Raw genomic sequence first — 60,948 nt, 5'->3', positions numbered from 1 at the left:
GCTTTAGAGTCCTCTCTTTACTGTGAAAGTCTTTTTCTTTACTATATATTCTGTGCTGTAAAGTTCAGTTACAACCACAAGAGAACAATGTGCTTCCTGAAAAGGACTTGTGCAGAAATAAATTCTTTTTGTTCTAAAGAACAAAATGGTGAGTGGAGCAAGCCTTCTTCCAGAGATGATCAGAAATGGTTCTGAGTTTCTGGCAAGTTCAGGCACTCTTAAACTTTGCATTTGGTCTGAGTCAAAACAGAACTATACACACAATGATACTTCTTTTCCCCTTCATTTCTCACAAGCCAAAGATTCTAAGAAATTACATTTCCTCTCAGGAAACACACCTTGGGTGGTGCCCTTCCTCTAGGAGCTTGATGCTTCTAAAAGCCTCAAACCCTCACAGATTTTACTGAGTATGCCCCTTGCCTGCTGCACAAGCACCTTGCAGCCTCTGCCCCCAGTAGGGGGCCATGGCCACGGCCACACTGGCCCCCGCTGGACCCTAAAGCTTTTTCACACTGCTGGCCTCATGCTCCAGGACTCAGAGAACCCTGTTTGGAACACAGAGACTTTGCTGATAATGCAATATGCTTCCAAGAAAACTGTCCAGGTAATACAACAGCATTTCTCAGTGGATGCAAGAAAGATTCAGTCCAGCTTTGCTGCTGAGTCCCCATTCTCCCAGGCTGGCGGTGCTGCCCCTGGTGCTGCAGCGTGGCTGGGTTCACACTGATGGGAAAGAGTCAGGGCACAAAGGGCCAGAAGTATAACTGAAGTAACTTTACAGCTCCCATTTTCTTGGGAACTCCATGCACGCCCAGATCTCAGCCATGGCCCTTTCCTGAGCTATCCCACAGTCTGTGCCCAGCCTGTACCTGCTGGCCACCACCTACTGCCCCCACTGGGCTTCCCACCTGCCCCATCACTGGGGCCTTGCCAGGTGGTTGCAGGGCTCTGGGCTGGCCACGAGCACCATCCCTGTCTTAACCCTGTTCCCTTGCTAATGGATTGACCTGCCACAGGAGGGTATGGCCCTGCCAACCTCATGGCCACTCCTGGCTCCTGTCTTGCTCCTGTGGAGCAGTCCACCTTACAGTGGCTGTGGCATCCTGATGGAACAGTAGAAGCAGAAAGCATGCTCTTTTGCTCATGTTTTAGCTACTGTCATTTGTAAACATACCTGGTTTTACAGGTTCCAGTAATTTCCTAAACAAAAATCAGGGCACAAAACTGAGGGGAAAAAATCCTCATAATACAGCTACTCTATGTGTGCAAGAAGACACAAGCACATGGTCAAAAGAGCACAGCTGAACAGAAAATGAAGCATTTTGGACATTTCTCTTTAGGATTTATGCTTTCACCAGAGAGGTATAGGTATAGGCTATGATGTGAACTCACTAGCTCTGGCATCATATCAAACAGAAATGGAGGGCAAAATCTATAAGACTCCAGGTTCTGCTTTAGTCCTTTAATGGGAGTTTTTACAAAAGGTATAAATTTCCTTATGTAATATGTTATCCTTCTAAAAAAGGTCATATAAAAGCCAGTGAAAACCATTGGACTTTTTCACTGGCTCTCTGGGGTTTATCCTAAATTGTCAAGTAACTGTTCTGTGAGGAAAACAGTGTAGTGAAGACTGAAACCAGACTTTTTCAGATTAACTCTTTCACAAGAAAAACAGCCACCACAAACCCACTTCTGTACTAGCCTTTGTCTTTGGAAAGAACCTTTTGCCTAGTTGTAATAAATTTCTTTATCTAAAATGCTTGAGAGCTCTGTCAACCTGAGTATTTATAAGTTCTACATGCAGTGAATATTAATTCAATAATGTCTTCATAATGTCACATATGTATTTCCAGGACAGTGAAAGCTTTCCACAGAAAAGTCAATTTTCTCCCCACCTTAACCAGATGACCATGGTGTGTCAACACCAGTACAGGTCATCTCCCTGTACTCCACTGTCCCTGCAGCATCCACATCTCACCCATCTTCCCTTGTTCTCGTCACCCCAATTTGACTTTCCCTCTCAGAAGCTTGTTGAATTCATATGCAGGCAGGAGGACAAGAACAGCCTCTTTGCCTGCAGCAAACTCATGAAGAACCAGCAGAATAAACTGAGTGGTTCCCTGAGTTTTGGGTTTTGTTGTCACACAGTACTCATGCTGCTCACTTATGCTGTTGTGGGAACCATATCCATGTTTAACACTAGCAGGTCTTTGGAAAGAGATACTGAGGAAAATATTTTTTTATGAAGCCAAAGTGACTTCAGAAGGCAAAATCTGACTCAGGCTCTTAAATAACAAAAGCAGTTCTGAAAACCTCTGCCTTTTCCTGAGATGGGTTTATATGTGTAAAGTACTTGGCATCATGAAACACAAGTGTAATTACACAACTGAGCAAGAGCAAAATACATAGTTAGTTAAATAAATTAACTAGATCAGTAACAATGAAACCCTGTTTTCAGAAAAGAACTATTGGCTTAGACAGGGATTCCTTCACAGCTTTATTTACCCATGATCAAGCTTAATTCCATACAGACATTTTTAAGAAAAAGTGGCTTGTTACAGTACAGCTTTACAAAATCACGCAATCAATATAGAAAAATAAAACCACATCACCTACAATTCATGGGACTTTGGGTAAAATATTTTTTGGGGCTGCAGGGGTTTATCCTTCTGGAATTTGTTTCACTGACAGATAGAGAAAAAGTAGACCAAAATCCAGATTTAGCCCTGTATAACTCAAAACAATATTAAGAAATAGCAGCCACAGTTTTACAAAACAAAGAGGGCTGGACGAGGTCTTATTTCTTCATATCCTTTCCCTAGGGCAGAATCAGTTCAATTTCTGACATTAAATATTTGTCTAACATTTTCTTAGACAGAATGATGTGGAGTATAATTTTTCAGGCAATTTCAGATGCCACCTTTAATCAAGAAAAAAGAAAAAAAAAATCTTCCAGATGTGGGTCTTTATTCAGTCTGAAGCTTGGAACTCCTGTTTAACTCACCCTAAACAGAGATAATGAGCTCCTTCCTACCTAAGTCTCCAAACATTCTTCTTCTCCAGTCTAGACAAACTCAATCTTTTAAGACTACAAATATTGAATAAATGCTACCACAAATCAAATTCTCCTGTCCATCAAACAAACTATGGAAAGAGTTAATTTTGCTCCTAATGTCTTTATAAATTATAAATAAATAAATTATTGTCTTACCTGATTTTTAAAGTACATTGAATTTCTTCAGTCTCTTCTTACTGAATGCAATTCTGCTGTAGGATGCCAATACAAACATCTGTTATACTATTACACCTACTTCTTATAGTCTTTTCTTTTTATCACTGACAAAGCTATTTTAGAATATTTGCTAAAATATTCCAGTTCAAAAGCCTTTTTTGTTACTCACGGAGCACTGTATGGCTGTTTCACTCACCTTGCATCACAAATGCTGGAGTCACCATCAAAGGCATTTTTCCAGAACCAACATATGGTTTGCAACACTGAAATTCCAATTTATATGTAACTTCCCTTTAAAGAAAGGAAAACTGCAAAGAATCTCTTAAAATATAAAGTACTATCCAAGAAGAAGATGGAGATGTGTATGAGGGAAGCGATATGTTGTCTCTATATTAGCAGCCTGCTCTGTCCATGTTACTCACCCCTAAGATTAATTTTCCATAGTGGAAAAAACAGGTAACCTGTTTCAACAGTGCTCCTTGAGGCTAGGCACATGAGGAGTCCTAATCTGTACCAAGGCTCATACTTTGCAGCTGATCAGACAAATGTCCAGTGCAGGATGGTTCCAATAGGACACTTCCAAAGTTCTTCAGGTTACATGACCAAGAAATTCCAAACTTCTTTGATCATGCAACCCAAGTAAAAACAAAAAAAAAATTAAGCATAACCTCTCAATATATGTTTATTTATAATTAAGTTATATAGATGTACTATTGTAATAACACATTATGTACATTATAAAACCTACAAGAAATAGGAATTAAAAAGGATGAGATAACGATGAAAGAAACACTACTTTAAAACGTCATATTTTTATTTCATTTGTTAATGGTACAAAAACATATTCTTCCTGCATTCCCCTGTATTGTCTTTCACACTCCTTGGGGTACAGACACCCTGTTTTGGAGACAACTAAGAAAGACATCACATTAGGTAATGCCAGCAATGCTTACAGGCTCCTGAGACCTCTGTTGTTCCTGTAAAATCCATTTTTATGCTAAACCTTCTTCCTAATGTGAATGTGTTTGCATTTGTTTTCCTAGTTTATTAAACCAGAGAACTTCCCTGCACTGGTAGTAGTGCCCCATGCTAAACAGATCACGTAAGACTCCTTGACTGGTGCAAATGTTTGAGATGGGAAAAAGGCTGTCCTCTTTGAGGTCTAGCTGGGATATTGAAAGAAATTATTACCTCAGCTTTTGTTCCTTTGCAGATCGATCTTTAAGGTCTCTTCCAACCTAGTCATTCTGAGTCATCATTTAACATAAGCTCCTTTAAGGAAACATCATATATTAAGCAGTAGAAGATAGAAGTAAAATAGATCGGAGTAGTAATATACACAGCAGCTTTCATAAAATGAGTAAAAATAAAAAAAAATTCTGTATGTCCAGCATGGCTTTATTCACACAAACAAGAAATACAAGAACTTGAAAGCATCAGAGGTGAAAAGATTCAGAAGTGAGAAGTAAGCTGGGGCTTTCCAATAAGCAGAAGTCAGAAAGCTTTGATGATTAAAACCACTACATATTCAGAGTTCTTAATATAGAGTCAAAAGCTCAATGTTAGTTTTATCTGTATCACTCTTGACAAAAATTAGAAGCACCTGGTAAAAATAGTGGTGCTAATAATAATTTCCCATAATTAATGCAGTTCTGAATTAGAATACTTAGTAATGCTTTACTTGCAGATATGTCCCTCTCTCTTTCGTTGGGCTAGAGTCTGTTTCAGCAACCATGCCTAGCACTCCTCATCCCTCTTGAGGCTTAGTCACTCAATTTAAGTTACATTCCATTTTTCCTGTATTAGGCTGTTCTCCCGTTAGTGACCTTCAAGGTGAAACTTCAGTTCTGAATATTAATATTTTTCTTCTTTCTTGGTCATTATCTACATAAGCTAAATGTTATAGTGCAGTTATCAATGCAAACTTTGTGTTTTACCTGTGTTTTATTACTCTTTAGTGGGGCACTGGAACATGCTCAGACATTGCTGCTGAAACATGGAATTGATGCCAGTCATTTATACTTATGCCAGATCTACCAAAATATCTCCAGTTCTTTTTGGATTAGGTGAGGCTTTTAGTGGGCAGGGCTGAACCTACAGAGGGGATCTTGTCAGCTTAAAAGGTCTTGTCTTCTTCAGAACTGTAATTCTTCATTTTTAATAATACAGTTTTACCTCTTTAAAAAACTCAAACTCTTTATGGTGTCAACACTTGCATTCAAAATTACTCTTGTGGAAGTTGTCAAAAGAAATATCCTGCTAATGAAGGTCAGTGTTATTAACCAGATGTTCTTTTTTCTTCAGAAAGGTCAACAGCTCTTGCCTTTCACTCCATAAGTTACTAAGAAAATTTTTTTATTTAAAAAGTGTACATAAAAGCATGAAATGCTTTCATGATTGGTATCAATCTGTAACATGCAATACTATGGAGGAAATTCTTCATTTTCATGCATTAATTTGAATCCAATTAAAATATTTTCTCCGAAACAAACATTGGAAAATAGTAGGAGAAAATTTTAAGCCTTTTACATTTTTATTTATTTTAAGTGATAGTTCTTGAAATCTGTCATTATGGGAAAACATTTAATGGATGCATGTATAAAAACTGAAATAACCAGTAATGCATTTGACAGCACAGCATTAAGTTTTTGAAAAAACACATTGTGCTAACAAGTATAGCACAATGTGTCTTGGCAATTAAATCTGATTTTTATCTTTTAAAGGCTTCAGCACACTATAGTTTGACCAGACAGTTACAATAAATATACACCAATACCACAACAGATACCAATTCTGTGTCAGTGAAAGCAAAAAGCAGAAATGTTGCCATTTCTGTTTAGTGTGAGATAGTTGGCAGTGGGCACAGGCATAGAGACCAATTAGTAGAAAATTATCTGCTTTGCATCCTACACAGTGCTTCAAGGCTGATTCTCTGCCATAAGGCTGTGTTAGAGAGGGTGAATCTGGATATTTATATTGTCACATTCTATTGATTTAAGCACAATGCAATTGTTAGACTCAAAGAGAACCAGGCCCAAGAAGTGATCATTAATTCTAGTTAATTGAAGTTGCCCTACATCAGCATATGTATTACTTCTAATGTTATGTGTTGTTTCCAAGGCAGATGATCTGTCACACCAACAAATTTTGACACACAGAACAATTCAAACTAGAAAGAGCAGAGCTAATGAAAGGAAATGGAATTATTCGTGGAGCTGTTTCTTACCATGGGAAATAAACCTATATATTTCAGGCTAATTCCTCCATTCCTGCCCACTTCAGGGATCAATTTTGCTTTGTGGGGAGAGGCTATTTAGAGCCTAAAACCAACATTGTAATGTCTGTTCAACAGCTATGCAATCTTTTCATCTGAGGGATTCTTCTGTCTTCCTGCCTCCACTTCCAATTTCCATTCATAAACTGTTCAACTGCACAGTGAATCATTCCGTTTTCCCTCTGTGGGAGAGAATAAATAGATATCCCCTGATCAGTGACAACAGAAAACCAAAATCATATCCAAAGGAACCACAGGGTGCAACATACTCTGATTCTGAAAAGATATGTACCAGGAGCATTTCTGGAGCAGTAGCAAAGATTTAGATGAACACATTTGGATTAATCATTCTCCAAGAGATACAGCTAAGTTTTAAACTAAAAAGAGGTTTTCTTCTTCTTTGGTGTGTTTCAGAGAGGAAGGAAGATGGAAGAAAAGGATGTTGTTTTATTTTATGTGAACACCCACATAACATCTTGCATGCATTTCAGCAAATGACCACCAAGGTCAAGAAAACGGTGCATTTCAGGAAGAGCAGAAGTACCCAGACAGGACCGTGTGTAGTAGGGAGGATTATATCCTCTTCCAAGAAAGGAAGAATGATCTGTATTCTGGCATGAATACAAAACCTAGTATCTGCTGTTTACAGCCTATTTTAATTGTGTTTATGAATAGATCTCTTATATGTAAGTAACAAGCACTCCCTCTAGTGAATTTCTGTGGGATTTGGTGTTTTAACTATGGAAGGTACAGAACAGATGAATAAGCAGAAGTGACATCTTCCATAAGACTCTCTGTTGAAGTCAGAAAAAAGGTAAAAGCTTTCAGACATTACAGACAGTTTGTAAGGTCAACAGCACAATGTATTTGACAGAGTTGGGAAAATCAATGTCTTACAGTAAAAAACAGATTCGCATGCTCAGATAGTGTCCCTTACAGATGTTTATGTTGCTGGTTCATCCTTCTGCCTTGTTGGTGTCATATCCTTTACTGACCTTCACTTCAGACTCTGTAAGCCAAAGGGTGAAATTTCATTTACTGATTTAAGTATCTCACTGAAAAAATAAAAATTAGATTAACACATCCGCCCAGTGTAAAGGACTGCATTTCAGCAGAGATCGTTTACCCTTTCTATACTGCAGTACAGATATTTGATTACATATTTTAAAAGGTGTGTACATTATCAATACTTCCTCTTGCCCATCTAAATATAATCTTTGTAACAGTTCTATTGAGTATATCAGAAAAATAGTCCGTGATAGCTTTTAAAATTGTGGCTGATATCCTGTCATGAGTAACCTCAATGCTGGTATTTTGTAACTTTTCAGAGCATTGTTCCAGTGTTTGAGTTTAAAATACAGAATATTGATTTGTGGCACTGTCTTGAGCAGTGGGGCTGTCATTATGCACAGGATTCAAAATCATTGCCATATGCAGGGCCTCTCTGTGCTGCTGCTGGAACTCCCTGGAACATATCTGGCTTAGCTTTGTGTGCTCCCAAGGGCAGGTCTGTAGAAGAAGGTGTGACACACAATGCAGGGGCTCTCACACTACAAAGCACACACTGTTTCAAAAGTTGTCGGTAGCAGTAGTTCCTTGTTCTGTGTTTATACTGCTACTTAACCATAAGAGAAGCAGAGTGGGACCAGCAGTTACCAGCATCTGTGCTGTGAAGTAGCACCTCTGTGCAACAGCTGCAGTCTTGCTGCAGCTGCTGCATTGATGGTGACCTCTGCACTGAGGTCAGTGCTGATCAAAGCCACTATTTACACACAGCCTGCTGCTGAAGGTTTCTGCAGTCCCAGTTTCTCAAATGGTGGAATTCTATCCAAGGCTAGACCTGGAAGCTGTTTTAAAATAGTGGAACAGGGGCAGGTTACCACAGTCAGCCCTGCTCTGCCTTCCAAGGTCAGGGTGGCCTCGGCTGTGCCCTCATGTCCTGGGCTGACAAGAGGGCACACAGGTCCTATGGAGTGCACGTCCCATGGAGTGTGTGTCCTGTGAGGAGCAGCTGAGGGAGCTGGGGTTGTTAAGCTTTGTAAAAAGGAGGCTCGGGGCACTTTATGACCCTCTGGAACCACCGGAAAGGAGGCTGTAGCCAGGCGAGGGTCAGCCTCTTCTCCCGGGCAACCAGCAACAGCACAAGAGGAAACAGGCTCAAGCTGTGCCAGGGAAGGTTCAGCTTGGGTATTAGGAGGAATTTCTTCACATAAAGGATTAGATATTGGGATGGGCTGCCCAGGGAGGTGGTGCAGTCACCGTCCCTGGAGGTGTTTAAGGAAAGGCTGGAGGCGGCGCTCAGCACCATCTTCCATGGACACGGTGGTGCTGAAGCAGAGGTTGCACTCAGAGGTGCTTTTCCCACCGAACCGATTCTGTGCAAGGGGGAGCGCTGGCACGCAGCGAGCCCCAGCAGTCCCGAGAGCCGGTGTGCGCTCAGCAGGGCACACGGAGGGGGCCCTGCCCGCGGAGCCCGGGATCGCGGCCAAGCTTCCCGGGGGAGCGGAGCCCGCGCGCCCCTGCGCGAGGGGCGCGGGGCCGGCTCCGCCTGCCGGGGGACGCGCCGCAACCGGCGGCGGGGCGTGCGAGTGAACCGCGGCATCGGCGAGCGGCGCTTTTCCCGCTGGCGTCTTCCCGGGGTGTCCCCCCGCCGCCCGGGCTCCGCCCGCCGGGGCAGCTGCCGTCGGCGGCCGCTGGCTCCGGTGTTTCGCGGTGCTTCCCAGCCTTGTCCTGCGGAGCCTGCTCGGCGCTGCCGGCAGGGAGGGGCGGTGGGGCTTCGGGCTTTTAAATAAAAGGGGCGCTTTTCTCTCGTTGCAGACGCTTTCCAGGTCTTCCTTCCGGAGAACGTGAGATCCGCCTGGGCGCCAGCCTGCTGGGGTTCACTGGTTGTTAAGTAGATTGGGGAGCGGTGTGACATCGCGCCGCCAGTCCCTTCCCTCCTGAGAAAGGGTAGCTGCTTTCTGAGCAATCACATACCAACCTCATGTATTCCTAAGACTGTCATCAGCTTCTAGTTTTCTATTCAGAGGCCTTACAGAGATTTAATTACTTATAGGCTCTAGTGGTTGTAAAGTAGTTTAAGATGTTTGTACTACTCGGTTGTAATTATCTAATTCACTCTTGTGTTAAGAGACATCGTTTTAACGTGGGAATGCTTAAATCGCCAAAGAATTAAATTATTTATGGATAAGGGCTATTTTATTTGACTACTGTTGGCCTGCAACTTAAACTTGCATCTTTTATTTTTTTATCCTATGCTTGTTCTTGGTTATGGCTGCTGCAACAATAGTTCATGATACATCAGAAGCTGTAGAGCTCTGTGCTCCCTGTGGGTTATACCTTAAACCCATTACAAAAATGACCATCAGTGTGGCACTTCCTCAGCTGAAGCAACCGGGAAAATCCATTTCGAACTGGGAAGTGATGGAAAGATTGAAGGGGATGGTGCAAACTCATCAGTTTTCCACTCTGCGGATTTCTAAAAGCACAATGGATTTCATTAGGTTTGAAGGAGAGGTCGAGAACAAAAGTTTGGTTAAATCTTTTCTGGCGTGCCTTGATGGCAAAACAATAAAGCTGAGCGGCTTCTCTGACATTTTGAAAGTGCGTGCCGCGGAATACAAGATTGACTTTCCTACCAGACATGACTGGGACTCGTTTTTCCGTGATGCAAAGGATATGAACGAAACCTTGCCTGGGGAAAGGCCGGACACTATTCATTTGGAGGGTTTGCCTTGTAAGTGGTTTGCAGCAAAGGAGACTGGCTCGGAAAAGCCAAGTGAAGAAGTCCTTATAAAAGTTTTCCAGAAATTTGGAGAAATCCGTAATGTGGACATACCCATGCTGGACCCTTACAGAGAAGAGATGACTGGCAGGAATTTTCACACTTTCAGCTTTGGGGGCCATTTAAACTTTGAAGCCTATGTTCAGTACCGGGAGTACGCGGGGTTCATCGAGGCCATGAACGCCCTGCGGGGCATGAAGCTGATGTACAAGGGCGAGGATGGCAAAGCAGTGGCTTGCAACATAAAGGTGAGAGACTGCAGCCTTTTGTGTGGGAACCCACATGAAGGTTTGAGTACAACTAAATGGTATTTCCATAGTGCTTGAAGCCTTTATCTGTGTACCACAGTGATGGCAACAGGTGACATTGACAGCATTAATGTAGCCTTATGGGACAGACATAATACAATTTTTAAAGGAAAATGTTGGTAGAAAAATGTGTTGTTAGACTACATAACTAAAATGAGTGGGGTTTTGCTTTTTTCCTTAATAAGAAAATTCTAGAAATGAGAACTGCAGGTGGAAGGATCAAGTTTATGAACACGATTTTCTAAATTACTTTAGAAAATAATATGTATCTATAAATCGCAATTTCACTTAAAATTCCAGTTCTGAACAAGTCCAGACAAATTTCACCCGAAGATTGGCTGTAAAGTGCATTATTCTTTCATGTGTTCACTATAGAGAGACATAGTGGGGGAGAATTTCACCCCTGCATTGATAGCTGTGTCAGAACTAAAAGGCTTAGTAGCATGTGGTCTGTCTGGTCTGGGAAATACACAGCTAATTGTCAGTGTACCTTACATACAGAAAGGCCCCACAAAGATTTAAATGCTAATTTTCATTTGTAGCACAGTTTCCTGTAATTTTATTATGCTTATTTCATAATATTTACATACAGAGTTTTCCAGAAGTAATTTTCTGTAACCTTATTGTCTTAGAAATTACAGCTGTGACAGGAGGGAACAAGGCAGTCTCTCCAGATGGAGTGTTTCTGAAAGCACAGCCTCAAGGAAACTTACTGTCTTTGGGAGTGGTCTGTGCATTTTCTATATGGGTTGAGTGAAATGTTTGTGGATGTATTTTGGGATGCTCAGTAGTCATTCATCAAACCAGGGAGTGTATTTCAGAAAAAAACCTTGAGTATTCCTTTGTGCAATATGGGAACATGCAGATATTTATTCAAATTGTAGTTTAGTCAGTGTAAGTAAAATACTGCAATCTTTTATCTTGTTATCAAAGCTTGTCAGTTGTGGGATAGAAACTGTGCCTTGACCTGGTGAAACTCAACCTGTCATTCACGTGCAGGGGATCAGGGTTCCCAAATTTAGTATGGCTCTGCAAGAAGAGTTATGCCTTCCTGGCAGCTGCCCTGTCAGGACAGCAGCTCTCTGTCATGCAAGGTCACCACACCTTGTCTGTTTGTACCTGTTTGTCCTCTCAGTCTGTTAATGAAACATCATTTGTCTGAAGCCTGAGTAGATTAAACTGCAGAGGCTGTGCTCCTTGTTCTCTGCCCCATGGTTCAATGACCACGGGTCTGTGGAAATGTCTTAGAGATCCCTGCCTGCCTGCACTCAGAATTGGAGATTAGGACACCAGGGCTGTCATGTCTGGTGGTGTCCTGTTCCAGCACGCAGCTGGATGTGACCAGGGTGTGTTCATATATCCTGGAAGCTGAGTGCCTCAGAAGTCTCATTTTTCATTTTTCATTTCTCTTTCTTTTCTTTCTGTTCCCATGACTTGGGATCTTCTGCCCAGTGTACCTCAGTTTGGGAATCTTGGTTTTAGAACTGGTGGGGACGCTTGAACCAGGTGTTGAATGCTGTAGAACTATGTCTTCTGCTGAATTTAAGGATCACACTTTTAGACAGAAAGGAAGGCCTTTATTTAAACCTATTTCTACATAGTGCTGTACAGTCCCTAACAGCTTGCATTAATTAAGAGTTCTGTACAAGCCCAATCTGACACATTGAATACATGGGACAGACAGAGCCTCAGCCACACTGGGGTTTGGTTTTGGTTGTGAGACACAGAAGTGGTATCTGATTTTGCTACATGTGTGCACACATTTAGTACCCAGTTACCTGATTAGAGTAGGTGGTGCTTTCTCTGGGCACACAGAGAAAGCACCTTCCCTTTGTTTTGAATAAGGTTTCACACGTCTGATTGTACTTACATCAAGGTCTAAGTTAAAAGTGTCAGGTTGTAATTTTTTTTTTGCTGTTTCCTTAAACCTGTTTTCAATTGTGTCATGTACAGGTTTCTTTTGACTCAACAAAACACCTCAGTGATGCATCAATTAAGAAGCGTCAACTTGAAAGGCAAAAGCTTCAAGAGCTTGAAAAGCAGAGAGAAGAACAAAAACGTAAAGAGAAAGAAGCTGAGGAAAAACAAAAAGAAGAAGAAAGGTATTTACAGCTCATTGTTCAGTTATAATTTTAACAACCAGGCATAACAAAACTGCTCCTTCATATCAGTGAAAATAAATAAACACAAGTTGCCTGTAGCTAAAATGAAGCTCTTAAAGCTGAGTATGGTTTAGTTTACCACTTATGCTTATGTTCAGTTCAAAGTATTAAACCTGCAAAATACTCAATTTCCTAAAAGTCTTGCCATTAATCACCTAGTTTCGGAGACCCATGGCCTTTAACAAAAGCTACTATTTTGTCCTAATCACAGAAATAAAACCCACCACCACTGCACACATTTGTTGGCTTGATATTCTTCTGGCTGTGATAATTCTCTGCCCAGCTGCCTCATGCATTGTTATTGCCTCTGGGCAAAGTTCAAAAAACAATTACTTGCTGTAGCAATTTTTTTTCTTTGAATTCCAACTTGTTAAAAATAGATTAATATGACTGTTTGCTGTCACAAGTAAGGGTTTAAATGTTCAGTTTTCTACTTTTGTTCTTCGTCAACATGACTTATATAGAAGCAAATTTACTTGAAGTGTAAAATGTATTGTGCATATAGTAGGGGTTTGAAATTGTGCTTTGCCTAGATAAGGCAAAAATATTTACTCTTTTTAGGAAGCAGAGAGAGCTTGAAGAATATGAGAGAGAGAGAAAAAGAGAAGAGAAGTTGCGCAAGAGAGAGCAGAAACAGAAAGATCGTGAAGTTCGACGGAACAAAAAACAACTTGAAAAGCTGCAAGCTGAAGAACAGAGAAAACTTCAAGAGAAGATAAAGCTAGAAGAAAGGAAGCTCCTATTAGCTCAGAGAAATCTTCAGTCCATTAGATTAATTGCAGAACTGCTAAGCAGAGCAAAGGTAATTTCAATATTTATTTCAGAAGCTAATGAAGAACCCAACAGAAGAAAGCCCTTGGCTGGCTTGAGAGGAGGTGGGGAGGTCTGTTCATTAAACACAAGGTTTACTACCTCTGCAGCTGCTATTCCTTAGACAAAAATTTCAGAAAAGCACAATTAAACAGTATTTCTCTATTGGTCAGATATGCACTTGGAGGTAAATGAAAAGAACCTATAGTCCTGAATAGCATTTTTTGTCTGTAAATTGTCAGGTCCAGTAGAAGGACATGTGAGCATGATGAAGTGAGCTAACCACATAGGATAAGATGCAGGACTCCTTTTCTAATTCTGGTTTAGATGCTGTTTCCCATCTGCCTCACAGCAATTCTGTTCACTGTTCTTTGGAGTTTCAGAGATTGAACTTGATTAGTTAATGTTTGAAATGCACAGAATGTTTCTTCTGTAGGAAAAGTACTGTCAGCAGAGGTTTCAAATCTTAGATTCCGTCTCTAACAGTATTGTTATTTTTTTCACTGAAACACTGAAGCTTAAGACGTAGATAAAATAGTATTAGGGTGTACTGAATGTGAAATATTTTCTGTAGAAATGAAAAGCTCTGTGGTAAAGCACAAGTTTTTTTTCTTGATGCCAGTACACTTCAGGAGTGTTTTTGAACTCACAGGGCTATGTACAGATCAGTTACATACTAGAAGAAGGGAGAAATGCCTTTTGCAGACTTTTTAGCTTTGTAGCTGTGCAGTAGATTGTCTGATGAAACAGAGAGTGTGTTTCTTTCATTTAGAGAATTCTGAGGTCTATACTAAGCCACTTGACTAGGTCAGAATAGAAAAAGGTTTCAACCTTTTCTAGTATCGTGTTTTTAAAGTGGTTGACAAAACAACAATTTGTTTCTACATAACAATTGTCCATTTAATTACTTGCTGGTTTTGTGGACTTTTTGTAAAATCATCTACGAGCCACAGATAGCAATCATCTAAAAGAAGTTCTTTTCAATAAAATTAAAAACATTTTCAGTTTGACTGAATTTTGAAATTTTAAATTTGACTGAAACCTTCAAGTTTTGACCCTGATAATATATTTCAATACTGCAGATTTCATATGTTACTTTTGTTATATTGAGGAGACATGAAGACAAAATTTTCTCTCAAAAATTGTGAGCAAATAGTGTTTCAACTTAGAGCAGTTTTGGATTAGTGGGATTTGTTGATTGATATGTTTTGATTTTTTTCCCTTTGAAAAGGAAACACCATTTTATTTTGGGATGGTTAAGTTCTGTTGGTTAGATTTTATTTTCTTGCCACTTTACTGCCTTTGTGTTATGCTGTAACTTGGAAGCAGGAGCAGGTATTTTTTGTTTATTCTTCCCTTTGACTGTCTTTCAGACAGTAAAGCTTTTGGAGCAAGAACAGAATGAAGAAAAGATTTGTCTGCAGCAGCTGGAGGAGAGACGGAGGCTCCAGGAGGCTGAGCTTAAACGTGTGGAAGAGGAAAAAGAGAGAGCACTGGGGTTGCAGAGAAAAGAAAAGGAACTGAGGGAGAAACTACTGAACAATCTTCTAAGCAAGAAAATGGATGCAATTAATCAAAACAAAGAAGAAACAGAAGCATCTCAGACTGACGTGCTGAAAAGCCCTAGTGCTGTTCCTCACACTGTGTCATCCAGCTGCATCACTTCTACCTCAGGACAGGCTGTTTCAGGCAAACTGGCTCCTGGCTCTCAAGCAGAAGTAGCATCCCCTGAAAGTGTAAACACTCAATGCAAGTACTTAAATGGCAACATTCACGACAAGGTTCATGACAAAGAAGGACAGAATCTTCATACTACAAACTCTGAGAGGTGTTCTGACAAAAGGGGTTCGGGGGTACTTTCATGTGTTCCCGCCGATAACCAGGACCAGAAGAGCCTCTCTAGCTATGACCAGAGCACTTGCAAGAAGGACTTGCCCTGTGAGCAGGACAAACGTGGAACAGAGCCAAGGAGAAGAAAGAGCCATTCATGTAGCAGCATAAACAGTGATGAGAGTAAGGGTAGACGGGAGAGCAGCAGGCACAGAAGAGATGTGAGTCACCGGGATGAAAAGCATAGGAGGGACAGGAGGTATTACAGACACTCCAGCAGAAGTTACAGCCCTCGCCGAAGCCGCAGTCCCCGGCGAAGGAGCGCAAGCCCCAGGCGTTCCCGCTACAGGAGAACGCGCAGTCGCGAACGGAGGCGGGACAGGAGAGAAAGGAGTCGGAGTCGCAGAAGCGCGAGCAGGAGACGAAGGCACCGGAGGTGATCACTGAATAGGCAAAGGAGTGCTCAGAGTGGGTGGTGGAGGCCTTGGCTCCTTTGAAAAGCTCTGGTAGGACAAAAGGGCCGCAGAATTGGACACCAGACCTCATTGGTGTGACTGTTATAGAAAACACAATTGTTTCGACCAATTCTTAGCTTGCATCTAGTCCTTGAAATCAAGAAAAGAGATGCCTGATTTTTTTGACCTTCCTTCCTTTGTTGTCTCTTTCTAGGTTTCTACCACAATGTAGGTATAATTGTGCTTGTGCTGAAGTTCCTAAAGTGCTAAAAGCCAACCTGTTTTCTTCAGTTTCAGTTTTCTAAACCTTAATTTTAGTGTATTTAGTTTTTATCACCTAATTTGGCTTAAGAAATACATGGGTGCCAGTTATAGGAACTTCAGAGGTGACAAGCTATTACATACAGATTTGATTTAAAGTGTTTCCTGGTACATTCAATGAAACCATGTTTAACAAAGTAGAGTTTTTATTGATTGAGATGGATAGCAAGACTTTAATATTTTTTCTTAAAACTGACTATAAAGTTACACAGGATACCTTTTAAATTGCTTTGATTCCTTCATATGTCTGTATGATGCCAAGCTTTGTGGCCCAAATTATTCTGGCGTGTAATGCCTTTGTATAATACTTTCCATGTAAGAGAGGCACACCTGGTGTAGGAAGTAACAAGCAGTGGTAAAATGGTTGAAAGTTGTTCTGATATTTTGTTGACATATTTGGCTTTGTAATTATTTCAGGTGGCATAGGGCTACTTGAAACATTTTTTCAGGTACATAAAGAGCTAAACATTGTCTTGAAAAAGGGGCCTTCTTGCTAAATTATTTTTACTTGTGTTGTTGAAAAGTAAGGCTGCAGTGTCTCTTGTTAAATCTGTTTAAGAATACTTTTGCTTTTAAAATGCAGCTCAGGAATATTAAAAGCTATAATGTTACAGTGAAAGAGTTTATTTTGCATTTTTATGGTAAAATTAAAAAGAAAACTGTTTCCAGTGAACTGAAGTTGCTGTTTTCATGTGTCAATATATTAAAATCTGCAGAAGTGTTGTCTTAAGAACCTGTTTGTTGAAAGTATCACTCAGCAAATTTGAATAATGAAGTTCAGCTTCTCTTGATGGTCCTGTTATGTTACACATATGTCAACTCTTAATTCAGCAGGATGTGTGCTCTTTAACTACAGCCTTCAGATGCCATTTTCCTCACACTGATGCATGAAATCAAAGTGTATCCATTTCCTGGAGTGTCTGAGAAGCACATTAGTGCTGCGGCTCAGCTGGATCCTTGGCTGACTTTGTTTGCTTTACTTTCACAGTCCTTGTGGGTTTGTTTCTTACTAGACCATGATGCTGAAATCTTTGTAGTTACTACCTGTGGACAGAAAAGGTAAGACATTGATAACACCAAATTGTGAGGAGCTGCTGTGTCCCTCAAAGGCAGAGAGGCATAGACAAATCAGAGAGCTGGGCAATCACCAGCCATACACAGGGCAAGTGCTGGATTCTGCGCCTGGGATGGGGCAGCTCTGGATGTACACACAGACTGGGGAACAAGACATGGAGATCAGCCCTACAGAAAGGGACCTGGGGGTTGTGATGGATGACAGGTTGAACATGGGTTTCAGTGTAGCCTGTCAGCTAGGAGGGCCAGCTGTGTCCTGGAGCACATCACTTACCGAGTTGCCGTCTGGTCAAGGCAGGGGGGATTGTTTCTTTTGTGTCATTCCAAAATCTGTAGTTCTTCCCTTGCAAAGTCAAGAACTCACTCAGCTTCTGGCCTTGTCTGAGTCAGGCAACCATACCAATTTAAGCTTAGTTTAAAATCAGGCTTTGTTGCTGGGGAAAGCTCAGGTTCACTCTTAACTGGTAGGTTATTTCCTTCACAAATAGTGGAAAAATTTCCCCGGTGAGCATGATTGGTGTGGTATAAATACAGGGTGTAAATCCTGTTAAACCATGGATTGGGCAACTTCATGCTACAGCCCTGTGTTCATGCCTGCTGGAAAGTCTAGGCAGCAGGGAAAGAGACCTCTGAGCCCTATTTCATGTACTGAGTCCCAAGAAATGCCCAGTGATTATTCCAGTGTTCTTCTGTCATTCTTGATCATTCTTAACTCACATGGTGAGACAGGAGGAGAGTGTTCTCAGTCGTGAGAATGCGCCTCAGTTGTTGCACTCAGCTCCAGGAGAGATTTCACATCTGACACCACAATGTCTCCTTTATGTCCTTGCCAGAAGGACAGGATCAAGGATCTTTGCTCTTGAGGATGTGTAGGGTTTTGAAGTGTACTGATCGTCTAGTGATACAAGGGAGCATGTGACCTCTTCCTGTTGGAGGTGTGAACCCTGCTAATCACAGACTGCTTTCAGCAAGGTCTGAGCTGAAGAGGGTAGGAAGTTGGTGGGCCGATGCTCTTGAGCTCCCTTTTCTGGGCAGGACCTGGTGCATGTGCTCTCTGCATGTGCTGCTGCCTCGTCATAGTTGTTGGCAGTGGCAACTAGGAGTGGTTTTTCTGCAGCCTTGTGAAGCAAAGAACAGGAGAGTCTCAAAGGGGTAAGAAATCTAAGTTCGTGTTGCTATGGGCAGTGTTACTGCACAGTCCTGTTTTATCCTTAAGAAATGTCTCCTCTTGTATCTGTCTGAAGGCTGATGAGCCTCTGCATGTACCAGCCTTTCGACCTGCAGTTTTCTTTTTATCTCCTGGCCTCAGTCTGCCCTAGGTGGCTTGGGAAGCAGCTTAGTCAAACGACAGCTTTGCTACAACAGCAAGGCCAAAGCCCTTCAATATGAATGTGATATTTTCCATCTGATTACTGCCCACTATGGTAAAGGAGTTTTCATAATATGCGAGTCAAATTGCCAGCAGTAATTTATATTACTAAAAATTATTACCTAAGCTGTAACCATATCTAAATCCTGTTTCTAATTGTCTCTACCTTTGTAATCTATTCAGTGTCCTAAAATAAAGACCTAGGCATAATTAGATATGTGTATAAAAATATGTTATGTTACCTGGAAGCATAGTCTTTAAAGCTGACAGAGAAAAGGGGAATTTTTGCAGTCACTCCCAAAATCGTGAATGCAAGATTCTATCAGTGCCACAAGGCTATAAAGACAAACTAGTGAGAGTTGATTGGTGATCAAAACTACCTGGACTTTGCACCAATGTCAGCTTTAGGGCAGTTCTTGCACAGGATCATATAACAGACTATTGTGGCTGCTCATGTTTGATAGCAGAGCTAGAGATGTTGTTACATTCTATATAAGACAGCAATTAAATGAACTAGTTTGGCAAATAATTTATAAATGTGTGGACAAAATTGGCCACTGATGTCCTGTATTACAATACAGATCAAGTTTGTGTTTATTATGCATTGTCTGTGTCTTGATCTGGTATCCTGCTTCTGAGGTTTGGTTCTTCTGAATACAACACCCATTTCAGTAAGCTTATATTGCATTCTGTTGATTGGCCTTTCCCAAGTCTAATGAACATATTATTTGCAGGAGGTATAGTTTGCTGCTTCGCAGTAAATTTGCAGTTGTCTCTAGGGTTTGTATAAAGCAGCAATCTGGTTGCCATTGATTCTTCAAAAGTGGGTTGATGCTTCAGAACTGAGCGCACAGAATGAATCAAGTGTCCTATATTAATCTAATACTGGGCTCCTGAGGCTTGTTTGAGGTGATGTGCACCACCACCCTTTCTTTAATGGCAGCACGGAAAATCAGTATGGTCTGGTACCCCCTCACATGCTGCACCTCAATCTCCTGCTGCCTGACAAAAAAAGAGAATTCATGGGTTAGCTCAGGTGAATGTTTTGCCATAGCAAATGTTATGAAATTTTTGAAGGGCTAAAGCTGATTAGAATTGCTCTCTAAGTGATAACTAATCCAGCTGCATGTGTACTGTGGCACCTGCCAGGTGAGCTCTACCTGCTCTGCATGGGATGTTCAGGTGTGCTGTCCGTGATATTGGACTAGCTGTAGGATGATATGAAGGGATGTCACTCCCAGGCACTGCCAGCCAAGTGTCTGAACAAGGATTGATCACCTTCAGATTAGATTTTCCCTGCAGTTCTGCATATGATCCTGGACATCTGTTCATCAACACTCTGAGGAGTTACCTAGTGCTGTTTTTTACTTTCTACCTTCAGATTAGATTTTCCCTGCAGTTCTGCATATGATCCTGGACATGTGTTCATCAACACAAGAGTGTTGTCTTTTACTTTCTACCGTCCCTATAAAAAGGAAGGGCTGGAAAAATCTTTTCTGTTCATTGCACATGTCTTGCTGCTGTGATTTATAGCAGCTGGCAACTAGACTCCATGCAGGTGTTCACACACCCCTGGTGGGATGGGGTAGAGAATTGTGAGGGTAAAAGTGAGAAAACTCATGAATCGAGATAAACACAATGTAAAGGTAAAGCCAAAGCTGCATGCACAAGGAAGGCAAAATGAGGAATTTATGCACCACCTCTCCTGGGCAGGAAGGCGTTCCTTCCATCTCCAACAAAGCCAAGCCTCTAAAATGGCCTGTTTAAGGCAGTTGTGTATCCATGGTTTTCCTGTGTGATGCTTGACAGAACACAAGCAAATTCTGAAATCAGAGCCTGCCTCAACTGCTATCCATCTTGGTTTTCTGTTTGCATTTGTCTCTCTCTCTTCCTAAAGTTTCTGCATCTATCATTTGTAGCTGATATAGCTGGATATCCTCAGGAAGACTATGACTCTTATCTGCTGGGACTTTCCTCTCATAGAAATCTCAATGATTATTTAGTTGAATTATTTGTTGAGAAATTATTTGCAGTCCACAAGTTAAACTAAGAACAACTCTGGATTGCCTGACATACACTTCAAAAGATGTTCTCAGAGTTTTTACTCTTCTCAGAGTGAATCTAAAGAGAAGGGAGGGTTTGCTTAGAAAATAGGCTGGATATACAGTTTTTTGTGCCAACTCCAAATGTTTGCTATTAGTATATGTGATGAAAACAGGAAAAAACTAAAATTGGTCTGTGTCAAAAGTGATGGAAATAATGGTCATGTTACTAGGAAAATGCATCTATTGTAAAATACAAGAATAGTTAGAAGCTATAAAGAAGAAAAGGAGCATTTAAAACTTGATATTCTATTTCAAAGAAAAAGTATATTACTGAGTATCTTGGTTTTTTAGGATTGTTAGAAAACAGGCCACAGACTATTACCTTAGGGCCCTTCCAGGGCACGTGTTATAAGCTGGGTATGCTTAGAGACTTACTCATGATGGCAAGGCACAGTTGTTTCCCTACTGGCACTATTGAAACTCATCATAGTCCCATCCCTGGGATTTGTAGTTTTTGCTTACAAGGGAGGTTTTGTGTGAGAAGATAGTGTCATCTGCCACGTCTCACTGGCAGACACATTCATTTTACTAAATCTCCTTTGTTCATAGATAATTTCTTACTTTCAAATGTTATGCAAAAATGACATAATTGTTTTTGTGTAGCATTTGACTGTAGTGAGTGATTTAGGCAAAGAAAAATACATCACTGAAATAGAACTGTGGTGGTAAAATAAGGGCTTTAGCCTGCATGTGGTCTAAGCCCTATGAGAGAAATCTTGATAGGGTTTTCAGAGAAAGCAAGCCCTTGCAATTTCATCTTCATGAATGTATTTCTAGCTTAAAAGGAGCTTAAACTCTAAGCCTTACTAACAATTAACTTGGAAACAGCTTCTGCATCTGGCTTTTTTCAATCTGGTGTGGGTTATCTGCAAGCCTCCTCCCCTACATCTCACTACTAGTAGTAATCCCATTAGATGATTATAACTGCTATCCTCAACAGACAGATTTAGTCATAATTGAAAAAGAACTTCAAGTGTATTTAATCAACTGTGTGGTCATTTTATTAGTGGAGACCCATGTATCATATAACTTTGCTTTAAGTGAAGTGCATTTATGGCCTGGGGCTGAATAGCTGTTATGTTCCCAGGGGTGGGAAATCCTTAAGCTTTCATGAAATTGCACCAGTTTCTCAGAAGCAGGTAGAATTGGCCTTTAGAAGAGAATTTTTTTTTTTGTTTTCATACAACTTCCTAATTTTTTTGGCTAATAATAGTTATCTTTGGCTGGTGATGTGTGATTATGTAAAATTTAGTTAGAAAGTACAGATTCACAGAAAGATTATACAGTAGAATGTGAAGCATGAAGAAAGCTGCCGCTGAAAAAATGCTGGTTTGTAACATTTTGTCTTCAGTGTATTACCAAATAAGGTTTAATTTAACATTGTTTCCTGAGGGGAGTCACTAAATATGTGACATCAAATCTGAGTATTTTCCTTGATGGAAATGTTCTTTCCTCACCTGAATGTTGACACATCTACCCTGGGGTGCGATGGGCAAGACGTCAGACAGAGACAGAGAAATGAACAGTGGGGCAGCAAGATTTCAGGTAAGTAATCCAGGGGTTTAATTTTCAGATGAAAACCTGTGGGGGATGTCCTGTGTGAAGTTAAAATCCATGCCCCATATTGTACTTTGCAGTCATTTCATTGTTCCTTCCCAAGGACCTTCTGCTGCCCGTGATTTGTTTTGCAGAGAAGGGGAGAAAAACTGTAGTAATCAGCTGGAAAATGTAAAAATGTGTTGTCATTCCTCAGCACCCTGCTCTGTCAAAACATAGAAAGTACAAGTAGGACACCCCTGCTGTGGTGCTGCATGTTTTCCTTTCTAAGCTGGTATCAGGGTGAGTGGGAAGACCTGCAAAATACAGAAAAGTAAAAAATGTAGCTTTAATTCCTCATAGGTTTCATCTAAGTTATCGTCATCAGAGCAAACTAATCACAGTAAGAAAACAGCAACAGATTCTTACAGCTTCTCTTTGGACTTGCTGTTTCTGCACTTAGGGATGAGGTGTATACCCTACTGCCAGCTCAGGGTCCCCTGGACTGTGCCCACAGCAAGTTTCAAGTCCCAGGCAAGATTTTGCTTTGGTCTATGAATCCTGGTGCATTGCTCTGAGTTCAGGTTCTTGGTATAATTCTGTACTGATTCCTGTTTTGCTTGTTACAAGCCTTCAGGTGTTTCTGAGGTACCAGCATGTTGCTGACTGATAAACTTTACAAGCTTTAATCCACACTGCTTCTTCAGCCTAATACTTGATGATGGAAGATCCAAAGAAACAGTTGAACAAGAAAGACCCATCAAAGCCAAATAATTCAGCTAACACGTTTTGTAACCAGTGTGTTTCTCAGAAGCAATAAGATTACGTGGATCAGCTGATATGCTTTGTGTTTGGTGAAAAGAAGCTTATTTAAATTAAGAGAGCCAGAAAATCTGTGTCTCAGTCCAGAAGGAAGATGGGTTCCCCAGAAGACCCTGACTATCCTCAAATCATTGTGCAATACAGCAATGGATTTTTAATCTCAAAGGTAAGAAATATAACTCTTAGAGTATGCAGAAAGAAATATTCAGGGATTTCTCTTCAGGTCCTGAATGTAAGTCTTTGGAAGAGGTGAAAGCACTGCTATAATGACTGGTTTTCCAGACATATTTTTAAGGCACAAAGGCAAAACTAGTACTTCCACTCTTCTTATGGTTTGTTGATGTTATTTGCTTAAGCACATGGGCATAAAATTATAATATGCAGTGCAGTGGATGATTTTCTCCTCATTTACTACTTAACTTTCCTATTGCCCCTTGCTATACCTCTGGCCAACATGGTAACAGAAGGAATGCTCTTTGGGTTGTGCAAATACCACTGCACCTTAAGCTCCTGAAAGACAGAGCTGACAATAAAGAGAGGAAAAATACATAACGAAAAATCGCTTTGTGAGAAAGAGAAGTGCCCAATGCTTTATAATTTAACACTGTTAGTACTATGTTTTTGAGAAGCAACTGCAACTTTGGTTAAGCCCTGTTCTTACTCAGGGTAAAAGGAGCTTCATTGTACAGGACTCATTGTAGCTCAAATCATTTTATATATAGGCAGTCAATTAAACTGATGTTTTGTTACTGTTTCAGGAGTGTTTATGTGACCAGAGTAACAGGCTCATACTTCTAAGGTTGACTGTGTATAGCTAAAGTTCTTTTTTTTATGTATGGTTAGCTATGTCTGTCTGGAGGTTGACGAATGTTGCTGGAGAAGTTGCACAACTCTATGGAAAGACTGAGCAGTTTTGTTCAGTTAAACAAAGCAGTTCTTCTGGATGATAGGAACCTCCCTGCTTCTGGGAGATCACTGTAGTCCTTCACTTCAGTCCCTGAAAACAAGGTCAATAAATAAACAATACAATGGGATATTCCCCCTATTGCAAGCCATGAGAGAGTCTCCAAGGTTCACTGAAGCATGTGTTAGATCCTTAGTTAAAGAACAGAAACATACACAGACAACAAGCAACCCCCCCCCAGTCTTGCCTTTGTTCTTTCTAGGAGACTGTGAGAATGTTTCTAAACTAAGGAAGAGGCAGGGACATTTACACACAAAATCTGGTCTCTAAATGTGGACTTTTGGAAGCCAAAAAGCATTGGTTGGCTTCACTGGAAAATGAAAAAAAAATTAGACTAATGAGTGCATTACATTCATAGTATGTTATATTGGTGCTCAGATAAACTACAATTTAATAATTGGACTTGATAATATGAAATACAAGTTTATCTGAAATAAATATTATTAAATTTATATTTTCCCTAGTTAAGCAGCTTGTGAAATGCAGTAGGCTTTGTGCTTTCACCTAATCCCTCACTCCCATCTTTTCCCTACTCCCAGGTTATGTTCACTGCCTGTGAGTTGGGGGTGTTTGATCTTCTTCTGGAGTCAGGAAAGCCTCTGTCTTCAGATACTATTGCTGCAGGTCTGGGTGCCAGCACCATGGGGATGAAAAGACTGCTGGATGCCTGTGTGGGATTGAAGCTCTTGGCAGTAGAGATGACACAAGAAGGAGGTAATAAAGGCAGAGAAATGGGAAAAAATTGAAAGATTTAAACCTCTGATGGTTTTGAAAGTGAGGTAAGATGTGTGGGCAAAGCTGATACCAAATGCTAGTCAGTTAATGTAGCTAGAAGGAGAGAATCAGTCTTAGGATTCACTCTTCAGCTGAAAGAGGAGGCAAATGTCAGCATGATCACAAATATAGAACAAAACACAGGTGCAGGGCTCAATATCCCTAAATGTATTTGTACAAGAGCCTCATGTGACTTTGAAGAAGATATTTAGGATACCTCCACAAGCTCTGTGGAGCTTGTCTCAAGAAATCTCTGGGGTATGGGCAGGATTTTAAAACAAAATGCCAGGGTGGATGGTAATAGCATGAATTAAAACAGGTTTTGTTTTTCTTAGGGTTTTTACCATTATGTGAACTATTTTCTTAGGTCATTGATCAGAACTAAGTGTTGATAAAAGTTTTTTCTTATGTCAGAAATATGGAATCCACTTGGACAGAAAGGATCTCTAGCCATCACAAAGCTGGTCAGGACCAGCTAGAGTCTCACAAGTTGTGTCCCCTGCTCTGCCTTGTGTTGGCATGCTCATACTATAGTTATTGCTCAAGGAGTTTGGGGAGAGCAGGATCTATCTTTTATATTCCTTTGGTATGCAAGTCCTGTGGGTGAGTGATGCCACTGCAGATGCAGTGGAGGGAGTAGGAGATTTCTGTGAGTCCTCCCACTTAAATAGACTACACCGAAAGCTTCCTCTGAGGGCAGAAGCCTATATGCAAATGAAAACATTTTTTTAAAGGCATTTTTTTTACTCTCCTTGAAAGGAATGTTTGGGGCTGGAAGTAATCGTAGGGAGATGGTGTTTACCTAGATAGAACAGGGTAACACAGATTTCAGCAGCCTTCACCTATTGCTCATTACAGTGGGAGGCTTTGGTTGTAGAAGTAAGGTGGCTATGTCTTTGGGTGTATAGACATCTTCTGGTGATAAACACTGAGCTGTACAACAGACTTGGCAAGGTGATATGTCATATATGTTAGTAAATACATTTATTTTACCCTTTAGCCCTCTACAGAAACACAGAAATTTCCAATATCTACCTTACAAAATCAAGTCCAAAGTCTCAGTATCATATTATGATGTATTATTCAAACACAGTCTACTTGTGCTGGCAGTACCTGGCTGATGCTGTAAGGTAAGGAGGAGTGCTGTGTGCTGTCTGCAGCTTTGCAGCATCTGTGTCGCTGCTCTCAGTGGTGTGTTTCTGGGGAAGAGCTCAGCAAAGATGCTGGCTGGTTCTCAGAAATTAAAAGCAACAGATAATTCAGCTGTTAACATGGCCAATATGTATGCTTCCCCCCCCCCCCGTTTTCTATTTGTGTATGTTCTTATTTTCCTTTTCCCTGTCATTGTAGAGATGATCTAGAAATCATATTTCTTTATGTGTCATCTTCAGTAAAGCACTTTATCATTGCAGTGGATATTACTGGATGTGGCATCAACAAAGTAAATAATGAGTAGTGGCTAAGGATCCTTCTGTTGCAAAGGTTTAGAGGGGCATTTTGGGGTCTGGAGTCTCACTTGTTCCAGTTCATGCAACTGATGACCAAACATGGTGTAGATGATGGTGATTATTGTATCAGTCTTGTACCTTTATCTCAGGTGTGCTCCCATAAATCACAGAACCCTGGAATGGTTTGGGTTGGAAGAGGCTCTGAAGATCATCTAGTTTCAACCTTCCTAACATGGATGCCACTCAGTAGATCAGATTGCTCAAAGTGCCATCCCACCCTGACCTTGAAAAGAACCAGTCATTCTTGTGAGATGTTGAAAAATATATCAGCACTCTCATAGGCTTTTTCAATTGCTATTTTAGAGAAGGAAGAAACCAATATGAAAGAGCTTTTGGTGTTTCATCTAAAGACCCTTTTGGAGCAATGTACAGGTAATCATTAGAATATTTATAAAAATTTTATTCTTCTTGTTGTGGATAAAACGAATGTGTTTAATTATGGCTCAGGACAATTAAATATGATGATGTGAGAATTGCTGTCATCAGCATCATGCAATGTTTTTATTTCTCAACAATATAAATTACTGGGACACTGTCTGATATTTTGAATAGGAGTGTATAATTTCCTAATCTGAAAAATGTCACAGATCTCTGACAGAGGCAATGGTAGTTGAAGGAAAAAAAAGTCCTTTGGAAATTCTGAGAATGAACAGCATAATACGCTACTGGATTTCACTAGTCTTAATTCCCTATTTAAATGCATGATTTCATAGCTTTACACTCCTGATACAGTAATATTCAAGGTATGTTTATATGCAAAGAGGACATATTCTGTGTCAATAAAACCAGAGATTTTTTTTAAGCTAAAATCTGTAGCAGCAGTTATATTATAGGAATCTCCGAGGATGTGGTAAGGAACCCTCTTTCTGTGCTGTCTCTGTTTGCATTGTTAGATCAGATGAAGAAATGCTAAAATTCATGGCTGGCCAGAACTCAATATGGAGTATATGTGGCAGAGATGTTCTTGCTGCATTTGACCTTTCCCCTTTCACGCAGATCTATGACCTGGGAGGTGAGTGTCAGAAGATCTTCTTTAAGAAGCCTCTGAACTGTCTTTTATAAGCTCTGCAGGGGAAAACAACTCCTATGTTAAATGGTGGGCAAACAATGGAAAGAAGGACATAACACTATAAGGAGAATTTTACTGATTTGGTTGGGTTAAAAACAGAAATGTGAGAGTGATGAGAGCATTAAGAAGCTGAATGTTTTTCTCTACCATCTGATTTATGTAAGCAGTCACTCATCCCCTTGTGGTTGTGGCAGCTTTAGCATTTTTCATGCCTTGCTTGATGCATTCTTCCAGTGCTAGACTCTTTCCTTCTTCTCTTCTGTCACTGTTGTTGAGGTAGTGCCTCTTATCCTGCAGCACCCGGCTGTCCCAGCACTGCTGAGTGCTGCCAGGATTCACAGGACAAGGCAGGCTCCCTCCTGGCCTCCCTCACTTCTTCCCCAAAGCCTGGTTTAGTGACTGTTTTTCATTTTTCACCTTCCAGCACCCGCAGCTGGTCTGGCTAGGAGGGAGTATAAGCGTGGTAATGGCAGGGGCTGAGCCCACATGCCTGGGTGCTGCAGGCCCCAGACCTCCCTGCAGAATACATGGTGACTTCTCCTGTCCCTCCTCTTCCCTCCCAGCAACACATGGGAAGGGGTGTTTCAAGGGGTGCAAATGTACATTGCCAGCTTCCGAGAGGCTGAATGCACCCTTGCCTGTATACTTTCATGGGGGTGTCACTGAACAAGTTGCGTTTGTGTCACTACTGACCTTCTTTTACTGTCCCCAAAGGAGGTGGAGGAGCTTTGGCCCAAGAGTGTGTTTCTTTATATCCAAGTTCTACCGTCACAATTTATGACCTGCCCAAAGTTGTGCAGGTGGCCAAAGAACAGTTTGTTTCCCCCGAGGAGCGTCAGATCACTTTCCATGAAGGTAGGTGTGGACAGTGGTGTGGTGTTGTCCCAGCTGTTGCTCCAGAGCCCTGGCTCAGCTCAGAGGTGTCATAGAGGAGGCTCAGGTCCCCAGCTGCCCCCTATGGGGACAGTGTCTCAGGCTACAGCCTCCCCAGCCCAGCTCTGCAGCTGTCCCAGCTGTCCACCGGCAGCTGTCAGAGACACAACTCAGTTATTCAGCAACATTAATTCCTGAAGAGAACTATTTCATTCCTTAAGAGCAAGGGTACATTAGCAAAAAAACCCAGCATCATGCAATTTTGAAATCTGCTATGCTTTGTTATAAATTTTCCTAACATTCCTCTGTGCAAAACTCCTGACAGATGTGGGGGGATGCCAGGTCTGCTCTGAACAAGGGTTTTTCATTCTCTAGTCAAAACTGATTAATCTTCAAGTCCTAAGATATTTTACATCATGAAAGTAGGTGAGCTAACTCCTATTCCTCTTGCCCAGACCACTGATCCTGCATAGACTTTGTACTATGTATGAGAAAAATTATTATAGGGAGATCTCATTTTTAATGTTTACAAAAGTCTTCAAAGTGCTGGAAGTGCTTGAAAATGCTCAAAGCTGAGAGAGAGAAAAGGAGTCTTGAGGAGGAAAGGGAGTGTACAAAAACAAAGATGCAACAAAATGGGAGAAGAAATGACAAAATAAAATGCTGAGAAAAAAATCTGAATGCAGTACAGCAGGTGCTAAACAAAAGGAATAACAAAGCTAGTGCTATGAGGTAAGAGATGTGTATTTTTATCTACAGATTTATGAAGTAATTCTGTGATTACCAAAGATCTTTGAAAACTTTGTTAGAGAAGGCAATATTCTTTCCTTCTTTCTCACAACAGGAACTGTGTGAACCTATGTCCTTAGTGCAGTATGAATTTGAATTTCTGCTATTGGAGAAAATCAAAACTCAAATGCTTTCCTGTGCATCAGTCTCTTTCAGGATGAGTTATTGCCTTTAAATGTTTCAGATCTTGAGACTGATCAAGAGCAAAATTTGCTATGCAGTGCAACAGAGGACTTTCACCTGGTACCTCCATTGCTGTCTGATATGTCTGAAGGACATTGCAAGCCTGGAATTAAACAGAACTGAAAATATTTGCATAACTCAGCTCTCAGTGTTTTGGGGATTTGTATAATGCATGTATTCTTGCTTTACAGGAGACTTCTTTAATGATTCAATACCTGAAGCTGAACTGTATATTTTATCCAAGATACTGCATGACTGGGATGATGACAAATGCAAACAACTGCTGGCAAAAGTCTACAAAGCTTGCAAACCTGGTATGTGTGAACTCTTGAAGAGCAGAGAGACTCTTACCTATCAGCAATGAGAAGCACACCAGTCTTGATGCTCAGTTTGGATGACAGAGTTTCAGAGTGCAGGAATTCCTTGGTTTAGTCATTTGCTTTCCCCAAGCCAGCCACGTTCAGCTAAGACAAACAGCACCCTAGGTCTAGGATCTATTTGTCTGGCTTCCAGTTTTTGTCTCCTCTGCAGGGACTCCTCTTTTAAGGCATTAAGTGTAAGGATTGAGAATTTTGGGTATTGTTTATATAGGTGTATACATGACAGCAAAAATTTCATTAAGCGTCACAATGAAGCTCCAGGGTTTCAAAAGCACAGCCTACAAAGCAAAATCAGTAAGGTAAATTTCACCTGGGGAAAATGGGAAATTTCTGTCCCAGGCATAGCATCCCTTTCAGCTCTGGGATGTCAATACCAACACAGCAAAGACATGCTCTGGTGCTTTGGCTGTTTCATTGTCTTCTGTGATGCTGAAATGTGACAATGTGGAGACTGCTTCTTCCTGAAAGTAAATTTCGGCTCTGTCTTAGTAACAGTTCAAAAATAGCTCAACTTTTCACTGCTCAGAGTGTGTTTTCCTTTTCTTCTCTTCTTCAGGTGGGGGAGTGCTGCTGGTTGAATCCCTTCTGAATGAAGATAAAAGTGGGCCTGTAGAAACCCAACTGTATTCAATGAATATGTTGGTCCAGACAGAAGGGAAAGAGCGAACAGCAGCAGAGTACAGCAAGCTCCTGGAGGCAGCTGGCTTTGGAGTGATTCAAGTAAAGAGGACTGGAAAACTCTATGATGCTATGTTAGGAAGGAAACAGTAGTATGTGTTCTATGTATGTATGTAACAAAACAGAAAAGGTTGAGAAATGTGCTATTTTCTTCTTAGTGGGCAATGATCAGATTAGCTTTAGTTAAGGCTGCCAACTTTTTTGTTAGCTGATACATTGTCAAAAGATCTTCAACATGCATGTTTTACAAATCTGGAAGCCTGGCTTGGCTTGGCGTTGGATCTGGGAGGAAAAGAAAGAAATCAGCACCTGTTCCACAAGAAACAATCCACAGAAGAATTGTGTAATGTGTCTGCTTCAGCTTGTATCTGTCTCTCTGATTTTTAACACTGTATCTGACAAAAGCAGAGCTGAATTTGTACTTGAGTTCTTGCAAAATAAAACTAATCCCTGTACTGAGCTTTTGTGCCTGCATTTTTATTCCTGAAATATTGACATAATAAAATCAGGCCAAATTATGTCTCCTTATGGTCTTTTCAGTGTTCCAGGAGAAACACTGTCTAAGCCTTGGGGAGTTTTGCATGAAAAAATGTATTAATATTTTATTTCCTCTAGCCTTTGATTTAAATTATGAAAAAGTGTTGTACTTTAGTGACTAGTTGAAGGCCAGGAATTCTTATTACAAGACAAGTAGGAAGAAGATGCAGCCAAGTCATTCTGTTATGTACTTGCGTTGTCCTTACTGCATGCCTCCCGCTATTTCTTTAAATAATTTGATCAAAAACAGTCTGCCATTACCCATGCAGTTCTTGGAAGCAGAACATACATTACTGAAGTGAGAAACATTTGGAGAAGGCACTCTGCAGTTTTTTCTGGAACAGTAATTGCATTTGCCCATAAAGCTGGATACTAGAGGAGCTTGATATAGTTTACTCAGTACCCATCTACAGGAGCCTCCCACTCATGTGACTGTAGGAGAATGACAGGGAGAAAGTAGCCTCAGTACACACAGGAGACACAAGGCTTTAATATCATTGCAATTACTGAGACATAGTGGGAAAACTTGCACGATTGGAGTGTTGGGTTTTGGGTAGGTTTTTTTTTCTTTTTTTTCTTCTAAATAACAAACACTGTGATGAGAACCTGAAACAAGTACTTTGCTACATGCAGGCAAATGAAAACCCTGTTTGTTCTACAGTTTCCATGTTCCAACAGACATTTCTGACGACACCTTGCTATATAGAAGGTCTCTTGTCCTTGTTTTTTGCTTGTTCTTGGATGTGTTAACTTTTAAAAAGCTTGTGCTGGAAGAAAGGAATGAAGGTGGAGGTGTGCAAGTTACTCATGCTTTGGGTAATGAAAGCTGTTCCAAAGTTAATATGCCCTCTCATGGTGCTGTAGTGGGAGGTTTTCTGTTTGAAGCAGATGGCTCTCTGCCAATAGAGTTCTTTCCCCCTTCCACAGAGTTTTTTGCCATATAGACTGAGATGCGTTTTCTAGCTCCAGTATGGCTTAGGAGTGATGAATGAAAGCTGGCCACAGCTGGAGGGAATCAGCCCAGAGCTGAAGAATGCCCAGGGCAGGAAACAGCAGGAAACAGCTGAGACTGGCTGTGCTTGGCTGGGCTGATTGAAGTCAGCTGCTCCCCAGGCTGCTCTGTCTGGGAGGACAAAACTTCCAGCAGGGCCTTGGCCTGATGGCCTGGGAGTTACAGGGAACAGCAGAGCGCAGGAAAAGCCAGGAAATTTGCCATCATAATGTGCTAACTGGAAGCGTGGCTGCTGCTTTTCAGAACTTGCTGATAGTTGTGGGTCACTGAAGAAGCACAGCCTTGAACACTAGAAAAATGCTGCTTCAAATATAACAAAAGAAACAGTAACTAAGCAAGAAAAAATCAGGAGAGGCGCAGCATAAGGAACCCTTCCTTAGAAAGACAACAGCCGCACTGCAGCAGGATCGGGCATGGGCTGGGGCCTGAATGCTGCCTAGAAACATCTTGCCAAAGGAGACCTCAAATGGAGGGGATAAGGGTGGGAAATTGTCCCATGGGATCTGTGGCTGTAGAACCACTGTGGAACAGTAGGACCCACACTCCAGGTTCCCTGCTGGCTCCAAGGTTAAGCTCTCCCTTCCACTGACCTGCTCTGGAGAACCCTTGAGGCACCGGGCACCTGTCCACAGGCTGTCCTGAGCTGTGTGTGCTTCTATAAATGTGTGGGGCTTTCCCCCAAAATTCTCCACAGCTCTCCTTTCTAATGCTTTAGCCCTGCAAAAAAACCTTATTGCAGACTAGCTCAGTGTAGTGCAACACTTTGAATGAAACAACGTTTTGAATGAAATCAACATTTTGAATGAAGCTCTCTTGGAGTTATGGAGAATGCTCAACACCGAAGGCAGGGGTGCTTTCTGGAACTCAGTAAGGAAGGCCTGCAACAAATAGCTTGATAAAACAACTGTTTTAGTGAGAAGGAAGAGGCAGATAGCAAATAAATCTTGATGTTTCTTCAGATGCCAGGCATCTGACATCTGTCCATGCTCCATCCAGCACTGCTGGATTTTCCCACAGTGTGTTGTACAGACATTGTCCCTGGAAGGAAACACCTCATTTTGGGTCATTAGGGTTACAATTTTCTTTTCAGAAAGAGGCTGTTCTCACAACAACTTGTTGTTGCATTGTTAAAGGCAAGGCTGTGATGGTGTAGGAGTGGGAGCTGCCTGAGCCCCCTGCAGCTGAGGGATATTTGTGGCACAGCACAGGCCTCAGGCCACCCTGGCATGCAGCATGGCAGCTGCCATGGGCAGCACTGACTCCTGGATGTACAAAACGCTCCTGCTCAGGATCAGTGCTTCCCACTCCTTGGTCCACCTGCAGCTTACCTTTCCCAACTATTTTATGGATAACAGGTTACCTTAATAAGACATGACGTTTTCAGGGCCTACGAGCAGACATGGCCTGTCCAAGACTGAGCACAATGTCTTCTGAAAGGCTGCCAGTAGGGCAGCATTTTCAGAACTGGGTGTTCTCACACCATGCACCTTCTGAAAGGGTGCAGTATACGTGTCCAGGCTTGTTAAAAGCAATTTAATTGTTACAGGGTGAAACAGATCCTTTTAAATAGGAAATAGGTCTTTATGTTACATATTGGTGCAATCAGGCTGTCAGGGGCTGACTTAAAGCAAATAAAACTTGTTGGGTTTTTTTCCAACATCTCAGTATGAGGTTTGAGAATGACTTAAGACTCATGCTGTCAGAAGGATACATATTAAGTCTTTGTTCTTGTACCTTTAAAACAGGTAATGCTTTGTTGAAATGGAATGCACTCTTAAACCCATAAACCTTCTTTGTGATGAATGAAGCCGTGCCTGTGTTACACCTTGCTGATTTCTTCTTTCAGCATTTATAGTACAAAAGGAAGACTGCAGTTCCAGGCTGTGATAGGAATGCTAACGATGTCATGGCTTGACAAAACTGTTCACCTCTCAATGCCTATTAAAAACATGCAAAAATTAAAAATGGTCTCTTGTTAAACGCAAGCTTCACACATTGTGGGCTACGTTGTCCAGAATGAAGATTTGTACATTTTTCTAGAGTTTGGAATTTGCTATGACTTTTGTATGTTTAGGCCTAGTATTTTGATAACACAGGAAATGCTGTAGTCTTAGAAGCTGGGAAACAGATACTGTTTCTGATCTGTATATATTATGACGTTTTGAATGTTAAGAATATTAAGAAATCCATAATGTGAGGATACCTGAGTTTTGAGATAGATCGTTAAGGACTCTTCAGCCTCACAGAAGCCTCTTCAGCAAGAGACAACAGCAGTAGTCAACCACATCTAAGTAAAAAAGGTAACAAACAGGCAATGAGAAGCACAGTGACAAATATTGGAACTCCCTGTCCCCTTAGTGGAGGACCACTGGAGGATGCCCACAAAGCCATGAAAAAGTTCAGCCAAATATTTTTAGCTGAGAAGGGGAAATTATCAAAGGACTTATCAGAGTGAAAACATCATGGGAAGTTAAAGTGGGCTTGTGGTAATTATTGTAGGACTTGTTGGAAACTTGGAGTATTTCGAGAAAGGGCCAAGGGCAGGAAATGGAGGAACCAAGATGTGTAGGGGAGGAACCAGCCTGGTGAAACAGAGAAAAGATGAGGGAAAATGTACTGATCATGTTTTGCAAGCTGCTGTTCCCCACACCTTCCTGGCCAAGCTGGATGCCAGATAAATAGAGGTTTTCTTCATATTACATTCTATCCCTTGCTATCTTCTGTTTCTTTTTGTAAAGTCTTCCCATACCAAAAGCCAGTTTAGTGAAGAATCTATGCTTTTGAACAAGCCTAAAGAAATATTCTGCTTTGGCTTATGAACTCTGCTTCATCATGCTGAATTCAGGTTCTTGGTATTCTTCTGTACGGATTCCTGTTTTGCTTGTTAGAAGCTTTTAAGTGCTTCTGAGGTGCCAGCGTGTTGCTGACTGATGAACTGACAATACAAGCTTTAATCCACACTGCTTCTTTAGCCTTATACTTGATGATGGAAGAAACAGATGAACCTGAGAGAACACATTAAAGGCAAATAACATGTTTTGTAACCAGTGTGTTTCTCAGAAGCAATAAGATTATGTGGATCAGATGCTGTACTCCGTGTCTGGTAGAAAGAAGCTTATTTAAATTAAGAGAGCCAGGAAATCTGTGTCTCAGTCCAGAAAGACAAATTTGACAGAAGACCTTGACTATTCTCAATTCATTGTGCAATACATCAGTGGATTTTTAGTCCCCAAGGTAAGAAATATAACTCAGTCTTATATAGATGTCGAAGACTGAAATGTTCAGGGACATTCTTCTCTGAGAATAAAATAGTTCATAATAAAGCATCATAATATAAACTGACTCTGAACTTGAACAAGCATGATAGAAGTCTAAAGGAAAAAAAAAAACCCAGAAAACAACTAAGGCAGGTCTGGCCCTCAGGATGGACCTAACCTTTATTGAGACCCCACTCACCTTTGAAGGCTTGGTTGAGTAGACCTTGTCTCTGCATGAAGGTTTAAAAACATAGTGGTTTATACAAGGGCTTGTTGTCTGACTGCTTTAATGTGGAAAGTTTCTTCTATGGTGAGATTTCTTCCCACTATTAATTTTTGAAGTTTGATAAACAAAGGTCTGACTTCAATTGCCTTTTCACCCCTCTGTTATACCATGCAAAGAACAAGATTTTTCACTTATTTTCATCCCTTTCCTAATTTGCCATGCAGATGGCTAAGTTTGATAACATTTGTATATTATGTCCCTTCAGATGGAAGGGACTGTGAATACAGAGTGTCTTATAATGACTCTCTCCCAGACAGCATATCATTGAGGCAGACAGGGAGCAGTTTCAATTTCCTTAATGTTTGCTGATTCTGTTTTCCTGTGTGTATGTGCATTTGCATAAAATTCCTCTATTCAATTTCAGTTTGAATGTACCTCATTAACAATCTATAGTGATTTCAAAATTCACATTCTTGTCATGTTTTTGAGAAGTAATCTCAGACATGTTCTAACTGAAGATAAAAGAGTCTTCCCTCTGATGGATGTTACCAAGTCTTTTGTCAATGATGCTAAACTAGGTACCTTATGTTGCTAAGTTAGGGGGAAGCATTGACTCTCTTGAGGGTAGAGAGGACTTACAGAGTTATCTTGATAGATTAGACCACTGCAGAATCACCAACCATGTGAAATTTTAGAAGGACAAATTCCAGATTCTGGGATGGTGTAATCCTGGATGTACTTATAGACTGGGGTACTGGGGCTTGAGTGTAGCTCTGCAGGGAGGGATCTGGGGGTTTTGGTTGATTATAAGCTGAATAGGAACCACCAATTTGCTGTGGTGGACAAAATGAACAACTACCTCATTGGGTGTATGAAGCACAATGTAACTGAGCTGTGGAAAGAAGTGGTTGGCCCACTGTACTCAGGGTAGGTGCAGTCCCACTTTAAGCACTGTGTGTAGCTCTGGGCTCCAACAATATAAGAAGGATATAAAAACAACTGTTTTCCAATTAAACTAATGCTGAATGGAAATGCTGAAATTAATGACTGGCCAGAACTCTGTGGAGTAAATGTGGTAGAGGTGTTCTTGCTGCATTATACATTTTCCCTTTCAGGCAGGTCTGTGACCTGGGATGTGACTGACAATAGATCTTCCTTAATAAGCCTCTGAACTGTCTTTCACAAACTATGAAAAGAAAAAAATAACTCCTATAGTACTTGACCGGTATGACATTGGAAAACAGGACCTATGTCAGAATCTTGTAAACTGTAAAGGGAGCATTTTACTGTCTTGATTTGGTTAAAAAGAGGAATGTGAGAGTGATGAGAGCTTTAGGAAGCTCAATGTTTTTTCTGCTATCTCATTTGTGTGAGTGGTGGTTTATCCCCTTGCGTAAATGGCAGCTGTGGCTTTTTCTCTTTTTGCCTGCTGATACATTTTTCTGGTGCCAGATTTTCCCTTCTGCCCTTCAGTCAGTGCCATTAGGTTGAGAGACTCTCAGAAGCCTCTTACACTGCTGTCCCAGTGCTGCTGAGTACTGCCAGGATTCATAAGAGTCATATGGCTCCCTTGTGAGCTCCATCACTGCTTTCCCAGTGCCTGGTTTAGTGGCTCTGTTTTTAATTTCCCATCTTGGAAAGAGGAAGCCAAAGAAGGCTAATCTGCAGTGACTCCTTTCACATTATAAATACCAAAGTTGTGATTGCCAGTGTTTTGATGCCAGGGGCCACTTAGTGTGTTACCATTAGGCTGGAGGTGACACAGTTCTCTTTCATCAGCCTTTGTCTCTTTGCTCTCATGAACTCTGTGTCTGCATGTCTGGCAGTGAGGACTCCCTACGTGCCTCTGATGAGGTTCAGCCATCTCCAAGGGGAGAGACCCGGCAGTGTCTTTGTGCTTCAGGTTCAGCTGCCATCTTTTTAGCTTATTTTTGTACAAAATAATTGAAATCTAAAAGAGTGGTTATCTGATGTCTACCAATGTTTATGCCTACCAATGCTTATGCCTTTTATATGAGAAAATTGTGTGAGCTCTTTAAAAGACATTTTTCTGAGAAGAATTAATACTTTAATCTTTTGTGGTATTTTATTTTAAAAAATCACTGCTCTCAGAAGGAATATCAGATATGTGCCATAGCACTGTGCTGTTAGACAAGTGTATACATCATAGAAAAAACCCCATTAAGCATTAAACTGAGCTCTAGGAGTCATATTCTGAGCAAAATCAGTAAGGTCCTGTCAATTTCAGCTGGGGAAAATGGGAAATTTCCATCCCAGCCATAGCACTCCCTTCCTCCCTGGGACATCAGTACATGGCCAAGCAAAGACATTCTCTGGTGCTTTGTCTTTTTCATTGTCTTCTATGATGCTGAAATATGACTTAATGTCATATTTCGTTGCTCAGGGTGTGTTTTCTTTCTCTTCTCTCCACCAGGTGGGGGAGTGCTGCTGGTTGAATCCCTTCTGAATGAAGATAAAAGTGGGCCTGTAGAAACCCAACCCATATTCATATTCAATGAATATGTTGATCCAGACAGAAGGGAAAGAGCGAACAGCAGCAGAGTACAGCAAGCTCCTGGAGGCAGCTGGCTTTGGAGTGATTCAAGTAAAGAGGACTGGAAAACTCTATGATGCTGTTTTAGGAAGGAAATAATTCTCTCTTCTTTCTTCTGCCATCTTGCATGCATAAGTGGGAAAATGAAATATGCCATCCACTTAGTTTTTGTTTAGGGTTATCGTCCCTTTGGTAAGCTGACACATTGTCAGTAGAAACACTTACTGTTGAACACATACAGATTGTTTTCTGAGAGTGGGAAAAATAAATTAACATGTACTCCATAAGAAATTACTTATGAAAAGAAGTCTTCCAAGGAGAGATTATACTTTGTTATCTGTTCACAGTCTCAGCTTCACATTTTACCCCTATTTTTTCCAACACTAATACAGTACTTGACAAAGACAATTTTCAAATTGTACTTTGTTTGCTTCCTTTAAGATAAAAGTGTTCACTGTAGTGAGTTCCCAGTTTCTTCACATTCCTTGTGGACTGATATAAGCACAGAGAAAATTCTAACTCCTTGTGATGAGCCTCTTTGGAACTTTTAATTCTGTCCTAAAGCATAGGAATGAGTGATAGTTGATACAGGAAATTAAAAAATAAAAGACCCTAGCAAATTAATTGTCTCCTTGTGACACATAGGTGCAGGGTGTAGAACAGTATTTACACAAGGTCTGGACAGGGTTAGTAATATGATTTGCTATTAGAGGAATAAACATACTCTTTGTATATCCTCAGGATTTAAGCACTGGATTTCTCTATATGCATTGCCTACACACACCAGATTTAAGGAGGAACCTTGCTGCTGAATTTTTCTCTAACCAGAAACTGAATAGAGGGGAAAGGTGCCCTTTTGCTGTGGTTCTTCTCATCTACGAAAAATGTTCTTATGGAAAAATCATCATGGATGAAGAATGGACTTGGGGGAGAACAAGTCCAGACTGAGTTTTGTTGGGATAATCTCGGGGTGGAAACTTCGGTTGTAAGTGATCAATTCAAGGGCAAAGCAGTGTCCAGGAATGAGTTCTGAAGAAGCCAAGACAAAAGAAGTCTTCTGGGTATGAAAAACGATGCTGTATTTCCTTTAGTATATAGTTTAACTTGTGAAAATTGGGAACTTCATAGCAATATCACAGCAGTATGTCAAACATCACATTGGGTAGTTCTGGACACAGTGTAATGTGCATTTTTAAAATAGGATTTTAAGCAAAGGAAGTTTAGTTGTGGTGGGTTACACTGACCAGCAATCACACAACAGATCCACTGCATACTCATTCCCTGAGAGAGAGACAGTTGAATCAGGAAACTCAAGAAAGACTTTCTGGGTCATTATAAAGACAGTTTAACAAGTGAAAGAAAGGGTAAGGGAAAAAAACCAAACCAAAAAACTCCAAGGAGGGCAAAGACAATCACTCACCACTTCCTACCAGCAGACTGATGCCCAGTAACTTCTTCAGCAGCAGCTGCCTTGGAAAGACTACACATAGTTTTTACCACTGAGCATGAAGTTTCATGACATGGGATATTTCTCTGGTCAGTTTGGGTCAGCTGTGTGCCTGCTGTGTCCTCTTCCATCCCCTTGCCCACTCCAAGGTTAATCAGTGTGGGGGCAGAGCGAGAAACAAAGAATGTTCTGATGCTGTGAAGGTACTGATCAGCAATGGCTAAAATATACCTGTGTTATCAACACTGGTTTGATAACAGATCTAAACCAGAGAACTGTATGGGCTGCTTGAGGAAACTGACCTCCATCCCAGCCAGACGCAGCACAATGGCAATGAAGAGATGTAGATTAAGTGCATGTTTTAACTAAAAAAATCACCTATCTTGAACAATGGTTGTTTGGCATGCAAAACCCAGGACTTGTGCCAGAAGGGAAAAAGAGGGAAAAACATTGAATTGTTTTGAAACTTGCATAGGGAAGACAAGGTAAAATCCTGTCCTTGCAGGAGAACTGAATGTCTTATTGTACATCTAATGTTTCTCTGATGCTTAAGGCATCATACTGTTCACTGACTGAGTACCCAACAAAACCATAATTGCATATATAATTTCCCTTGAAATTCTGCTGTTATGCTTCTGATGTGTAAAATCCAAGCATACTAAATAGGATAGAAACATATTGTCATCAAGTCAGTTGGTGTTTGAAGTAATGAGTGTCAGTTGTGTGAAGAAAAGAACAACTTAAGACTAGTTTATTTTTGATATATGTATATATCCTATATGTTATGTATGCATGCAAACACAGTAATGAGTGTCGGTCATGTGAAGAAAAGAACAACTTAAGACTAGTTTATTTTATATATATATATTCTATATGTTATGTATGCATGCAAACATGATAAAACTTTGAAATATAAATTAATGCAGATTTTTTTTCTGTTTGCCACTTTCTAACTCTGACCATTTGTGCCTGGTTTATCCTTCCTTCACCGGGAGGTGGTTTCTGCTGTGCTGCAGCCACCAGCCCTCTTTCCACTAGATGTTGCTGTTGCTGCGCTGGTCTGATGAGAGGCATCGGCCGCGGAGAAGCGAAAAGCACCGAGCTCTGCGCGGTCATTTGCGGTCACAGACAAAGTGCCACCTAAATGAAACAGTTTAGGCACTGAGGGTCAAGGTAAAAGGGACTAAAAAAGCTAAAAGCTGCACCCAGCTGTCAGTAAATTCAGGCCTGTTTTTGTCCTGCAGTTCATGCGTGGAAGAAGGAATAAAACCCTGTTTGTGTGAAATGATGGCAATGACAGCAAGAGCCCATCCTTCCTTACTGTCAAGTTAAGCCCAGGGCTCTTCTTCTCAGGTGTTACAGAGTTGGGCTGTAAATCCCTGTTACAGCATCACAGGAAAACCAACACTTGTATGTGACCCTTACATTTAATTTCTTCTCCTTACTCTTTGCATGGAAACATCCTTGCAAGAGCAAAGGCAGGTTATACCACGGGGCTGGTGCTTCTCAGCCAGTGCTGCCTGGTGGGGGACAGAATGTGACATGGGGACTCCAGGGTACACTTCTGGGGATCCCAGGGTCCCACACTGGCACAGGGTGACACCGATGGCTCAGTGTTTTCCCTGGCCATAGGTGCTGGTACTGTTGTGGATCATCACCTGTCCAGGGGTGGGTCACTGCCTGGCCCTGGCTGAGTGTGGATCCTGATGGTATCCTGTTCCAGCCATCAGCATGAACCCCTTTCCCATAGTCCTTGCAAGTCCTTGCAGGCATTGTCACCCTCATTTCTCTCTCCCCATGCAGGACCTGCTTTTGCTGCCTCCCTGCAATGCCAGGCTCCTTCCCATGCCATTCCTAACACTCCTGGAGCTCTGTTGGCCCTCCTGAGAGGCTGCTTCACGAGGCATGGCTGCTCTGTCCCCTCTGTGGGGTCTGGTCTCTCTCACCAGCCTCCCTGCAACCACAGCCACCCCTCTGGCTGTTCCTCAGCTTCTGCTTGGCCAGCAACACCTCCAGCCGGGCACTGTCACCTGCCATGAATGCACAGCAGGTGTTCCTAGATGGGCTACTTGTGCCCAGGACACTTTAAGGCATCAAGGCAATACAGCAGAGGTTATGGCCCCTGCTTGTGGCTGGAAGCAGCAAAGGCAGGCGATCTGACCTGCTTGGACCATCCCACAGCCCAGGGTGAAGACAGCATAGAACCAAGCCTACCAACACCATATGGGTACACTGTCACCAGAGGAACTCCATTGGTATGTGTCGTTGGCATGGTCTAATCATGGTACTTAATCTGTTTTTCCAAGGATGTGGTCATTCCAGAGCACCCCTACTACCTAGCATCAACACCTGTATGGTAGACAGTGGTCCATGTGATACAACTGGAATATTTTCAAAGTTTTCTTTAACTTCCTGTACCCACAGCAGCCTGTGATGAGCATACAGTACATATTATTAGCTCACATTTTGGATTCATGTTGTGCACGACTGTTTTTTTGCACCATGTGGTGCAAGACTGTTTTCTACATTAGTTGAGGTCATGTTCCTGCATTCAACAAGTGCATGTGTGCATAAGCAAATCAGAACTTTTTTACTATTGGACAATTTCTGACTTCTTTTGAAGGCAAAAGGCATAATTGCAGGGAGATTGTGAAGGAACTGTTTTCTCCTGACTCAAATTCACCCCAATGACAGTGTTTTGACCTTGGCTGTCAGCTTAGCTCCCCCAGTGGGATAGGGGAGAGAAAATGAAGACAAAAAGTGAGAAAACTCATGAGTTGACATAAAGAGAGATAAAAACTTAGAGTAAGAAGAAATAAAAAAAACCAAACTAGTATTATAAAGGCAGTCACTTGCTGCCTCCCACAGGCAGATTAATTCCCAGCCAGTTTCCAAGCAATGAGTATCTTCTCTAAACCATCCACCCCTCAGTTTTTATTTCTGAGCATGACAGGCAATACCGGTCAATCTGGGTCAGCTGTCCAGCCTACTCACTGCAGGAGCAAAGTGGAAAATAGAGGCAGCCTTGAGCAAACACTGCTCAGAAACAGCTAAAACATGGGTGTATTATTGACGCTGCTTAAATTGCAGAATCAAAATACAGCACCATACGGGCTGCTATGAGGAAAATTAACCCTACCTCAAATAGACCCAGTACACCAATTTAAAATATAATTCTGTAGGGATTCAAGGTTATGATTTGGTATTGCCAACTAAAGTAAGTGTCTGAACAATCAGTGCTTTGCATCTGAGAAGGTGCTTCTTCAATTCTTTCATGTCTTGTCCTTCATTGCAGGTGGTAGATGAAAGCACTTAACTGGAAACACATTTTTATTCTGTGTATGTGATGGCCATGTCAAAGTTCAGGCTTCTAGAGTGATCTGTGTCTAAGAATACCTTTCTTATTTTCTAAATAGCTTTTAATTACCTAATTCAAAGGAAAAGTCCTGAAAATGCAGTCTAGTTGTATAGTAACGATTAACAAATCAATGCTAAATAAAAGAGAAAAAAATATTGAATTTTTCTAAAGAAAGACTTCTTGTAAATCTAATTAATGACTTTCAAAGTGCAGGCTTCCCCTATGCCTATCTTCTCAGGATGAGGTATTTATATTTATACAAATGAACTTTTAACCCTGTCCTGTTGTCTTAAAACCTAATTCTCTGAGCACCTGGATGTACATCAAGGATCTTCTGGTCTGACTCACCTGGAAATTGAAACTTGAGGGTTAGATCATACAAGACTACTGAAGGAGACACATAAGATCTGCTGAAGAGCCAGGAAGAAGGTAAGTCACAAGTAACTATCTTGAGGCAATTGAAATAAGGAGCTGAGCCTCACATGCTGCAGTTTGCTTTCCCAGCCCCTTCACGAAATTGATACAGCCGGTCTGCACAAAGATGGCATAGTAGAGATAGTATAGGAAGTGTGGGTTTGAAAGAGGACAATGTATTTGGTTCATTTAGGGTTTGGGCTAGGGATAATGTTTGGGTTGAGAGAAGAACCCAGAGCACCAGGTGGACTGATTCTGGAAATAAGCTGTCAAAAGAAATTATTCACTGCAAAGAGAACTTGACTGGAAGAAGCTTTTGGCCATGATAATGGATTGATGACTTTGTTGAAGACTCAGCCCAAACTTAAATTCTTGTCTTTCACCTGCTGTGCAGACTGTAGGTTTGGAGTTCTTTCTGGATCTTTTGACAAAGTCTTATATTTCTGTTTTCATTGCACTGGGGCAGATGGTAGACATGTATTACTGCTCTTTGCTAATCTGCCTTGTGGATCTGAAAGATTGTTTTATGGTGTAAGCAAATATTTCAAATGTGATACCTTTCTCCTGAATGGCTTATCTTGTTTATGAACTTTTGACAAAAGTTTAAGGTCATCTTTATTTATCTTTTGTGTCATTCTGCATTAAGTTTTAAAATTTGCCTTGTGTTTTTGGCCAGAAGCTGCTATTTACAGTGTTGTCAACCTTAACTGCTCAAAGATTAGGAAGGTCTGCAAATCATGAGATTTATTTTTAAAATGTATTGACATTTTAAACCTCCACATTTTTGAGAGTGTAGGACAAGATTTTTTATGTTTATGGGCATGTTTGCACAGATACATGGGCTTGGAGCCTCTCTGTCTCTCTCTTTTATTGAAAGATGATATTTACTTGCTTGTGATTCTCTGGCTATCTAAAGAACCTCCAACCAGCTGAAAAAAAGAAAATTAAATTTTAGGGATAATGAAAGCAGTGAAGCAGTGGTGTGTTCAGCATTGTTTGGGGTGGACTCATCTCATCTGAGCCTCTTAAAGTGATCCCTTATGTTCAAGGCACTCCACAGTACCATTTCTCCAAAGTATTTTTGCATGGCCTATTTTTCTAGAAGGGCTAGAAAGCAAAATGAGGGTGACTGGCTGAGACAAAGATATCAGATAATCTTATCTGTGGTGCCTTCAATTCAAGAACAGATGCCTTTCTGAAATGAATGTTCACTTCAGTGAGTTGTTGAGCTCAGTAATGGACAACAAAGCATTATAAAGAAGTCTTTGCAAAAACTATTAACGTTGTGGGGCTAATCTCACTATAATCTCTCATTATAGTCAGAGGAGATGGAATGAATCAGGTAGAGAAGGAGTCTGAACTCAGCCATGTATGGGAATATCCTTCTCCCTTGGTTGTAGGAGCAGCACAGGGAGAAAGTAGCCTCAAAAGAGGAAAGTTGGCCATTTGTCCCATTCTCTGATAGGCATAAAATTAAATCATAAGGCTGTGATGGTCTTTATAATCCTGACAACTAACAGGACACAGTTAATGAGCTGCTTAATCTCAAGTAGAATCTTGTCCTGTAGTTATCTGCAAGATAGTGCAGGAGTGTAGGCAAGAGGTTTTGAGGACTTCCCTCTTAAGCTGCAGTCCCTGTGCAGTGTTTCCTACCTGCAAGTTATGTGGCATGAAGGTGACTTTGCCAGGAGCTGCAGCCTGTGAGTAATGTATTCTGAATGCTTGCTCACTTTCCAGGGAAAGAGAGGTGCTACATCCTGCAGCAGCCAGGCACGATCACAAACAGTGAAATGAGGCTGACCAAACAGCCAGCAGGGATGTGTGGGGCTGACTCAGATCTTTGTCTATTCCCCTACCACCACCTTAAAAATAAAACAGTTCAGAAAAACGATTTTGCTTATTTGATAGTACCAGTTATATTAGTTTCATGCTAAGAAGTAGCCTGAAGGAAGTGGTGGTTTCTGTGAATTAATTACCCTTTTAAGTGAACAAATTAAGTGGCTAGATGTGAACCCTCCACAGTTTTTACCAAGAAAATGTTAATTTACTCTTGACTGAGGAGTACTACAAAAAAACAGCTGATATTATATGCTGGGAGAAAAAAAAAATCCCATACATGTGCTTGCAAGGTCTCCCAAAAACATTCTTCCCACAGTGGACACACAACACCAAGACCATCTCCATGTCTTCCCTGCTCATAATTCTGTCTTCTAATACCCTTTTCAACCCTGCCATTCCCTTGCTGTGTGAAGCCAGCTATAAAAATTCAGATATTTAGGTTATGGAGCTGTCATTTCATGTGCTTGTAAAACAACCTTCATGCCCATGGATTGCTGCAACTCAAGAGAAAATTTGGTCTCAGGGTGTGAAGACCTGAGACCTTTACACCATAAATGTCCTCAGTCCTGAAGACCTTTACACTATAAATAAGAAGGCTTACCAAAAAGATGAAACAAGGGGCCTTCGGTGTCCATGATGAATCTGGAGGTGTGCAAGGAAGTGAAAGTGGAAAATAAAGGTAAAACAAGGGCATGCCCATGGACTGCCATTTGCTCGTGCTGCTGCTTTGTTCCCTGAGTTAGCAAATAGGTTAGTCATAGTCAATATGCTAAGCTGCATAGATAAACTGATATTTAAGCTTGATGAGTAAAAAAATTCCTCTCTCAGAGTCAGTCATGATTCTTCTCTTGTCTTCAGTAAGTGCAAGAATGGGGCATTTTGATTTGTCAGATCTAATTCCCTGAACATAGTGCTTCTATGAAGTAATTAATTTCAGTAGGAAAAGGACTATGACGTGGACCTACACAACGGTGTCTTTGCTGGGAAAATTTTAGAGTGAGCTCAGAGTCCTTTCTGTTCTTTTGAATGCTGAAGTTGTTTTGCTGTTAAGGCATCAGCTTCTTTATAGGGAAGGTAATTATCAGCTTGGATGGATGAGCTTAATCTAAAACCCTGCCACCTCTCCTTCAAAAGGATCCGCTACATTTTTTCTTTTTTTTTTTTTTTTTTTTTTTCCCTGCATGAATTCTGTATTGAGGATCTGAAAGAGCCTGAAGTGAAGCTGTGATGGAAGTGACAGGGTAATCCCTGGGTGCTCTGCATTTAAAACTGAGGCACTGAGGTGTCATCAGCCTCACGAGAGGCTCCTCCCATTTTTCTCAATAAATGACAAATACTGAAAAAGAGCTGTTCCTTACACTGGGAACACACGAACTTAGCAGAACCAAGTTGCTTCTTCTTGAGTTCATCAAGGATTCTGCTGTGTGAGGAGGAGCCACCCTTGCAAGTCTGCTAAGACTGGTGATAAATCTTGAGGAAAAAAATGCTTTTTCAGGGATCTTTCTATGTAACAAGTGGTTTACTGTATGCAGAGAAATGAAAACTCTATGCTATGGTTTTTATGCTAAAACAGGGATTTCTGATTATACCTTATTATTTTTGAAGTTTTGCCATTGTATTTTTGCCTGTCCTTGGTCTTTTAATGCATATATTCCAGCAATATACAAACTGACATCTTTCCAGCAACCTTTAACTGTCCTTTAAGCAAATTGCAATCAGCATAAGTAGTTTTAGCAGAACTTGGATTGAGGAATGTGGTGTGGGAGGCTCTTACATATGGTTAAATAGTACAGTCTACAAGATTCTCACTAAAAGCATCTCTGCTAATAAGCAAGTAACTTTGGACTTAAGTTTTCTGCATGGTGAATATTCAGCTGGGTTGAACTTCCAGTGACAAATTCAAAGAGCAGTTCCAAACTTTGAGCAAATATGTAGGCTGAGTATGGAAAGATGCCTTGAAACAGTGAGGGTGTTTGATTTTTAGGTTTTTTTTTTTTACAATGATGAAGATATTTTCGAAGGAAAATATCCACGTGACTTTAGCAGGGGCTTTGGCGCCCCTCTAAGCCTATTGAGGTGAAGCTGATACATGTTGGTGTGTTTGAGTGATGACTTGTGTCATCACATTCATTCTGTGTCATTTTGTTTTTCTTGGCATTTTTCTGGGTTCTTCCTAGAGTAGGGATATGGGGGAAGCAAGTTGGCTAATCCCATACCTAAGATCCCCTTGCATGTTTTCTGCCCTTATATTTTATTATATCTTGCAGCCTTTGCTGCAGAGGAGGATCAACTCTTCTTATATGTCTAGAAGGAACATCACTATTGTTTTTGTGACATGCAACATGTCATGCAATGGAACTGCTCAGGAGAGCAGGGGCCAGGTATCAATTCTCCATTGAATTTCATGGCTCTGAAAGCATGATACAGCTCATGAATCCCTTTTCTTTCACACTGGAAAATGCATCTATGAAATACACAAATTCAGAAACTATAAGGATATATGTAAATTCTTACCTATTGTTTAATAAATTTTAGAGGAATTACTCCAAAATTCCTAGTAGTGAAGCTTAACTGAAATTCAATATTTTGCCACTTTTTCTGAGGCAAAAGTTTATCCATCAAACTTAAAGTAGCTGTGATGCCAAAATAAAATTTAGAAAAATCATAGTGTGGAGGTCTCTGCTTTTCACCAGAAGCATTGGTTGCAAGTCCATTGTTTTATTTCTTCCTATTTCTCAGGTCTTTCTTTGACATTAATTTTATGATGTCAAAATTGTGTCCCATGCACTGTTTACTCCAAAATTTCATACTATGATTTTCTTCACTCTATTTTTCCTTGGTCTGGTTCAATTAGTAGCAAACCTCCCAAATTTACTTCTTTCTACTCAATGTGTAATTCGGTACCTACCAAGAAATGATGTAATATGGTTTTTCGTTACCCTTAAAGCAAAATGGAAATTTTTAACTTCCATGAAAATATTCTAACATTGAAGTAGGAAAAATCATTTTCCTAATAAAATTCAGGAGCCAAGAACTGGGCTCCTTTCTTTACCTTTTTATTGGTTTCTATAGTCTCAGGGGCTAATGTGTTGTTCTACAGAACCAGAGACATATTTTATGCCTGTTAGAGCATCACTTACAGTTTTCTTTGCAAACCCACAATGTAACATAGCATCAATTTCTGTGGTTAATAATCTGAAAGCTACTTTGGTCACAACAAGGGAAGAGACATATTAAACCCCGAGAATCTGGTAAGGAGAAGAATAAGTGGCTCAATTTGTTATGTTAGTCTGAGTGAAAATAATAAACCAGGAAAAAGTACAACACTGTTGTGTCTTAAACTGCGAGAAAAATTTGAATTATCAAAGATTGCTCAATGCATCACCATCTAAAAATTCATTTATCTTCAAGAAAAAAAGCACCTGTTAAAATTGGCTTAAGTATTTATATTTGACCTTGTTTGTTGAGAAAATCCTAGTTTTCTTTGAAAACTAGCTGTTAGTGAAGTTGCCATTGGGTGTAGCTATTGTGTTACTCTCTCCTTAGACCATCATATAACAAACACAGAACTGGTTATTTTTGCAAGACAGCCCGTATAGAAAAAATATTTCTCCATAATAATCCTATTTCAGAGGTGTCTTAGAAGGATGACAAAAATCACGCTAATTATTAGCATCCCCTACAGCAGGAAAAGAGAGTTTTCCATAAACCTATTGTTGTAACTGATGCATATTTTAATAATTGAAAAAATACATATAGTACATTTTGGGCTTGAGTGTGAAGTTGGCGTACTTGAGGAGATGTGTCTTTCCCTAGTTTGAATAAATTTGGTTTTGAAATAACAATGATCTGGAGGAGTGGAAAAAATCCACTTTAAGCTAATGAAACCTCAAGAGCATGCAGAGATGTCTCATAAGCAGATTCTGTGTGCCTAGCAGAACTTGTTGTTCTACTCCCACGTGATTAGTTGTTCTCATGGGAATAAAGGCAGCAAAATAAATGGTTTTCCCTCCCTCTCCCTCCTTCCCCAGCATATAGGACACTGAGGTGTAAGCACTCAGCTGCTCTTTAAAATGTTAGCAGAAAAAGTAAGAGAAGTAATAGGATTACAGGACTAAGCCAAAACAACAAGGTGACCATTGAATTGTCTCAGATCTGTTGAAGAGTTCACCATGCTTAAACTGGTGCTTATGTACAAATTTAAAACCCTGAATGTATGTTGCTTATAGACATTGCTTTTAAAATAGGGGTATGATGCAGCAATAAAATCACTTGAAGAGTAGTAGAAATAAGAGTTTCTGAGATTTTTGTCTTCAGATGGCAGGGAGAAGGACATTCCCCTGTATCAAGGGGGTCTGTTCCCTGCTCTTCTGCAGTGCAAGATATATGTGACATTCCAGGGAAAGGACAGAAGAGTTACATTGTCTCTCTTGTAGCTTATGGAAGCAGATCTTGCAAGATGGAAATCACAGGAGTATAAGTGAAGTCTGGGACACCCTTTGTGAGGGTCCATCATGCTGTGTCTTCACTTGAAAACATAGCTGCCTGCAGAGATATAGTCTCTGTAATCATAATGAGAAGTGTCAAACACACTTCTAGTTTTAGCACTAATAGATTCATTTTTCAATTAAAAAAAATTATCTAAATCTGATTTCCAAGCTCTTGAAGCTTCACAGCTGACACAGTAGTTTTGGTTCTGGAATACCATAAAACACAGATGAGAAAAATAACAAACTAATACTGTATCTTGATGTGCAATAAAGAGAGGGAGTTCTAGCCCTGACTTGCACTAGCACAGCCAGGTGTTTTCATGAACCTTCACATAAGTCTGTCCGTCTGCAGATCCTTCTGCACTTATAACTACAAAGTATCAGGGAATGACCTGTGCCAGGATGCTGGGAAAGATCAGACTCCAGGTGAGGATAAGGAAGGTGCAGAGCTGACAACAGTCACTATTCTTGGTCTTAACCAGAAACTTTTCCACAGCCATTTTAATTGGGCAGTGGGTTTTGCTCAGCTACCAAACAGTTTATTTGTGATCCAGGTTACAGAGAACAATCAAATTAGCCTGTTATTCACAGTAAGTTATTGCTTTCGTATTCACAGAATTTTTTAGACAGTCAGCTAGAATATCCATAAGATTCAGACACACATTTGTAGTGCAAAATAATATAAATTTTATATTTGACTCAAGGAATTATAGGAAATGTGGGTATAGATTCAAGCATTCCCAAAAAAATGAAACATCTGTTGTCTTTTTGAAAATATTAGCTCTGTCCACAGATCTAATAAAGTGTATTACAAGATCCCATGCTGGATATATAACACGGGGTATTTTGTATCAGAATATTGAAAATCAATATACAGCATAAAATATGCATTTTTTGATGGTGCTCATAGAAAAGCAAAGTGTAGCTACAGGGCTACTGGTAAATTATGTTCTGTCCATTTAAGCCATTGTGAAGACAAAAAGCCTTTTTTCTGCTCTTATTTGGGTTCCCACAATGGATCTGATATCTATTTTAGCCTTTGATCTTTATAAAGGTGTTAATCTGGTAAGACCTCACCACCCTGCTTTTTTCTCTGCCTCAGAAGCACCTGGGAGGGCCCTGCAGTTCTCTGCATTTGATGACATCATTGAGTTTGCATGGATAAAGGGAGCAGCTCTTTTTTATGCTCTTATGACATTTTTAGGACTAGACCTTTGTGATTTTGCATTGTTCCTTCAGACAAATCCTGTTTCCAGGGCTCTGGCTGTGATGACTTTTTCAGTTGCTCTGCACCAGAAGGATACTACAGAACTGTGGCACTGAAAGTCATATTGGACCATATGGATGAAAGAAAAAAAAGTAAGCATGGTGCTTGTAAGATCAGAGGACAACCTAAGAACCACCACATTAAACATAATGAAAATGAAAGTGAAAAAGAATTGCTTACAGTACTTAAAACAGTACTCCACTATGAGAAAAGAAGTGGGAGAATTATCAGAGACAATTTTTTAAAATCCTCTGTAGCCATTCAGGAATGGTTTCTAAGCAACCAGAACATGCAGATAGCCCCAGGAGTAAGAGGTATTATGAATGCATGGGGACACAAAGAGGAAGAGAAAGATGAAACAGAGCTGGAATCAGGCTGGATGGATGCTGGAGTGGAGAGCTCTCCCTACTTAGCACCAGCACTGCAGCTGGTGAGGCAGAGGCTGAGCTGCCTCGCCATGAGAGCTTGCACCAAAAGAAGGAAAATGAAGGGTGTAGGAACCTGGATGAAAAGCATAAGCTTTGTATCACCCTTTCAGGCCTCCCATTAAAAGTGATCAAGAGTGCATATCTTGCTGTAATTATCTTTATTTTGCAGAAGACTGACATTTACAGTTCCCATGTACTTTATTCCAGCTGTTTAAGAAATGTTCTTGTTAGCTTTTGTACAGAGCAGTAATTGTTCACTTTTTATTCTGGCAAATCTTTCATTAATGGCTGTATTTAATCACTAAGGAGAAAGATGAGTATCTAAAAATTACTGGTTGACTAGATAAGTGGAAAAAAGTGCACAATTGAGTGAATATAATGGAAAACACAAAGGCTGGTCAAAAGGGTTTTATGTTGTCAGCTTGGGTAAAAACTGGATTTTTAGAGCATGGTTCTATATACTTTTGAACTATTGATAAATAAACCACAAACTTCCTTATATCATCCTAAGAGAGAAAAATCTGATGTGCTTTTCAGAATCTATAAATTATCTGAGAATTAACTCCTCTAGGTCACACAGGCTGCCCAGAGAAGTTGTAGAGTGTCCATCCTTGCAGATGTTCATAACCTGCCTGGACATGATCCTGGGCATCCAGCTCTGGGCATCCCCTGGCCCTGTTTGACCAGGGGGATTGGACCAGATGATCTCTAGAGCTCCCTTCTAACCTCAACAGTTCTGTAATTGTTAAATGTAGCAGAGTCCATATCAACAAGTTTTAAGGCAAGACCTATTGTCTCTTTGCTTTACCCCATTTTTCCTAAGTAAATGGCTTTCCTAAGCTCTCTTTTAAGAGTCTCTAAGTGCTCGGGAGACTCCACAAGTCAGGGGATTGAAGTCTTCTAAAAGGCACTTCTAACTGTGCCCAGTAGCAATACAGTTAACCACCTGCATGCTGGGAATTCAGATCCCATCCTGGCTGCATACATCAGAACTTTTGCTCTTGAGTTAAATCTGCTCTTGGCCAGGCACGTACATATCTAAGTACATTTTCAGTTCTTTTTACTGTGGAATATTCCAATGGCAAATATTGCACTCTTACTGTTATATAAATTCTCACAGTAAAAAAAAAAAAGTAGTAATATGTCTCATTATTGCTGCACTTAACATCAATGCCACCAATTTAAGGTCTCCCTATTTTCTCTCACTCTTAGGAATAAAATACCACACTGGCTTTTTCTCCTTAATAATTTCTTTTTAATATAGGTGACTGCAGTCAGTAGTTATGAGATGAAAGGCTGGTCTGGCACATGGCACACAGGCCACATGATTTTTTATTCTAATTTTTTGGGGAAGTGAGGCTAAAATTGTTATATGCTCATCTCTTTTGAAGGGAAATTGCAAAGCCCTGGATGTTTTTGTTTCATACCTTTTGTTGAAGTGTATTTTAGATCTGGGTTTTCACCAGGAACACTCTGCGTTTCAGTTCTTATGGAGAAGGGTATGAGTAAGTGGAAAATGTCTTCTGTTATCATCTCTTTTAAAATGTCTGCTAATTACTTAGGCCAAGTAACAGAAGCTGAGATGAAAACATGAAGTCTGAATGGAAAAGAACCCTCTCAGAATAGATGGAAACCCTTTTCAAATTCTTTGTTTTTATGACTTGCATTATGCTTTGTCATATGTCTCAGGACACGTCCCCAAAATGAAGAACTAATAATTTTTTTAGTTAATATTTTTCACCAAAATATTTTCAAAGCTTGTTATTAGTTAAAAGCCCTAAAAAAATCCAGAATAAAAGTAATTGAGGTCTCTAGGTTAAAAAACCCCTTTTAGATCATTAAGTCCAATCATTAAGCCATCACTGCCAAATCTACTACTAAGCCATGTCCCTTAGTGTAAGGTCTGCATGTCCTTTGAATACCTCCAGGGCTGGTAACTACCTTCCTACAGGACAGCCTGTTTCAGTGCATGGCAAGCTTCTGCATGAAGCAATTTTTCCTAATACCTAATATAAATGTTCCCTGGTGCAACTTAAGAACTTGCCTCTTTTCCTGTTACTGGTTGCCTGGAGAAGAGACCAACCCTTACCTGGCTACAGCCTCCTTTTAGGATGGTTGTGGAGCATGATAAGGTCACTGCTCAGCCTCCTTTTCTCCAGACTAAACTGCCCCAGTTCCCTCAGCCACCCCCACAGGATCTGTGCTGCAGACACTTCACCAGCTCTGCTGCCCTTCTCTGGACTTGCTGCCGCACGTTCATGTCTTTCTTGTAGTGAGGGGCTCAGAGCTGAACACAAGATTCAAGGTGTGACCTCATCAATGCCAAATACGGGGGGACAACCCCTACCCTGGTCCTGTTGTCCATCTGACATGAGACCATTGGCCTTCTTGGCCACCTGAGCATACACTGATTCTTGTTCAATTGCTGTCAACTGACACCCTCAGGTCCTTTTGCACTCTGCAAAAGTGGCTCTGCAGCCACTTTTCCCCCAGCCTGGAGTACTACAGAGGGTCAATGTGACCCAAGGGCAGAACTCTCAGGCACTTTGAATTTTAAACCTTATACCATTGCCCTCAGCTCATCAATCCAGTCTGTTCACATTCATTTGTAGAGCCTTCCTATCTTCCATCAGATCAGTGGTCCAGCCCAACTCAACGCCATCTGCAAACTGAGGGTGTACTTGATCCCCTCTTTCAGATCACTGATAAAGATATTAAACAGTGCCGACCCCAGTACTGTACTCTGGGGAACACCACTTGTCACTGGCCACCAGCTGGTTGGAACTCTGTTCAGCACCACTCTCTAGGCTCAGCCATCCAGACAGTTTTTTACTCAGTGAAGAGTAGAGTGAGCTACAGCCTACAGCAAATTACCTTTATTTACTCACAAGTTTTGCTGCAGAATATGTCACAGTTGAGACAACCACAACACACGGAACATCACACAGTTTCAGAAGGCTTCAACCCATGCAGAACAACACCACACCAGTGCAGAACGCTTCAAGCAGCTACCCTTCTTGTTCTTTAGCTCGACCTTCTATACCCCTCATGGCTCCTGCATTGCACCTGTGTGCCCTCTGTTCCCTTTGGTGATTGGTCAGAGCACCTCAGCACCCCATCACCTTCAATGCTGGTCACCTGCTTTTCACAGCTGTAGCCCATTGGGGATGAGCCTCGGTCTCAGCCCCACACCCAGCTACCACAAACTGTGTACCTACAAAGTTTTCCTGTTGGGAACCAAGAACAGCTAATGGACCATTTCAACAACTAATGAAAACATAAATCTCACCCTTCTTCAATGCATCTGTAATGTGCATCTAGACAATGATTTAATTACTAAAAAGCACTTTGAGCCTCTGATTCATTTCTAACTTTTTTTTTGAAAGTCCAAGGATTCTGTAATAGATACTCTTGAGTTAATGGGTGATGGCCAGCTATGATTTACATAGGCTGTTAACTTGTTAATGTAGTATTTGATTTCAATCTCAATTTCCTTATAGTTACTTACCTATGAGTAAGAAGCTTCATACAGCCACTTCAGCTTATAAAGCCTCATTTCTGCCTGTCAAAAAGTTTTTCTCCATTCTGGGAGTGATGTATGTGATAGCTCACTAAAATGCAGCAAAAGCACAGAAGTGGCTGAGCTATACACAAGGTACTTCAACAGCAGGCTCCAAATTGAAGGGAATCATTTGGAAGAAGAGCTAGAAACAGTCCTGAATGCTTTGAACTGAGTTAGGAAAATATTTGGCTTTTTAAAAATCAAGTTAGTATAGATCTGATTCTCTAATATGTCATCTCAAGTTTTTATTGGTATAATCTCTTAGGCTTGCATGGAGTTAAACCAATAGACAGCAAAAACCAGAGAGATGAGAGCTGGGCTCCTGTGAATTTTGGGAAGCGTGCTGCAGTGCAGTGCCTGATCTGCAGTATTGAATTCAAAATGCAAAAGAGAAAGCAGTCATATTAAACTGTCTAATCCCACACCCTCACTCCCTTGTACAAATATGAGTAATGTTTTCATCAGACAATTTAGAGAAGAAACATGTTAAACTCATGACAAATTGCTGAATAAGTCTTGTTTCTGTTGAAAGGAAATGTAGTTAGTTTTGAGCTGATAATGATTAGAAGAGATTGAAAATATATTGGATGTATTATTATAATCATGCAAAAAAGATATTTTGAGTATGAATATCAGAAGTTTGGGAAGAATAACAGGAAAACTGGGGGAAAAAACACCCACAGAACAAAAAACAGTCAGATCAAGGAAAAACCAAAAAAGCGAGCAAGCATCCAAAAAAGCTAGCACATTTTTTTCCCCCCACTTAGAAAGAGAAATCTTGGATAGGCAACAAGAAAATTAAGAAATGGCCCAGTGGATGCAGGTCTGGGGAGTGCCATAGATCTTTGCAAAGATGCTGAATGTTACAGACTATGGAGGGACTCTGCACAGACACTAGTCTGCTCTGATAAATCTGATTACAGGAGAAAGCTTGCATATGGATATTCACAGAATGCAGAATCAACACAATGACAATAAGCATTATGAAGCTGTCCTGACAGGACCTCGGAAGACTCTGAGCCTCATGCCCAATGACAGGCCACTGTAGGGACACTGGGTAGCAGGAGCCCTCTGTTTCTTTTAATTTTTTTTTAAAGTGCATTGTTTCATAAGTTATTTGGGAAGAAGGGGGAGTTGTGGGCAGAATTAATTCAGCATTAGAAGGAAGATCCCAGTGAAAAAGTATTTTTGCATGGGCAGATGGGTTTGAAACTGCAGTTGGCTCAGTGCTGTTCCTAATCTATATTAAGAAACTGTTGTTCTGTGTGATATCCTGGCCATATGCTAAAGCCAGAGGATAGTCTATGGTAAAAGAGTGAAGAATAGTTTATATTTCTGAATTTGTTCATATTCTCTGTGGCTCATGCTTCTTCATCTGACAAGGAAAGCTCAGAGGATGGTAGCAGATATTCCTCTTGATTCCTGTCTTTATTGTAAGAATGGAACATTTTCCATCTTTTCTGCAAAATATGGTTTTCAAAACAGGGAAGAATGAATTGAACTTCCAGATTAGAATGGTTTTCAAAACAGGGAAGAATGAATTGAACTTTCAGATTAGGGGTTTTAAATAACTCCATGTCTCAGACCTGTACTCTGTTTGGTACAGAGGAGGTGGTGGAAGGAGGTATAAAACACTTTATGTACACAGACGACTAGGGGAAAAAGAAAAACCCAGAGGATTTCCTCCTCATGCCATTATATCAGACCTTTTAGCACCTACTGTCCTAGAGAGCTGTCACTCTCTTGTTGACTTTTCTTTCCCATGAAATGCTGTTTTGAATTACAGACTTTTTAGCCTTTAGAATATAGAACCAAACTAGATATATGAATAAGGTCTTGGTGCCTTGAGGAAAACAGAAAGACAAAAGTGATGGCTGGATTTTTAAGTGTCAAGGATCCTGTAAAACTATGCTTCCATGGAAGATATAAGGAGATGCTACAATTTAGCAAGTAGAAAAATTTGATAAGAAAAGCACCCTAGGATCATTCTTTCCTTGGAAGAGACTTTACATAGCCTAGAAAACTGAATTGGTGTGCTAGAGTGGGCATACAAATTCACTGAAAGAAAAGTGAAAGGGGTATTCAACAGTTACCCCAAAACCTCTGAACAGTCCTTCTGGCTGCTGAAGAGAAATTGCTTGCACATCCTTAGTGCATCACTGCAGCAATCCAGAAATAAGCCAAGGGGACATCACCAACTGGACACCCAGTGACAAGCTAAATACAGCAGTGGACAATGTCTTCCTGTCTAGGGTCACCTGCAGAGCCTGGCCAATGTGGACCTTGTGAGGAACCTGGCAGGGCACCTCCGTTCTCACACATCACAGCAACTTCCACATTTTTGTAGTTGCAGAGTGTTACTTGATGCTGACTCACTTGAAGAAGCTGCAGGCACAGTAATTGGTAGATGGTACTCTTAATTCATCTTTATGTAAGTTTACTTTGCTTGTTTGGTCCTGTGATGGTTTTGTTAAGGAAGGGAGAATGGGACCCTAAGAAGTCTGAGGAGCACTTGTGTGGTATGGAGCTGCTGCTTCCTGCGTCAGATATATTTTCACATTTCTAAATTAAATGCTATAATATTCTCCTTAGTCAAAACATAAAATTCAAGCAAAGGTTTGAATATTGCTGAGACATGCATATATATCAGGAGGAACACAGAATTAGTGGAAACATTTCCATTGAGATATGAAATCTGTAGGTTTGGCTTTTGTCTTTCTGGTTAACATCCATTTTTCAAGTGATGTATTTGCTGAAAGAAATGATAAAGCTCAGGAATGTACATATAATTTGAAGTGAGCTAGGATTTCCTAGAGTTGTGGTATCACATCAATGTTCAGGAATTCAAGTTAGCTGGCTGAACATGGGTATTTCAGAAGACAATAGCTCCAGAGGTATGTTGGCATACAGAGAAAAGCATTGTGTAGCATTTCCAAGGCAGCTGCAAGCTAAGGAATGCATCCACACTCTGCAGGGCAATGCTCTGCAGGTGCCAGCACCAGTCCCAAGGGTAGAGGAGCCAGCACAGTGCTGACCCTGGCCTAATTCACCCTACTGCTCTGGACAGCTTATTCATTCAGACAGAACATCTCATGGACTGCATTATCTCCTTCCAGGCCATCAGCTGACTGGGGAACTCAGTGTCCTTCTCTACTTTTCAGGGCACACAAATGCTCTGAAAATGCCAATTTGGTTTGAATTTAGCATGTTTTTTTTTCTAAGTCTCTTACTGACATCACATGCCTTTTAGTTGAAAAGGTTTTTTAAAAAAGGAAATATATATCTTTGTCACGGACCTAGGAATAGACTGATTTTCTTGACAAATTCTATTCTTGACTTTCCAGGCGTAACTATTTCCAGTAAAATGAAGTAATTTTATAATAATACCTGGCCTGTCTTTCAGGCTATTTTGACTGCAGAATGAGTTTTTCTTATATAACAAATATGATATGCATTTAGAAGGGCTGAGGGATATATCTCATTAGAAATGAAACACAAATGAGAACTAACTCATTTATTGCCTAAAGTCCAGAGAAAATTCTTAGATCTAGTAAAAAAATAGGGGGAAATGATTGGAAATATTCAATATTTTTATTCCACAATATGGAAAATTGTTGCTTATACAACCAGAAATTTTCAGTTGAGATTTTACAAAGCTGAGGTTTTTTCCCACACCCATTTCTGCCCTCCACCTTCTTTGTCTGGTTCTGTACTACTTCACTGAAAAAAATATGATGCAAAACAGTGAACTGACAAAATAGACTTTCATATTTTCATTTTCTTGGAAAAATGTGACATAAAAAAGTTTAATCTAAATACAATCTCTTCTAAAATTAACATTTATTGGAAGAAGTTTAACCACCTTCAAAACAGTAAAGCACTGGCTAGTAAAAACAGGATGCTGTCTGTCCTGACTTTGCAGTAGGGTTGCATGAGATTGATCATTGGAATGGGTTGAAAGAAACAGAATATCTTTGTCCCTGTCAGACTGCTATGCTAGAGAAAATAATGAATTACATTTTGTTCTCAAATGAGACTCGAAATATTATGAGATCTATTGTCTCAATGGCAAGACATGAAGCTTTTTATGTTAAAACATGAGCGAAAGAAAGAAAAGAAATAGTTCGGGGGCAAAAGGTTATAGGCAGAAGCATCTGTCTGCCTTTGTCAATTTTAACTAAGAAAATGTTTGAACCAAATTAAAGCTGAGTAGGAATGAGCTGCCTAAAACTCTGAAATAACAGAAGGGATTTTTTCACATGATGCTGTAAATAATTGCTTTTTTTACAATAAATTCAGGAAAGTGCTATAAAATCTAGATGTTATCCTTCTAGACAGACATAGTTTTCCTCCCAGGAGAGCCAAAATTGGCTGATGGCCTATTCATGGTGTATGGAATAAAGAACAGATTGTTAGATCATGCAGAATTGGAAAAAACACTTGAGAAAAAAAATTGAAAGGGATGAGTAGGAATAAACTCAGTGGATAAAAATCAGCTAGTGGGCTTTCTGTGTTGCTGTGTAGGATATGAGGACACAATCCCTTCATATGTGCTATGTCTGACCACAGCTATCAGGTCCTTTTGCAAGATCAAATGGAGGACAGTAGTGTTTGGAGACAGTGACTTGAATGCTTGTGGAAATGGATAACACATAGATTGACTTCAAACCCTGATATTTTCAATCTGTCAGGTGAAAATTCCTAAAATTGGAAGAGATGAAACACATGTAGAATGGCTTCAGCCCTGGAAACAAAAAAGGTATTATTTATATTTCAAAGGGGAAAATGTTATTTGTTGTAATTCTGCTGGAGTAGGAGTTCAGCTATATAGAAGAACAATCTAATGGCAACAACAAACATGATGATAACCCTAATTCTGTGATTATGTTATTCTGAAAAGAAAAGCTGATGGATTGATGGCCAGAAAAGCTATAAGTTCTATGACACTAAGATAAAGAAGCTTGTAAAACCAGCAGAAACCCGTACAGTCATATGTGAGATGACCATAGTGGAGCACCATATAGGCAATTATAAATTTACAATCTGACTACAGGGTAGAAGCAATCAAAAATTTATAAGACTTACCTAGAGAGAGATTAAGTGCTACAGAAAAAGAAGTTATTAGATTTACTGACCTATAAAAGAGTCTTCAAAGAAAACAGTTTGGTCAGTGTAGTAGCACCTAATGCTATGACTATCAATGACTATCCTGCATTTGAAACACTGAGGCTTACTTATTTTTGCAGCACCAAGGACAAGCATTGGTGAGACAAGACACCACTTTAAACCCTCATTACTATAAATCCTTAGGGCCAGAAGCACATGCCCTTACTCATTCAGGGTGGGATGCCTCTTTCCCAGTTCTACCAATTAATATGTGCTAATGTTCTGGGAACTGCTTTCAGAATTGTGTGTGCTTCCACAGCATTTAAGAATGTCCTTCAAATTTGGAGGAAACAGAAGCAAGAGATTTTTATAATCTTAGAAGTTTTTCAATGTTTTCTTTTTTTTAATTTTTTTTTTTTTTTAATCCTGGAAACTCATAATATTTCACTTTTCTTCCCAGCATAATACTTCCATTCCCTTTTAAAAGATTCTCTTCCCCAATCCCTCCTTTTTATAAACTAAAAATTAAAAAAAATAATCTTACCTACTTCTTCTACTCTAGTACTCTCAAAGATGCCTAAGGGGAGCTAAAGTAATTTCTGCTGGGAAGCTAGTAAAGTCTCAGACATAATCTGCAAGGTGGTAGTGAATAAGAAATGGAAATAATTTGTCAAAAATGAGTCCAGAAATGAATTCTTTGAAAGCTGGACATTTTTTTCCTAATGATGTGAAAGGAAGAGGAAGATCTCTACAGAGGAAAGCTAGTAAAAAGATAGTAGAAAAGACATAAATTTTATTTTTTAATTAACTTAATAATATTGAGGATCGCAGCATTTGTTGGACTGTTTTCTCAGCTGTGCTATATACTGCACCTGGGGAAAACAAATACAAGCAGGTGTATACCTACTCTTACTTCTTGTCATTAGAGGTTAGTCTCAAGGTTTCCCTTCTCTTATGTCTCTCAGTGTCATCTATTGCTGGTAAGCCAGTCATTCAGCCCTCTTGTTGACATTCTACAGCAAATTCCTTATGTATCTCCTTTTTGCTTCTCTGCAACTACTCAGCTAATTTCTCTGAAAAACTCCATGCTGGGCTGCTGGGGGCAAACAGGGTTTACAGGCTTGGAAAGCTGTGGTTGCAGACAGTTCATG

The 60,948-nt window shown here is 40.4% G+C and overlaps 2 protein-coding genes across 4 annotated transcripts; both read left to right on the top strand.

Moving 5' to 3' along the window:
- The first annotated feature begins 9,052 nt into the window (after window positions 1-9,052).
- Window positions 9,053-16,849, top strand: AKAP17A (A-kinase anchoring protein 17A). Of its 3 annotated transcripts, none has more exons than XM_039725687.1 (5): window positions 9,054-9,455; window positions 9,796-10,538; window positions 12,552-12,700; window positions 13,322-13,562; window positions 14,944-16,849. In XM_039725687.1, the coding sequence occupies exons 2-5, from the start codon at window positions 9,864-9,866 to the stop codon at window positions 15,838-15,840; spliced, it is 1,962 nt and encodes a 653-aa protein (XP_039581621.1). In that variant the 5' UTR covers window positions 9,054-9,455; window positions 9,796-9,863; the 3' UTR covers window positions 15,841-16,849. The 3 variants fall into 3 exon arrangements, with proteins under 3 accessions (XP_039581620.1, XP_039581621.1, XP_039581622.1); XM_039725688.1 differs by having other exon boundaries at window positions 9,323-9,352; XM_039725686.1 differs by having other exon boundaries at window positions 9,053-10,538.
- A 3,621-nt stretch (window positions 16,850-20,470) lies between these two features.
- Window positions 20,471-30,746, top strand: ASMT (acetylserotonin O-methyltransferase). The gene is made up of 8 exons (XM_039725690.1): window positions 20,471-23,248; window positions 24,586-24,760; window positions 25,821-25,950; window positions 26,632-26,700; window positions 27,222-27,340; window positions 28,112-28,252; window positions 29,434-29,556; window positions 30,179-30,746. The coding sequence occupies exons 1-8, from the start codon at window positions 23,177-23,179 to the stop codon at window positions 30,391-30,393; spliced, it is 1,044 nt and encodes a 347-aa protein (XP_039581624.1). The 5' UTR covers window positions 20,471-23,176; the 3' UTR covers window positions 30,394-30,746.
- Window positions 30,747-60,948: the final 30,202 nt, after the last annotated feature.

The sequence above is a fragment of the Passer montanus genome, unplaced genomic scaffold (genome assembly GCF_014805655.1).
Source record: "Passer montanus isolate IOZ18808 unplaced genomic scaffold, ASM1480565v1 scaffold56, whole genome shotgun sequence".
Classification (NCBI taxonomy): Eukaryota; Metazoa; Chordata; class Aves; order Passeriformes; family Passeridae; genus Passer; species Passer montanus.
The sequence above is the reverse complement of the archived record's forward strand: the minus strand, read 5'-3'. Positions and strand labels throughout refer to the sequence as shown.

Bases quoted from the DNA above. Each gene is read 5' to 3' on its own strand.
- AKAP17A (XM_039725686.1), top strand. From the start codon at position 9,777: ATGGCTGCTGCAACAATAGTTCATGATACATCAGAAGCTGTAGAGCTC. The intron at 10,539-12,551 runs GTGAGAGACTGC...TGTCATGTACAG, and splicing joins CAGTGGCTTGCAACATAAAG to GTTTCTTTTGACTCAACAAA. The intron at 13,563-14,943 runs GTAATTTCAATA...ACTGTCTTTCAG, and splicing joins AACTGCTAAGCAGAGCAAAG to ACAGTAAAGCTTTTGGAGCA.
- ASMT (XM_039725690.1), top strand. From the start codon at position 23,177: ATGGGTTCCCCAGAAGACCCTGACTATCCTCAAATCATTGTGCAATAC. The intron at 27,341-28,111 runs GTGAGTGTCAGA...CTGTCCCCAAAG, and splicing joins GCAGATCTATGACCTGGGAG to GAGGTGGAGGAGCTTTGGCC. The intron at 29,557-30,178 runs GTATGTGTGAAC...TCTCTTCTTCAG, and splicing joins CTACAAAGCTTGCAAACCTG to GTGGGGGAGTGCTGCTGGTT.